The 72,089-nt window shown below is 42.8% G+C and overlaps 1 protein-coding gene and 10 pseudogenes across 1 annotated transcript in view; 9 read left to right on the top strand and 2 right to left on the bottom strand.

The window, feature by feature from the left end:
• The window catches only part of LOC147003598 (aurora kinase C-like), a 6,855-nt pseudogene extending 2,020 nt beyond the window's left edge, over positions 1 to 4,835 (bottom strand).
• Positions 4,836 to 17,202: 12,367 nt separating this feature from the next.
• On the top strand, positions 17,203 to 20,656 carry LOC147003597 (zinc finger and SCAN domain containing protein 4C-like; annotated as a pseudogene).
• Positions 20,657 to 24,551: 3,895 nt separating this feature from the next.
• On the top strand, positions 24,552 to 25,051 carry LOC147003596 (RNA-binding protein EWS pseudogene; annotated as a pseudogene).
• A 10,605-nt stretch (positions 25,052 to 35,656) lies between these two features.
• LOC147003595 (RNA-binding protein EWS pseudogene) lies at positions 35,657 to 36,895 on the top strand (annotated as a pseudogene).
• Positions 36,896 to 40,576: 3,681 nt separating this feature from the next.
• Positions 40,577 to 41,331, top strand: LOC147003594 (uncharacterized; annotated as a pseudogene).
• Positions 41,332 to 43,048: 1,717 nt separating this feature from the next.
• Positions 43,049 to 43,551, top strand: LOC147003593 (RNA-binding protein EWS pseudogene; annotated as a pseudogene).
• Positions 43,552 to 45,903: 2,352 nt separating this feature from the next.
• LOC147003592 (RNA-binding protein EWS pseudogene) lies at positions 45,904 to 47,142 on the top strand (annotated as a pseudogene).
• Positions 47,143 to 50,805: 3,663 nt separating this feature from the next.
• Positions 50,806 to 51,560, top strand: LOC147003591 (uncharacterized; annotated as a pseudogene).
• A 1,714-nt stretch (positions 51,561 to 53,274) lies between these two features.
• LOC147003590 (RNA-binding protein EWS pseudogene) lies at positions 53,275 to 53,777 on the top strand (annotated as a pseudogene).
• Positions 53,778 to 56,133: 2,356 nt separating this feature from the next.
• Positions 56,134 to 57,372, top strand: LOC147003589 (RNA-binding protein EWS pseudogene; annotated as a pseudogene).
• Positions 57,373 to 70,944: 13,572 nt separating this feature from the next.
• LOC147003588 (aurora kinase C-like) overlaps positions 70,945 to 72,089 on the bottom strand; it is a 7,583-nt gene continuing 6,438 nt past the window's right edge. Inside the window, exons 6-7 of the mRNA XM_085841044.1 lie at positions 71,312 to 71,486; positions 70,945 to 71,115 (exon numbers count right to left, since the gene is read on the bottom strand). Of these exons, the coding sequence (XP_085697170.1) occupies positions 70,945 to 71,115; positions 71,312 to 71,486 (346 nt within the window). The remainder of the gene's footprint in view (positions 71,116 to 71,311; positions 71,487 to 72,089) is intronic.

Genomic DNA, 72,089 nt, shown 5'->3' with positions numbered 1-72,089 from the left:
TCTATAGCCACAGCTATATTTGTACAGGTTCTTTCCATCTAAACTCAGGTTTCCTGATCAGAAAGGAACTATTCTTATCTACTGAGTTCATTACCCTACCCACCCAATTCTTTCAATTTGCAAGTTGATTTTAAAAGTGTGTATTTGGAAAGGTGCTTGATAACCACAAGGCCCAGTTTGTATCTGGGCCTTCCATGTGAGATGAATTCACTTGGGAAATGCCTCACTAGTATGAGGTTCCTACCCCTATCCCATCCAACCTACCTGAGGGAGGGGGTATACACAGACCATTCAAAGTCTGAGATCTTCACCTGACCATTGAGGCAAAGCACGAGATTCTCTGGCTTGATGTCCCTATGAATCACCTTCTTTTCATGGCAGTAGGTCAGGGCATCTGACAACTTCTGTATTATCTGTGTGAACAAAAGCAGTCTGGTGGGGGGAAGACTTTCACAGATTCCCTGTAAGGTAGAACAGACATTACAAATTTTATCATTACTATGGAATCTCATGTTTTCGACAATAATTCTATTGTCTCTTTGTGTGTATACACACAGCAATGGGGAGCATAGAGGACAATCTTTAGAGTGGTGCCTTACTATCGACCTTGTTTTTCAGCAGGGTTTCTCTCTGTAGCTCTTACTATCCTGGAACTCTCTCTGTAGCTCAGGGAGTAAAGGCCTCAGTCACCACCACTTGCCTCTTTGTTCTTTTTAAAAGAGGGCCTTCACTGTCTGGCCCAGGTCAGCCTTAAACTCATGAGATCTGCCTGTCTTTAAATAGCACGATGGTTATAAACTAGCCAGCCCCCACCCCTCCACTATAGACTTAGCAGAACAGGAGCCAGACACAGAAGCTGTGCTGAGTGTAGCCTCCCCCAGCCTTGAGTAGGCTGGCTCAGACCTTGCTGCTATTGTGAATGAGACCACAAGAAATGGTCCCTTCAGACCCTGTAGCCCCCTGGGGCCACACTGATTGAGCTCTCAAGTGGGAGGCTGAAGCTGTATGGTAGAGAATGTCAGAGAAGTAGAGACCAGACAGATTTCTGATCAAGGCCCAATGTTTACTAAGGATCTGTGCTTATAAAGGGGGGAGGCCCATCCCCCACCATGCCAGGCTTCTTGATGCTTTGTTGCTAAGTTGTTAACACTAGTCTGTCAGAGCTATTAACATTGGGTCACCAAGTCCACAGGTTGTGGGCTATCTCAGGAATTTCTCAGGAAGTCAGGTTCAGCCTCTCACCTGTAGCTACTTCTTTGAAGAAGAACAGCCACAGGTGACAGAACAATAGAGCCATCTAGGTGGGAAGGCTCCACCCCAGGTGGTCTCATTCACAGAGGCTGGAAGGTCTGAGCCAGCCTACTCAAAGCTGGGGGAGGCTACAGCTGAGACAATCAGAACATTCCCCTAAAGGATCAGAGGGAAGGCTACAGGAGTCAGAGATTTTATTGTCCAGAAAAGTCAACTGATGGTGCAGGGATAGAGTTCTAGGGCTTTTCTTAGAGCACCCTACAATTTCTAGGTACCTTTTTCTTTTTTCCTTTTATGACATAAGGTTGCACTATGTAACCTTATGGCCTGAAACTTGATATGTAGATCAAGCTGACCTTGAACTCCTGAGCCTTCTGCCCCAGCCTTCAAAGTTCTGGAATTATAGGCCAGCAACACTATGCCCAGCTAGCTTTCCAATATATGTTTATGGTTTCATTTTCTATCTAAGAGAGTTGGACTTTTCATATACTATTTTCATTGCATTTATTTCTTATTCTGTGCCTATATATGTGAATAAGTGCATGGAGAGGTACAAGGACAACCTTCTGGGTTTTATCTCTACTTTAACCATGTGGGACCCAGGATGCTGGTGTTCAGCCTAGGCAGCAAGCATCCTTACCCAATGAGTTGTTTCTCCAGCCCCAGTTGCAATCTAATGCTTGATAAGAACGACACCAGGTGTGGTAGCCAGCACTAGGGAAGCAGAGGCAAGAGGATTTCTGTGAATTTGAGGCCAGCCTGTCTATATTGTTCTAGGTCAGACAAGAAGTGAGAGACCCTATCTCAAAAAAAATCTAATCTATCAATAATAATATTCTGTGGCTACACTGGGGATTAACCTAAGACCATAAACACACTAGACTAGAACTAGACCAACAAGTTACATGTAAGCACACCTAAAAATCAAAACCACACAAACAAATAAACAAACAAACAACCCTCATGGAAACAAAGAGTCCAAAGCTGGGTGGCCTATCATCCTAGGAGTTACAAGGTTGCAAACTCAAGGTTAACCTGGGCTATACAGGATTTCCAAGTCATTCTGAGCTGCTTAGAAAAGACTCTGCCCCAGGAAGGGAAATACAGCACCCTGAGCCAGGCATCATCCTGGAGATTTCAGGGAAGCCTGGGCTATCTACCAAGATTTCTTGCAAATCAGAACAACAAGAGATGAAGGCCAGCAAGATATCTCAGTAGGTAAGAGAGCTTGCTGTACATGCCTGGTGACCTGAGTTTCAACCCTGGAAGCCATATAAAAGTGAAAGGAGAAAACAGACTCCTCCCCAAGTTGTCTCATGACTTCTATATGTGCCCACTACGGCCTGTATGCTCCCCCACCCCACATCCCACACTACTACACAAAAGAGTAAGTTAAGAAGAGTTGGGAAGGGATATTGGCAGCTACAATCAGTAACTGTCATCACTGCGTGCATCCTTGGTCCCAGAACTCCCCTCACCGTGGCTGTACGCTGCTGGTCCAACTCCTGATTACTCTGAAGCTCCTTATAGAGCTCACCTCCTGGAGCATACTCCAGAATTAAGTATATCCGAGTGTCATCGTAGAAGTAGTTGTACAGGTGAAGGATGTTCGGGAGTCTGAAGGAGGAAGGAAGGAAGAGTCAAGGCAGGCAAGATGCATAGCAAACAGAGACATTTGTTGCCAAGTGTGCTAACCCGAGTACCACTCCCAGAATCTGTATGTGGAAGAGAGGAACTAATTCCTGCAAGTTGTCCTCCACATGTGTCCTGTGACTCACATGTAGCCCATGTGCCACCACTCCCCGTAAAACAAAACAAAAGAAAATAAAATTGCTGAGTAGTGCAAGACTTTAATCTCAGCACTCCAAAGGCAGGTGCAGGCAAATCTCGAGTTCAAGAGCAGCCTACTAGATCTACAGAGCAAATTCCAAGACAGCCATGGCTACACAGAGAAACCCTGTCTCCAAATTATCAAAACCAAAACTAAGTAAGTGGGTATAAGACAAAACCGATTACTTTGGGGCAGAGTTTCACTGTGTAACTCTGGATGACCTGGAACTCACTGAGAACCATCAGGCTGGCCTCACACCCAGTGGTCCACATGCCTCTGCTTCTCAGGGGCTCTGGACAAAGGAACACCTTTTTTAAAAAGATGTGCATCACCTGAGGAGCAACACTGGGGGTTGACCTCTGACCTGCACATGTGTGTACACTTGAAACTGGTGTGTCTGATACCAGGAGAGAATTGTCCTAACTGGATGAGTTAGAAAAAATCTTCAGGTGGAAAACAAAATGTTTATTTGGGAGTCATGAAGACTGAGTTCAGAGGTCAAGAGCAGCAAGAGGGAAGCAGGCGCTGGAGAACTCCACCTCTGAGTTCTACAAAGATCAGGCTTACTGTGGTGTGCCTGGATCTCTACTTCCCTTCGTAGTTGGTGCTCCAATCCCTCCTCCTCTATCTCAGACTTGAAGAGGAACTTCAGGGCCAGGATGAAATGATTTTCCTTGACCCGAGCCAAGTACACACACCCAAATTTCCCCCTGCCCAGAGGACTCCCAATTTCAAAGTCACTGATGGTGAAATGATTCCTGAATAGATGGAAGAGATGACCTCATATCAGAGACTAGGAAGAGTCAGGGGTCCCCAACCGCTCCCCTTCCTCATTCACTGAGCTCACAACCTCAGCACTGGTCTTCCATAGGGAAAATAGAATTTTAGATCCATGAGCCAATGCTCCTCTTGCCCTGCTTACTAGTCACCTGAGTCCCATTTTCTTTCTTCTAGAAACTTTGGCACCTGGTTGAGGTGCTGGGCTCCATCTGGCCAGTAGCTAAGGAAAGAGAGAGAGGAAAAATGGGCCTGGTGATGCTAAATAGCAACCATAGTCTGTGGGAGGTAGACAAGGAGGCAGGAATTCAAAGTCACATTGCAATCCATAGCTACTTTGAGGCCCACTTAGTACACAAGAAAATCACCCTGTCAGAGACTGGGGGAGGGTGGGAGGGGAAAGGGTATTGGAGAGGGAAAGGGGCATCAAGAACATTGTAGGGAGGGCATGGAAGGGAAAGGAAAAAGGGAGAAGGTGAAAAAGAAGGACTGCAGGAGAAGTAGAGATGGAGGGTGAGCCCAGGAAAAGATGGAGGAGAGAAAAGAGAGGGAGGAGAGTGGAAAGGGAGAGGGAGAGAGCAAGAGGGACTTAGGGATAGGAAGAATGAGGCAGAGAGAGAAGGCTGAAGCCTTCACTGCCAATGCACACACACACATTCCACAACCCTGGCTTGGGGACCTCAGTGACCTCTAACTGTCCCCATCCTGCTGCCTCATCCTCCTGCTTGCAGGGATCTATCATATACATGCCACCACCTTAGAGTCGGTCCAGGTTCTCCTATCTCTTACTTGTGTGTGAAGCCCAGCCTGAAGGAGGTAACTCTTCCCTGAACTCTAAAGAGGTGAGGGTAAGTTGAAGTCCTGATAGTTTCTTAGATCCTGGAAAAGGGTAGGCAGGTAGCACTCTGACTCCAGCCTCCCCAACCACCGTAACGTCTCACCCACTCTGGGACACAAGGGACACACACACTGGTAATCCTGCGCTTTGGCAGAGTCTAGTAGATCCCAGCTGATATCCATTGGTTATCTTTCTGAAGTCATAAGCATGCCCAATAGGCCCATCTGAGAAGCCAGGCTGCTTGCCCTATAGGATGGTGGGTGTGGGTCCAGAAGTTGCCTAAAATCACTAGCAAGGAAAGTACCATTTGAGGAGGTCAGCAGGAGGGGCATTAGGTGTTTGTGTAGGTACAGAGGACCAGCAATCAACCTCGAGGACCCCATAGTAAGAAACAGTAAATATGTGTCACCTCTGTCATATACGATGAAATTTATGTTTATTAGAATAGTGAATTAAAATCTTTACAAATCCTGCACATGCCTTTAATCCCAGCACTCAGGATGCACAGGGCATCTCTGAGTTTGAGGCCATCCTGATCTAAAAGAGCAAGTTCCAGGACAGCCAAAGCTACACAGAGAAATACTGTCTTGAAAAACAAAGTATTGGGGGTTAAAAATCCGAAATAACCCAAGCAAAGCAAGATACAAAGCAAGATACTGAATTAGGCAGCAAAAACTGACCAGTAGGAGATAGCAACACAGACTTGGGAGCTGACTGCTTATTGGGACGTCCATCCACAAATAGATGACAAAAGTCTATTGTCCTCAGGCTGCTGCTGATCAGGGCCACAGAACTTGGGAGCTGAAAATCAACTCCAAGCCAGAATATCACAGAAAAATTTTAAGTCTGAAACCATCAACATCTGCTCCAAGTTACAGTTACATATTCCCACCCATCAGGATTTGCCAGATCCAGGATGACATGCATTGTTCCTGCCTCTGGGACAGGACTAGCAGGCATGGGCCTCCACAAGTGTCAGTAATGCTTGTTTGTATAACACTGTACGTATTTTATGTTCCTATTTCTAGGAATGTCCTCCACTTAATGTTAATGACTTCATGACAATCAGAGACAGCATGAGACCAGGAGGGGAGGAGAAGGTGTAGCTATTGTCTCTGCAAAATGGCAAACTCATCTGAAGGTGGGCAACTGTCTGTCCTGCAGAATGTTTCCCCACCTGCAGGTCTGTTCCCAACCTGTGGTCTGAGAAAAATTAGCCTCTCCCTTCCAAGATGAGCAAGTGTTCCAAGACCTTCCCAAAGCTCCTGACCTTTTCAGTACCCAGAGTGGTCTTTAGGAATTATACTTAATTTGACACATATTAAAAATGGAAGTTCTTTTCAAAAGGCTTCAGTTTGTTTCTGCTTACAAAACAAATTTTAAAAACCCCACTTACTTTGTGAGACTTTCTTGCAAGTGATCTTGTTAGTTTGTCATCCCTTGCCCTCTGCCACCTCCCTGCCCCAAGGGTCCTTTTTGAATGCTGGGTATTTTGATAATCCTTATGTAGACCAGGCTGGTCTGGAATTCAAAGGGATCTGTCTGCCTCTGGCTCCAGACAGCTGGGATCAAAGGCCTGTGTTTCCACAATACAAGTCCAATCCAAGTATTATAACCCTCCCTATGCAGTAAAGTTTTTGTTTCCACAAAGGCTCACTACTTTCTTTTTTTGTTGTTGTTTATTTTTTTGTTTGTTTGTTTGTTTTTGGGTGTTTTGTTTTGTTTTTGTTTTTCAAGACAGGGTTTCTCTGTGTATCCCTGTGTAGTTCTGGAACTCACTCTGTTCAAGCCCAGTCTGGTCTTGAACTCAGAAATCTGCCTGCCTCTGCCTCTCAAGTGCTTGGATTAAAGGTGTGTGCCACCAGTGCCCAGCTGGCTCACTGCTTTTAAAAGAAATTGACAGCCTGGAGCAATGATGCTTTCCTGTTCTTTTCAGACTAGGCAATGTGAGTAAAATTGTAAAGACCAACTCCAGCTAAGGGGAAAAACAAAGCACCACCTGAAAAACAAGCAAACACACTTGTTTCCCATTGTATTCCCTTTGCATAGGCTTGAACTCACAGAGACACACTCCTCCCCTCCCCCCTGCACTCCCAATATGAACACACCTCTGCCTCCCAGGTGCTGGGATTAAAGGCGTGCCCTACAGCCAGCCAGCTAAGAGATATATTTTAAGAGTAGTCACTATGCTAAAATCCAAAATCTATAGCCTTCCAGTTTTAGTTTTTATTGCTTGAGGTTTGATTTTTCTTTAGTTTTTGTTGTTGTTTGTTTGTTTTTTGAGACCACGTCTCACTGTAGCCCAGGTTGGTCTGGAATTCACTATGAAGCCCATGTCTTGTCATGTACCCAATGGACACCCTGGGCTGTGCAAAGTAGACTGGCTTCAAGCAGTACATCTTTGTGGGATAGTTTTACATAATGTGCATTCAAATGCTGATTTCTGTGCAAGGACACCTCATTGCTATTGGATATTGGAAGTGTCATAATTGTTGAAGCATCTCCTGTCTCAATGTTGTGTAAAAATTGTTCTCCATCACCTCTGATTGGCTAACTGTGGAGAGCTTTTGAAGTTGCTTCTAGGAAGGTCAACCTGATAAATCCCTAGACACAGTGACAATGGGACTTTGTTTATTGCCTGTTTGATTACTTTGATTATTGTCTGGTTTGTTCATTATTTAAGCTTTGTTTTTTTAATTAACTATTTTGTTTATGCCTTAGGACTGGCCATATACTTTGTGTGTACCTAGAATGGTATAAAAGCAGACTGGAAAAAAATAAACAGGCCTCCAGTTTCAGAACTGGCTGGGGTTACTTTACAGTGTTGTCTAATTGTGTTTTTCTTATCAATCCTTTCTCCCTTCCTGAAAAACTCATTGACTGACTGAGCTGGCTTGGTCAGTTAATAAAGATCTAAATAGCCAATAGCTGGGCAGGAGAGATAAAATAGGATTTTCCTTCCCAGTGAGGGGGTCCAAGGTGGAGATAGAGATCAAGAAGGGTGTCATGGAGGGAGTCTCCATGAGGAGATGATGAAGCAGGAGGAGCCAGGGAAAGACTAAGATGGCAGGTAACAAGACATGGGACTGGAAAATAGGCCAGGCCATCATAGTCAGGTCAGAATAGATGAATTTCTCTCCAGTTGTAATTCTTTTTTTTAATTTATTTTTTATTTATTTTTTTATTACGTATTTTCCTCAATTACATTTCCAATGCTATCCCAAAAGTCCCCCATACCCACCCCCCACTTCCCTACCCACCCATTCCCATTCTTTTGGCCCTGGCATTCCCCTGTATTGGGGCATATAAAGTTTGCAAGTCCAATGGGCCTCTCTTTCCAGTGATGGCCGATTAGGCCATCTTTTGATACATATGCAGCTAGAGACAAGAGCTCCGGGGTACTGGTTAGTTCATCATGTTGTTCGAACTATAGGGTTGCAGATCCCTTTAGCTCTTTGGGTACTTTCTCTAGCCTCTTCATTGGGAGCCCTGTGATCCATCGAATAGCTGAGGGTGAGCATCCACTTCTGTGTTTGTTTGGCCCAGGCATATTTTCACAAGAGAGAGCTATATCTGGGTTCTTTCAGCAAAATCTTGCTAGTGTATGCGATGGTGTCAGCGTTTGGAAGCTGATTATGGGATGGATCCCTGGATATGTCAGTCTCTAGGTGGTCCATCCTTTCATCACCCAGCTGTAATTCTTTAAGCTTCTGAATAAATATAATCTCTGTGTCATTATGTGGGAGGACACACAAGAAAGACCATAGTTAAACTTTTACATGACATAGTCCTCCTGCCTCAGCCACTTGTAGGCACACCCCACTACACTTGGTTTCTTTTTCTTCTTTTTCTCTGGAGAAAGGATCTCACTATGTAGGCCTAGCTGAAATCATAGATGCACCTGTTTCTGTTCCCTGAGTCTTAGTAAAGGCTTGTACCACCATGCCCAGTCTTACACTTGGTTTCTTTTAGTAAATATTGTGTGTACGTGCATGTGTGTGAATGTTTTGCCTGCATGTTTGTATGTACACTCCCTGCACACCAAGGTCCCAAAGAAGTCAGTTGCAAATGGAGTTATGGATGGCTGTAGGCCACCATGTAGATGCTGGCAACCAGACCCAGTGCTCTGCAAGAGAAACCACTGCTCTTATTACTGTGCTACCTCAGCTAAATGGTTATATAGACAACTCCAGCATTGTATCAGAAAGGTGAAAAAAAGAAAGAGAGAAAGAAAATGATTTGTAGTAGAACCATATAGCTACACCTGGCAGAGCCATTACTCTCTACTTTAATAGGCTTGGAAAATATATATATTTTTAAATTGTATCTCTGTGTATCTGTGCATACAGAAAAATGCCTGTGGCAATTTGTGGTTTGAAGAGGGTATAGGATCTCATGAAGCTAGAATTACAGGCAATTGTTAACTGCTCGGCATGGGTGCAGGTAACTGAATTCAGGTCTTCTAGAAGGAGTAATGCTCTGGACCACTGAGTTATCCCATCAGAGTTTATCACCCCCACTGACTCTGAATTCTAATCTGAGGTGCCTCATAAAGAAGAAATCCACCACCCAGCTCCACTATATTTGTTTTTTAAACTGAAAATATTTTGAAACAGCTGAAAACACAAGCTTTATTATTTTCACCCTACAAAGACAGGCAAAAATTTCAGCTGTATATTGTGAATAAAGGTGTATATTTATATGATTAAAAAGGTGGAAAAATGGCTCAGCACTGAAGAGAGTTTACACATGCACACACACACACACACAGAGAGAGAGAGAGAGAGAGAGAGAGAGAGAGAGAGAGAGAGAGAGAGAGACTAGAGACAGAGAGAGACAGAGAGAAAGGTATATCTTGGTAAAGGAAAAAAAAGTCTGTTGGAATTTGCAAGAATACAGATAGTTAGGAAAAATGTGGATCCTTATTGCCTTACATATGAAGTATTTCATAGCTCAAGTGTCCCTCGTTCATCACAAAGGTTACTGGTCTCAAGAATAGTAGTATCTTAGGACACAAAGATATGCAATACATGTTTACAGGCTTGGTCTCAGCTAACTCCCCAACACCATGTGAATACACAAGGCACAAGAAAAGGCCAAAGGCTTTGACTACTAAAATACCGACCTCATTTCAAATAAGCTGAGGAGTTGATATCACAGTGCCATAGGTTTTTCTGGGAGGTCTGAAGAGATCTGTGATTTTATTTTTGTCCGCATCTGCTTTGTAAAACAATCCCTGAGATAATACTACTTTGTAAATTTGTAGGGAGATGTGGCTGAAGTTTTCCTGGGTGAACTTAAAACAAGATCCCACCCCTACCACAACCCACCCCAAACCCTGGAGTTCTTTGTGGGTGAATTTTCAGAGGGAAAATAAGGCTGGGTCTTTGGCTGCTGTTGCTCTTCAGATGACAGGGTATGCTGTAATAGGAAGGGGTTTGCTTGCTTGCTTGCTTGTTTGTTTCTTTGTTTTATAGTCAAGACACTTGTGCAGCTTCCCTTTGGTGTAGATCCTGAAGAAGATGTTTCTTGGGACAAAAGTTTTCCCACACTGGAGACACTCAAAGCGCTTCTCCCCAGTGTGAATGCTCTGGTACCTCTTGAGGTACGACCAGTGGTTGAAGGCACTCAAAGGGCTTCTCCCCAGTGTGGATCACATTCTGGTGAATCAGGGCAGCACTCTCAAAGAAGACCTTCCCAGACTCACTGCACTCATAGGGCTTCTTTCCTGTGTGTGTCTGCTGGTGCCACAGGAGGTATGACCTGTGTTTGAAGATCTGTACACACTCAAAGCACTTGTATGTGTTCTGCCTGCTGTGGAGGATGTAGTGTCAGATGAAACCTGGCCTATCTCAAAAGCTTTCCCACATTCTTTAGGAACAAAAAGTTTTTCAAGTGTGTGACTCCTGTTATGTAAGATGAACATAGAGCAGTGGCTGAAAGCTCTGCAGTATTCCTCATATTCATAAGACTTCTCTCCACTGTGGATCCCCTGGTTCTGGGTAAGATGGTGTTTGCGGTTGAAGGCCTGCTCACACTCCAAGTTCTTGTATGGCTTCTCCCCAGTATTGACCATATGGTGTTGAAGAAGGTATGTGATCTTGCTGGAGACCTTCCCTCACTCGGTACACTCATATGGCTTCAGTCCAGAGTGATTCCTCCTGTGTCAAGCAAAAAGGAACTTCTTGCTGACCACATTTCCACAACAATCATGGCCAAGGCTGACTTTCCCAGGAAGCACTATTTGAAAGCATCCTTGCTCTGTTTCTGAGGAAGCAATGGGACCAGGAGTTGGCACTGACTGGGAGTCCTCAGAGGCTTCTTTCGTTGACTCAGCCTGGTGTGATATGTTTAGATATGTACTATATTTTAAATTAGATTAATTGGTTTGTTAGTTATCTAGTTTCCTGAGTTCTTTATATATTTTAGATATCAGCTCTCTTTCAAATGTGTGGTTAGTGAAGATCATTTTCCACTCTGATGGCTGACATTTTGTCCTTTTTTACTTATCACTTTTCATCCAGCTCACTGCTCCCTCTCAGTCACCCTCTTCCAAAATTCTTCTCCTATCCCCTGTCACCTTCTCCTCTGAGTAAGACTCCCTGAAAGTATGATCCACCCTAGTTATTCACATCTTTGTAAGGCTAGGTGCTTCATTTCCCACTGAGGCCAGACAAAGCAGGCAAGAAAGAACATTTCCTAAATGTTGGCAACTATTTTGGGGGATAGCCTCTGTTACAGTTGTTTGAGACCCAAATGAAGAACAAGATGCCAATTTGCTACATACATCGAAGGCAGCCTGGGTCCAGCCTGTGTATGTTCTTTGATAGGTGTTCAGATTCTGAGAACCCAGACATAGTCTTGAAGAACATTCTGTCTCATACAAGGAAGTAAATCACAATGTTCATACATATTTAAATGCAAGAAGAAGTGAATATGATATATGAAACCAGAGAAGAGGTCAAAAAAGGTAGAATAAAGAGTTGTTGAGGAATCAGTGAGAGCTGACTAGGACAAATGTGCCATTAAAGAGAAAGGATAATGAAGCACCTATACACTTGTGAGAGTGTGTCAGGGGAATGGAGACAAAATGTAAGACAAGAGGAAAAAAATAAATTTGTTTGAAAACATCATACTGAACCCTAATACTGAGGGACCATGAAAGGCAGCCTGGTTTCTGGTTGAGCTAGGTTTGAAAACGTGGTGACCCCAACGGTGACCCCAGCAAGGAATGGAGACTTTTTACCATGCTCCTGGACACCAGGCCCCTGTCCTGAGGCCTAGGCTTTCCATAGGTCTATGGCCATCAGTCAAGTAATGGCAGTGCCTCAAGACCCTCCACAAGTAGAAAATGTGACCACAGATCAAGTACTCTCAAGACAGATCTCCATTTTAATGAGGTACCTAAAGGTCTCAATGGCTTAGCCAATAAATTTCCCTTCCCAGATGTTGCTCCTTGCAAAAGGTGTTTAACTTCAGGCACGCCCTGAGAAAGGGGAGTACAGTTTCACTCATCAACACTCTCCTCCATGAAAATAAATGCTTTAAAATCATGGACTGACTCTTTTCATCTGGATCCAATGTGGGAGGCAAAGAACTTTGTAGGGCTTCATCTAAAGAGTCGAGTCTAGTCTCCAGCAGAAGGCTTCTCAGCGTTCTCAGCCATGGCCTCCACCAAGTCAAGCTGCCCATCGGACAAGTCAAGGTTGCTCATCCTAGTGGGACCTAGCCTGAGCTCCTGGCCCTTTCCCCTCATCCCAGGGCTAAATCCAGCCCACTGTGGAGGGACGTTGCTGGGCACTCAGTTCTCAGCTCTTCTGCATCATTAAGTGGTGTCTCAGGGGCCCAATAGTCTGAGAATCTGGTATCTCTGGTCTCCATGCAGTTCCAGGGAAGCATGAGCCAACTTGTGAAATTCCAGGGGAACTCAGACAGCACTTTTCCACACCCGGGGCAGGTTCCAAGTGAATTCACCTAGCCTGATGCCCACCCAAAGCAGGAGCCCTTGAGGGGAAAGCACAGTCAAGACTACCCAGAGCTCCCAGGGACTAAACCACCAATCAGAGTACACATGCAGGGACCCATGGCTCCAGCTTCATAAGTAGCAGAGGGTGGCCTTGTTGGGCATCAATGTGAGGGGAGGCCCTTGGTCCTGTAAAGGATTAATGAGCCACTGTACGGGAATGCCAGGACCAGAAAGAAGGAGTGAGTGGGATGGTGAACAGGGAGAGTGGGGAGGGGATAAGGGGCTTCTGAGGGGAAACCACGAAATGTGATAATATTTGAAATAGAAATAAATAATCAAGAAAACCAGAACAACAACAACAACAAAACTCCAGCATCCTACCTCACTGAGTAGCCCCAGCCCTGAGAGGACTCGGGATCCCACCATTTAACCCACATAATAATATGTATACTAATTTAAAATTTAAAATACAAACCAAAAAATTTTTAAAGACTATGGTTTTATAGTGAATTTTACTGTATATTCACTGTAGTTCTAATAGTCAGTGAAGCTCACTCTTAATACTTGACATTGTCATCGTTATTCTTGTCTTATCAGTCCTGGAGTTTGAAATCAGAATGTCATACATGAAAAATGAGTACTCTGCCTCTGAACTATATTATTTCATTTTTTTATGAATTACATATCATTTTGACAAATTGTAGGAGAATGATATGTGTAGCCCCTATTACCTTGTAACATACATACTGTCCTGCTATTCTGTGCATTGAAACACGTCATGTCTGTGTCCCTGATATTTTACTTGAAGAATATGGCATATAAGTTCCTTCTTCTTTGCTTTATAGAATATATTTGTAATTGTAATAATTTTCTCTCTAAAAGTAATGTATTTGTTAAGACTTATTATTTTGTTATTAATTTTGTTGTGATTACAAATACTTTTCTGAGAGAAGTTCTCATGTTGTACAAACTCTATTCATATAAAATACCTTTTCATACAAAAGAAGAATTGCTGTTTTATCCCCAATTCTAACTCTTGTTGTTTTCTTTGTTTGTTTTGTTTTAGAGTTGTTTATTTGTTTGTTTTTGAGACAGGGTTTCTCTGAATATCCCTGGCTGTCCTGGAACTCACTCTGTAGCCCCGGCTGGCCTCGAACTCAGAAATCTGCCTGCCTCTGCCTTCCAAGTGCTAGGATTAAAGGCGTGTGCCACCACACCGGGCCCCAATTCTAACTCTTAGTATAAGTAAAATAATGCAGTGGGTTGCTCTGATTCTGCTTATATTATCATGCTAAATATTGGCTTCTTAATCTGTAGTCGTCCACAAAGTACAGAGCCACACAGCCACCAAATGTTGCTATTTGAATATTGTCCAGAAATACAATTTGTCAAAAAAAAAAAAAAAAAAAAAAAGCAACTTGCTATGATTGGCCATTGGAGGGAGAAAGGTGGGATTTGAGGATTGAGTGAAGAGATTGCTGGTAGAGGGGGAGAAAGAAGAAAGAAGACTTAAGTGGAGGACGTTGCCATGGGAAGAGATGAAATATAATCTCTTGGAACAGAGAAACAGCAAGTATAAGGGACTTGATTATTGGGGAATAAGTTAGAATAGCTGTAAATCTACCCTATTTAGGCTTGAGTTTGTAAATAAAATAGCTAGATTGTGTTTCCTTTATATGGACAAGCTTGCATTATGGATCCCTTCCAACAGCAACAACAAAAAATGACTTAAAAGCATGGCTTATACCTTCCTAGTAGTCGTGGTTCCAGGGCAACCTTACTACTTCTATCTTCTTCTCCTTCTCCTTCTCCTTCTCCTTCTCCTTCTCCTTCTCCTTCTCCTTCTCCTTCTTCTTCTTCTTTTTCTTCTTCATGCTTTTGTACTTTTTTTTTTTATACCTTCTGTTCATGCAAGCCTGGCTATGTTTGAGCTCTATTTGAAATCCAGACTTGCCTCAAACTGATAGAGATACACCTGCATCTGTTTTCTGATCTAGGATTAAGTGTGTAGCAGGGATTAAAGCCACTAACCCTCCTTCAAGTAGTCTAATTGCTAAATTTAATTGTGCCTTTTGAAATTCACATGCAGGAAGAACAGGAAAATGTTTACTGTTTTCAGGAAAAAACACTTTCATGTGAATGTTTCTTCTGGTTAGTATTGCATTAATTCCTTAATATACTGAACATCATCAAGAGCAATTAAAACTAATTATACATTTTTACATGGTGAGTAAATCATTGTTGTAACAAATGGCTAATTTATTTGAAGAATTTGTAGTGCTTTCTTTGTCATGTGGCATTTTTTTTTCCATAAAGGGAAGGGCAGCTTCAGGTTTAAGCTTTCAAAATTTTTGGTTTTGTGAATGTAAAAGACTTCAGATTTTAGAAGTTGTAAATCACTGATTTTCCAGCCTATTTGGGGGTAAGGGAAAGTAAGGTTCTATGTTTTGGACTGAAGTTCAGCACAATCTCAGTGTTTGAAGATAAAACATCAACACGTGAATTTAGGGGTCACAATTGAATCTATCAATTAGCATGATTGGACAAAGCAATTCACAAAGGCAACCACCTTTAAATCCACCACTCTGGAATTAATAGCAAGGATGTGTAAATTTCAGGTCAACCTGATCCACACAGTAGGGCTATTATATCTAGGCATACATAGGAATAAATTGTCTCAAGATGAAATAAAAGAAAACAGAGACAGAAAAACAAAAAGGATTTGTGAAGATGTGAGGTCACTGTGAGATGTCAGCACCAAGGAGTAAAAAGTTACATGATTGTAGTGCAAAATCATTCTGAAAAACTTAGTGAGATTGTGAGCAGACTAGGATACCATATAGACATTTGTAAAAAACAAACAAAACAACAAACAAACAAACAAACAAACAAACATGAGAGAGAGATGGAAAGATAGAGAAAACAAGACAGAACAACAAAGACCACCACATTTTGCCACACATTTTAATCTCTCCCTAGTATATAGTCCTCATATGATGTCCATGTTTTCACAATAGGCAATGCACGTTCCTCTCTATCAAAAGACATAAGTTCCCTTCAGCCTCCATCTTTACTATATTGTGCTACAGACACCTTCTGGATTCTTCCTGCCCTATCTGATTCCACTATCAAGGATTCTACAAAGTTCAATGAAGCACTTAGGATCCAATCTCTCTGGAAACCAGGAAATTTTAACAAGTGTCCATTGACTACTCTGTGAGAACCCAGGCTCAGAGGTCATAGAAGGTAAATGCTAATCTTGGAATTCCTCTTCAGTGTGGTACTATTTCCATTCACTACAGTGACTTACAACACTTGATTAGGAGATGATCTTCTTCCAAAGAAGAGTCAATCATTGCATTGGAGATGCAAAACTAGGGCTGAGTTAGGATTCCTTACGTGATTCAATCAACAGGAAAAGATGTCTTTCCCTATTTTGTTTGCTTGCTTGTATTTGATGCCCTCTTTTGGCATTATCTGTTCCCCTAGGTCAGACTGACCTTGGATCACTGGGCTTAATAGGCAGTGCTGGGACTAGAGACTCTCCCGACTCAACTTCTATTACTTTGACTACTATGGATAAAATGGTAATCTGCCCCGCCCAGGGACAGGAGGTATGATAGAATCACCGTGTGAATTTAATCGTCATCAGTAACTGACTAACGGAAGCCAGGCGCTATAAAAGGGACACAATCCTAATAGAACCTCAGATGAAGCAGAGCCAAGGCAGGGACACACAGTGCCTCTCTGGGCTTCTTGGCATCACCCTTGAAGTCACTGGAGAAAGAGGTGAGGTGGAGGAATAGGCAAATTTTCCTACCTAGTGGTCTTGAATGTGTGAGTATATGTGTATTTATGTGTGTGTGTGTTTATTTGTGGACTTGGGAGAATCTTCACCACAATTATGGGTAGATCTCAGTAGTTCAATATTGCCTTTTGGAAGCTTTACTGATCAAGAGGTTGGTTTTTCTAAACTCTAAAGAAAACTCTGAGTTGGTAACCATCCAGGTATGTGTGTGGATATTTGTTTGCTTCTCTGTGAATTTAATATTCCTGGTTATTCATTTTAAATATTTTCTTATGAAAGTATCATTCTCTGGTACTTTCGAATGAGACAGAAGGGTGAAACTTAAAATTTGAGGAACAGCAAAATATCTCCCATCTTTTCCAAGGGGGGAACAGATGACATTGCTGTGTTCTTAAGATCTTATGACAGATCTATTCACCCTAGATACAGGACTCACTGGTTATTGAGTCAATATTTTTTCTACTTCTTTTCAGGTGTTTTGCCCATTTCCAATTCTATGCAAGCACATTTAAAGAATTATAGTGAAACATTTACTGTCAGGAACCCATAAAACCATCTATGACACAAATCTCATTTTGTTTTGTGTTTGTTTTGTTAACATTATTATTTGTTTCTTCCTTTTTAAAATTGACAGCTTTTAGAGTATATCCATCAACTGTTAGCATTTTCCTAAAGTCACAAAACAGATACTAAACTGCTATACTTGAGTCTTTCGGACCATTGTCACCACAATGGCTTCACAGCAGGCACCAGCAAAAGACCTTCAGACCAACAATTTAGAGTTTACTCCAACTGATAGTTCTGGTGTGCAGTGGGCAGAAGACATCTCTAACTCACCAAGTGCTCAGCTAAACTTTTCCCCAAGTAACAATGGCTGCTGGGCAAATCAGGAGCTGCAAAGTCTCTGGAAGATGTTCAACTCGTGGTTGCAGCCAGAAAAGCAGACTAAAAAGCAGATGATTTCTCAACTGGTCTTCTCGCAGTTTCTCCTCACTGGGCACTGCAAGGACAAGTTTGCTTTGACAGAGAAGTGGAAATCCAGTGGCAGAAACATGGAGAGATTCATGGAGAGTCTGACTGATGAGTGCTTGAAGCCTCCTGTCATGGTGAGTTCCTCGGGGACTTAGTTGGAAGGAAAGGCAGAATTATTTGGGTTTGGGGAAAAGTAGGGGGTTTTGTATTGTTTTGTATTGTTTTGTTTTTTTTTCTTTGATTGCTTTCTATGTTGTATTTTACAAATGAGATTATATTCTGTAACAAAAATACTTATACTGAAGAAAAATTATTGCCTCAAATTGCCATGAATGTAGCAGAAAGGAGCCTATCAATTAGGTTTGATATGCACAACTAAGTCTAGTGTATTTACATATTAGTAGAGAGAAATTAGTAGTAGAGAAAGTCCTGGGGTGGATTTTAAGGATGTAGAGGAGATAACTTGTGTGTGAGACCCAGTTCGTTCATGGAGATGTTTACTGAGTATTCATGAGGACTATGTTAGATCCTGCCATGAACATTTCTAAACAAGGTTCACAGTGCTAGCCTGTGATCCGTGGAAGCATGTGGCAAAAATTTGGGATTAAATTGACTAGATGGATTCTCAAACTGGCTATTACATATCATTGATTCTCTGTCTAGAAAACTGAGGTGTCAGAATGATAAAGTTCTGATATTGAAATACGGTTGGTGCTGTATACAAAACAGCACCATACCCATAAAAATTTCTGTGATGCATAATGGTGCTTCAGTATAAACATTCAAATTGGGATAGACCTAATATAGATTTAATTAAGTTGGATGTTTCTCAAAGCCGTGATTTGCAAAATTCTCTGTTATTTACAGAAATTGTGAAGCAGTTGAAAATATTCAACCACACCATACATACATCCCTATATACCAATTGAAAATGTTTCCTATTTCACATATTTTGTTTAGATTTTTATTGGTTTAGTTGTATGGTTCATTTCCTGGTTGCTTGCTTGTATTTGTGATTTGCAACATGGTTTCTTTGTATTTGTTTATTTGTTTGTTTGTATTTTGAGACAGTGTTTCTCTGTATAGCCATGGCTGTCCTGAAACTCACTTTGTAGACCAGGCTGTCCTAAAACTCAGAAATCAGCCTGCCTCTGCCTCCTAAATGCTAGGATTAATGGCGTGTGCCACCACCACCCTGCTGCAGCATGGTTTCTTTATGTAGTCCTCCTTGGCCTTGGAATCAGAGGAATTGCCCTCCCTCTGCTGCTCACGTGTTAGGTTAAATGGTTTTTGGGTTTTGGGTTTGTTTTTTTTAGGTATTGTTTTTGTTTTGTTTTGTTTTTTTGAGACAGGATTTCTCTCTGTAGCCCTGGCTGTCCTGAAATTCACTCTGTATATAAATCTGGCCTCAAACTCCGAAATCCTGTTTCTTCATTCTCCCAAATTCTGGGATTAAAGGCACGAGCCACCACTGCCCAGCTAAATTAAATCTTTTGATCACACCTTGTAAGTTAAGAATTATACTGCATATACTCTTTGAGTTTTATTTTAAGTTTAAAATTTCATACTAAGTACACTGCTCACTTAATATCCAGTCATGTTCTTGAGAGCAGGCCTTGTGCTTCTTTGAGACACTACATTAAAAAAAAAATCAGGTAAAGTTAAGACAATCTGAAAACATGGGCTAGCCAGTTTAAGGAAGGCTTATTCTCCTTCAATGTGTTGACCAGTTAAAGAAACTATGGTTGGCAGAGCACACAGAAACACAACTTTGTGTGTCTCTAGGGACAATGACTCGACATTTGAAAACACATTATCTATAGTAACTTTAGAAGTGAGAATTTGTGAGTGCCAGGAAAGATCAGTAGACTTAAGGCCTAGACAAATGAGCTAATCAATATTCCAGTCTCCCTGTGCTAGCAGGTTGAGGTTAGGTGTCTGCAATCCACATGCTCATGCATAAGAAGAACATGTCTTTCTTTACAGGTCCACGTGTCAATGCAAGGACAAGAAGCCCTCTTTTCTGAAAACATGCCATTAAAAGAAGTCATGAAGCTTTTGAAACAACAGCAATCTGCAACAAGGCCAACACCAGATAATGCTCAGATGCCAGTAGACACCACACAAGATAGATTCTTGGCCACAGGTTAGTTGGTAACCTGGATAAAAGACTCATGTTTTGAGGGGGTCCATTTTGGGTACATTTTCATAGATTGTCTTCTTTCCAAAGGACAAGAAAACAGTGAAAATGAAGGCAACACCTCTTGTAATGCTGCTGAATTAAATGTTGATGAAAGCTGTAGTGGAAATGAAATGGATTCCCTTCTTATTATCCAGAAAGAACAGTACCCTGAGCATGAAGAGGGGAATGTTGTTTGTCAATTCCCTCATGGTGCCAGAAGAGCAAGTCAAGGCAACTCCAGTCATCATGTAGACTTCCTGAGTGCTCTGACTACTACAGATGTCCCCATGGAGGAACAACCAATGGATTTATCTAGAAAAAACATCTCTGAGGACAAGAACAATTGCTATAACACTTCCAGGAATGCTGCTACTCAAGTATATAGCAGTGATAATATTCCCAAGAACAAGACAGACTCCCTTTTCATTAACAAGAGAATATATCATCCTGAGCCTGAGATGAGAGATATTCCTTATGGAGTTCCTCAGGATTCTACAAGAGCAAGTCAAGGAATATCTACATGCCTGCAAGAGTCACTTGGGGAATATTTTTCCGAAAAAGATCCTAGGGAGGTACCAGGGTTGTAGTCTAGGCAAGAGCAGCCTATCTCTGAACCTGTCCTTCTTGGTAAGAATCATGAGGCAAACTTACCATGTGAAAGTCATCCAAAGAGAGTCCTTAGAGATGCCAAACTATACAAGTGTGAAGAATGTTCTAGGATGTTCAAACATGCCAGGAGCCTTTCATCCCACCAGAGAACTCACCTGAATAAGAGTGAATTGCTTTGTGTCACCTGTCAGAAAATGTTCAAACGAGTCTCTGACCGCCGAACCCATGAGATCATACACATGCCAGAAAAGCCTTTCAAGTGCAGCACATGTGAAAAGTCCTTCAGCCACAAGACCAACCTGAAGTCTCATGAGATGATTCACACAGGAGAAATGCCTTATGCCTGTTCCCTATGTAGCCGTCGCTTTCGCCAATCATCCACTTACCACCGTCACCTGAGGAATTGCCACAGATCTGACTGAACTATCTAACATCCTCAGCAGAGACTGGTAGGGCTTCAGCCTCAGTATGTCATCTTCAAACCGAGAAGAATGTTGCTACTAAATTGCACTTACCCAATGATGATATAACATGCTTGTGGATTGCTACTTTTATGTTTTGTTTGTTTTGTTTTTTATTTTTTGTGTGTGTATGTATGTGTGTATAATTTTTTAATCTGTATTTCCATAGTTCTACAGCATAAGTTATTAGAATACTTTGCTGTTAATTCTTGAGTTGCTTCTTGCTTTTAGACAGTGTCCTTCTGTTTGGCAGCTTTATACACCTGTCTTTCTGGCACTAGAGTTTCCAAACATTTTCTGATCTCCACTTTTATTCTCTTTAACACTTGCAAGACAATGAGTTACAGATAAAATATTAGAAATAAAAAGTGGTGCTGTGGAGGATGTAATTTTTAACACTAGGACAAGAAGTGGAAAATATTAAAGTTAGCTTTTTACCAAGTGCCATGCCAGCTTTCAGTAATGTGTGTGGCCCCATTACCTTACAATGAAAGTCATAATTGGAATTTTACTAAAACTCATTTGTTGAGAATTTGGAAAGACGATGATATTACTCATGACATGTCTCAATTACAAGCCCAGATCTCTGCTGTAAGCAAAGCACATGTTGAATCTATTAGCATAGAGGATTTGACTCTGTCTATTAGCTCTGGTTTATGGTCATTAATCCCGGTTAGTTGTTTACATTGAGTTATTCTTGTCATAGGAATAAGTATTATTATTATTATTATTATTTTTCCAGTCATCTTCTGTCTACAGCTCTACAGTCAAAAGAGATAGTTATGAGTTCCACAGATTGAGAATAAAACTTCAACAGAAGGATGCCTTCTACAACCTGTTGTGGAACTCTTGCCCAGAATAACATACTGAGCCATGGTTCTCATGGCGATGTATCTGTTTTGTTTCCTTTTATTCTTTCTCTTATTTATGACATGCTCCTGGTAGCCTAGTCCAAGATTTTAAGGGAGAATGATAGGTAAGAAACCATCTCTTGAGATGGGGTCACTAAAATGACCTTATCCCCAGGAAATCCAACGCTTTTCTTTATAAATCATTTACAAAACATATAATTGTACTATGATAGATAAATCTTTCCCAACAATAAAATTTCATATGGCTACACATTTATCATCAGAAGTGGGTTTTGGTATATGCTTAAGAAAGACTAAAATAAAAAGAATTAAAATAATTTAAATTTATACGTTGAAGATTTATAAAAAAAAAAAAAAAAGGGTCAGGCACTAGATGTTAAAAAAATAATTGACCAAAGACATACTAATCTGCTCTTGGAAATATGCCACTAGCCTTGGATGACTGAATCCATGCTTTCAGAGTTGTAACACTTGGATGATTTCTATAAATAGTAATAATGTCTGTTCTATTTGTGATTCACAGAATACATCTTTTCAGAGTTGTAATGTTTGCTTGATTTTTGTGCTTTATTGTGCCAAATGATAATGATGGTATTTCATATTGCTTCACTGAACATGTCTTCTAAGAGTTGTAATATATATATATATATTTTTTAATGTATAAAAACCCTAGCTTGAGAGCTGCAAAATAGACTCAGATTCAAACTGCCGCTATGTTTGTTTCTGTTTGTCACTGGTGAATCCTTACCCACCCAGCCTTCAAGGACCCACATTCCAGGGACCCCATACTTGATCGGGGTGATCCATGTCAGAGAGGGCCAAAAATTAACACAGAGACTGAAGGAAAGGCCATTCGGAGACGACCCCACTTTGGGACCTTTTCCCACCTGCATACACCAAACAGCCATACTATTCCTGATGCCAAGAAGTGCTTAATGAAAGGAGCCTGATATAGCTGTCTCCTGAGAGGTTCTACCAGCACCTGACCAATACAGATGCAGACACAGCCAACCATCAGAATGAGCCTGAAAATACTAATGGAAGAGTTAGGGGAAGTACTGAAGGAGCTTGCAGCCCCATAAGAAGAACAATATCAACTACCTAGACCACCCAGAGCTCCCAGGGATTAAACCACCAAAGGAGAAGTACACAAGGAAGAAGCCAGGACTCCATATACATATGAAGCAGAGGATGGCCTTATTTGACATCATTGGGAAGGGAAGGCCACTTGATGCACCAGAGTAGGGAGATGTGGAGGGATGAGGTGGGAGTGGTTGAATGGGTGAAGATGTAACCTCATAGAGGCAAGGTGAGGTGACTGAGGGGGGATGGAATGGTTCTCATGGCGATGTATCTGTTTTGTTTCCTTTTATTCTTTCTCTTATTTATGACATGCTCCTGGTAGCCTAGTCCAAGATTTTAAGGGAGAATGATAGGTAAGAAACCATCTCTTGAGATGGGGTCACTAAAATGACCTTATCCCCAGGAAATCCAACGCTTTTCTTTATAAATCATTTACAAAACATATAATTGTACTATGATAGATAAATCTTTCCCAACAATAAAATTTCATATGGCTACACATTTATCATCAGAAGTGGGTTTTGGTATATGCTTAAGAAAGACTAAAATAAAAAGAATTAAAATAATTTAAATTTATACGTTGAAGATTTATAAAAAAAAAAAAAAGGGTCAGGCACTAGATGTTAAAAAAATAATTGACCAAAGACATACTAATCTGCTCTTGGAAATATGCCACTAGCCTTGGATGACTGAATCCATGCTTTCAGAGTTGTAACACTTGGATGATTTCTATAAATAGTAATAATGTCTGTTCTATTTGTGATTCACAGAATACATCTTTTCAGAGTTGTAATGTTTGCTTGATTTCTGTGCTTTATTGTGCCAAATGATAATGATGGTATTTCATATTGCTTCACTGAACATGTCTTCTAAGAGTTGTAATATATATATATATATTTTTTAATGTATAAAAACCCTAGCTTGAGAGCTGCAAAATAGACTCAGATTCAAACTGCCGCTATGTTTGTTTCTGTTTGTCACTGGTGAATCCTTACCCACCCAGCCTTCAAGGACCCACATTCCAGGGACCCCATACTTGATCGGGGTGATCCATGTCAGAGAGGGCCAAAAATTAACACAGAGACTGAAGGAAAGGCCATTCGGAGACGACCCCACTTTGGGACCTTTTCCCACCTGCATACACCAAACAGCCATACTATTCCTGATGCCAAGAAGTGCTTAATGAAAGGAGCCTGATATAGCTGTCTCCTGAGAGGTTCTACCAGCACCTGACCAATACAGATGCAGACACAGCCAACCATCAGAATGAGCCTGAAAATACTAATGGAAGAGTTAGGGGAAGTACTGAAGGAGCTTGCAGCCCCATAAGAAGAACAATATCAACTACCTAGACCACCCAGAGCTCCCAGGGATTAAACCACCAAAGGAGAAGTACACAAGGAAGAAGCCAGGACTCCATATACATATGAAGCAGAGGATGGCCTTATTTGACATCATTGGGAAGGGAAGGCCACTTGATGCACCAGAGTAGGGAGATGTGGAGGGATGAGGTGGGAGTGGTTGAATGGGTGAAGATGTAACCTCATAGAGGCAAGGTGAGGTGACTGAGGGGGGATGGAATGGGCATTTCTGGAGGGGTAAACTGGAAAGGGGATAACATTTGAAATGTAAATGAATAAAATGGTTTTTTAATAAAAGTCCATTCCAGCTATGACCATTTAGAAAAATATTAAGGCCTTCATTATTGATGGGGACTTTGAGAATCACTGCCATTGATTCCTGGCCTGAACTGTAGGGAAAGGCTTTCTGTAAAGTATGCTTCTCAAACAGTGTGTCATAACAACTATAGAACACATATTTCCTCTGGTCTTATAATTTGCAACCATTGGGGAACATGAGAGGGCGACCAACTTTGAGAGAACAGGGAAGAAGGAGAGAAAATGGCTTCCATAGATTACAGTGCCTAAAGCTAACCTGCAAACCAACAGGGCTACAGGGCCTACCCAGCTCAGCCAACTCAAAGATATGCACAGACCACCAAGGCATATGGGCACAAAGCCAGGGAACCTAAAGACCACCTACTGATGTCTGCTATACCCACTGCCACCTAAGGGCAGATTGCATAGGGAACTTATGGACAGCTGCCTACTGGTTATACCACTCCAACTTCCCCCAGGCATTTGGTCGGCCTGCACAAGGATATGGCACTGATGCTTATGACACCAACAATTCTACACTCATCAAAACACAGGCCTTTTACACAGCTCAGTCTGCATATGTCACCCAGGCTGCCTGCGGAGCTTATGATGAGCAGCTAGTAGCCAGCACCCAGAATCCATGCCACCTAAAAGACCACAGAATGGTACCAAGCCCTCTTAGACTAGTCAAACTCAATCTAACACAGGGGGATTATAACCAGCCTAGCCTCGGATACAGATGACTATCCCCAGCTTTTGTCCCCGCCGGCAAGAACACACTCAGGACAACTGGAATCTTCTGCGGCAAAGCTTTATTGCTTACTTCTCAGGAAGATCCCGACCCCAGAAAATGGAGTCCCTTATATAGCACTCAGCCATGACGTTTCAGCACCTGATGTGGCGTGACAGCTCTTGATTCGTTGCTCGCTCATCACACCACTATTACACCCCGAGAATGGGCAGTGACTAGGAGTGAGTTCACTCTCGCACTTGCGCACAAGGCTTGTTTACTAGTTTGTCACAGCTGAGGCCAGCGCCATCTTATAATGGTGATTGCTCGCGGCACGCACACGGCTCTCCACAGCGATTGCTCGCTGCATGGCTTTCCACATCTCCCCCTTTTTATTTTATTAAATTGAGGCTGGACTAGGTCTGTGTAATTATGCCCATCCGCTGTGGCTCCTGTCTTAGGTCGTTCCTCCAATGTCTCAGCCTTTCCTGTCATAGGGTAACCCTATCGCCACTGGGCCCCGTGTCTTAGGATGATCTGTGCATGAGGAAAGTTGCCCTTCCCTGGATACCACAGTGCTATGTGACAGTAACTACTAAATGACCTAGGGCGAACTCTACAAAAGAGGCCAGCCACCAATGTCAACTAATTTTTGAGCATAGATAGCCAGATTTCGGGGGAGGCGCCTTGCTCAATGGCAGCAAGTGCTTGAGCTATCACAACCTTGTCACGTGTTTGTTGGGTTCTGAGCTTGCAAACCAACCAGAGCATGAACACAAGTCCACAGCAGGTGGCAACACCAAATAAACCCACCCCCACCCATTCCTTAAAATAAGAAAATGCAGATGAAATCCAGGAGGAGAGGCCCTCTGTCAATGACAGGTCCACTCGCATTGAGTTGATCTTTAAAATTGCCACCCTCAGGGCCTCAAGAGTCTCATCGAATCCCTCAGACCAATTTCCTGCAAGATACAAGGAAAGCTGTCTAGACAGATTAGCTGCATAAGTAAAATTTTCATATTGGACACTGGTAATACACAGAGCTTCCAGTTTTCTTTCACAACCCAACTGGGCCATCTGGTATAGAACTCCTATCTGTTCTTCTGCCAGGTCAAGGTGCTGATTCAATATCATCAGCCCTCCCTTTAACTTGGTACTAGCAGAAGTTTGGACAGTGATGGCATCAGCCAGATCTGCTGAAAGCTGATTTAATTTTGTGCCTGATTGAACCGTACTAGTCATAGCATACCCTGCAGCTGTAGCAGCAGCTGCACTGGCTGAAATTGCTATGATCACGGCAGCAGTAATTCCAAAATCTCTTTTTTGTCGAAACAGAGATAAGGTGGAGGGTGTTTCCACCGGAACAGGGATCCAACGTGGGATCCATGCTACCATGGCACGGGTGTTCTTTGTTACGTCCCAACATTGAGAAATCCAACAAGAATCATTGGAACAGACTTCAAATGAATCATTTGAAAGAATAAACAAGAAAGGGGGGTAAACACAGACTGGGGTAGATGGATAATTAATCTGGTTTACCAAAGTTTTATTGAACCCAGTGATCTCTACACTGGTATTAGTATATCCATAAGAATCCTGGGAGGCAGCATGTATTCCCCAATACTGAGCAAATCTTGAGATGCCAGTAAAAGAAGCCTTTCCAACTGCTCCTCCCTGGATAAAGATCAAAGGATTGAGCTCTGTACAACTGCCATTGACTCCACAAAGCACCCACTTGTGAAAGGGATGCATTCTAAAGTCCTGTATGAAAAGTCCCTCTTTCATAACAAATTCCTTCTCTGGATCATCTATCATGTTGGGAGAAAAGGAAAAGGTTTTACTCTGATCTGCCCAACGAGTGATGGAGGATTGACAATCAGACCAAGGCAGTATCAGCCCTTCATCTTCCAAGCTACAATGAGGGGCTATTTTTGGTTGGTGGGGACGTTCTTTGTCTGAAAAGTTAGGTGGTAGAAATGTACCATTAACCCAAATTGCCTCCTGCCAAAAGGTCCGATTTGTAAAGGTTATATCTGCATTGGAAGTATCTTGGGTTGTGCTTACCCAACCTCCTCGGTGCTCATTAAACTTCCCCAAAGCTCGAGCTGTGAGGTTGATACATTTTCCTGGTCCATTAATTTGAAAACATAAAGAACCCTGTTCTAATAAAGAGCGATTTTCCCCTAATGGTGCTCTGGTGGGATCATAGGGTAGATATGGCAAATCTAATGTTTTATTAGTAGTAAAGAATTTTGGAAAAACTATAGCATTATGGCGAACTGGCATTGGTTTAGGGAAAGTCGAGAGAATGGCCCATCTCTGTTCGCCCCTCATACTAGGAACCTGAGACAAGTTCAGCATTGTCAGGATCAGGAGCAGTCCTCGGGAGGTCTGCATCTTCTGCACCATCCTTGATGAATATCTTGCGGGTGAGTCGTTCCGGCAGCCAAAATGGGTTGTCTTCACTCTGTGGAAAAACACAAACAGCTCCCCTGGATCTTATCAAAATAGGATCTGGGCCTTTCCACAGACCAGTTAAGACATCCTTCCATTTGACCATTTCTTTTGGTCTATCAGGGTCTGAGCTATGTCAATCAGCTGCAGAGTGACCTTGTTCATCAAGATTCAAAAAATTAAGTGTAAAGAGTGCCATAGATACAGCTACTCTTGGCACTGAGGGCAGAGTCTCATCAACTCCCCCTTTTTGTTTTATAAGATAAGACTTAAGTGTACGGTGTGCACGTTCCACAATGCCTTGTCCTTTAGGATTATAAGGGAGGCCAGTCAAGTGAGTGACATCCATTTGACGACAAAATTGCTGAAATTTAGTAGAGGTATATGCTGGCCCATTATCAGTTTTAAGAATTGTGGGCTTGCCCCAAGCACTCCATGCTTCTAAACAGTGCTGTATAACATGAGAGGCTTTCTCACCTGTTAAAGGTGTAGCAAACATAACACCAGAGCAGGTGTCAATGGAAACATGTAAATATTGATTTCTTCCAAAGGAGGAAATATGAGTGACATCCATTTGCCAGACCTGTAATGGTCTGATGCCTCGGGGGTTTACCCCTACATGAGGAGTAGGCAGAAATTGACAACAGTTTTGACATTGGGTGACAATGTCACGAGCTTCTTTCCTAGTTAAAGTGAAACGGCGGTGTAATGTTTCAGCCGTCACGTGGAAGCGTTTATGAAACTCCCTTGCAGCCTCTGACTGCGAGGACAGAGCAGCAGCCACGATTCTAGTAGCTTTGTCTGCCAAGTCATTTCCATGAGACATGGGGCCAGGAAGGCCAGAATGAGCCCTAACATGAGTAATATACACAAGATGTCTTCTATGTAACAAGGCTGACTGAATTTGCTGAAAAATGTGAGCAAGCTTGCTAGAGGGTCTAATTAAGCCAGCAACTTCAAGCATATTAACTGCATTGACCACATATGAAGAGTCAGATACAATATTGAGCGGTCCCGGAAAAGTTTCAAGGACTTCTAGAGCTACCAAACACTCTACAACCTGGGGTGATGTCTCATTATATTGTTTAGATGTTACTTGGCCATTTACTACATATGCACCTATGCCAGATTTGGATCCATCTGTATACATTACTACCCCATCCGGAAGTGGGTGTTTGGCTGTTATTACTGGAAACACTATGGCTTGACTTAAGGCAAATTGTAAAATTGGATGTTTTGGATAATGATTATCAATTTGTCCTGAATAAGAGGCAACCAAGACTGCCCAATCGTTAGTTGTTGCTGCCAGGGTTTGAACTTGAGTAGAAGTGTAAGGTACGATTAGCATATGAGGTTCTTTCCCAAAATAAGTAATAGCTGCTTTTATCCCCCTAAGTGCAAGTTGAGCAACTGCATTAGGATACCACTCAATGATTTTTGCAGGGGAAGCATTAGGATGGACCCACAATAAGGGTCCTTTTTGCCATAAGACTGCTGTTGGTAACTGTGCAGTTTTTAATATGCACAATTCAAATGATTTTGACTCCTCAATGCGTTGTAATTGAGCATCTTGTAAGGCCTTTTCTACCGTTTGTAAAGCTTGACATGCAGCTGGGGTAAGTGCTCTGTGGGAGGAGATGTGGGTATCTCCCTCTAATATGTCAAATAAGGGCTTTAATTCTGCTGATGGAATTTTCAAAAATGGTCTTAGCCAATTAATATCTCCTACCAATTTTTGGAAATCATTCAAGGTATGTAGGTGATCTTTGCGAATCTCTAATTTTTGAGGAACAATTTTGTCAGGATAAATGAGTGACCCTAGGAAGGCTCCCATTTGAGCAACTTGCACCTTTTCAGTGGCCACCTGCAATCCCCATTGCCCTAACGTTTTTATTAATATAGGGTATGCATCTTGCAATAATTGTGAATTTTTATGGCAAATCAAAATGTCATCCATATAAATTATCACCTGTAATGATGGAAAATGCTCTCTAACTGACTTAAGTGCCAATTGCACATACAGTTGACACATGGTGGGACTATTCGCCATCCCCTGAGGTAGGACCTTCCATTGGTATCTTTGATCCGGTTCTAAATGATTAATGGCTGGGATGGTAAATGCAAATCTTTGCCTATCTTGAGGGCATAAAGGTATAGAGAAAAAGCAATCTTTAATATCTATAATTATAATTTCCCAATTTTTGGGTAAGGCAGAAAGCAATGGTAGCCCTCGCTGAACTGGTCCAAATAGACGCATTTGTGCATTAATAGCTCTAAGATCATGTAATAAGCGCCATTTGCCTATTTTTTCTTAATTACGAAAATAGGTGTATTCCAGGGTGAGGTAGAGGGCTCTAAATGACCTAAGCGTAGCTGTTCAGAAATTAGTTTTGTAGCTGCTTCTAACTTTTCAGAGGAGAGAGGCCATTGAGGAACCCATACAACTTCCTCTGTAAGCCATGGTATGGGCATGGAGCCCTCAATGGCCCCTAGAAAAAACCCAAACCTTGTCTCCCATTATTACCTTTTTGAGGGATAGGTTCAAGTTTACCCTGCTCTCCTTTCCCTAATCCCCTTCCTTCTTTATAGCCCATTTTCTTCATTATTTGAACAGCTTGTGGCGAGTATTCATTAGTCAAGGTCAGTCCTAGTGCCTGTAAGATGTCTCTCCCCCAGAGATTTACTGGGAGTGGTAAAACATAGGGAGTGAATCGTCCTGTTTGACCTTCAGGAGCTGTCCAGCTCAAAGAACGGGAACTAATAGTGGGACAGGACTGATAACCTAAACCTTGCAAAGAACGTGATGACTGAGTAACGGGCCAAGTTTTTGGCCACCATTGGGAAGAAAGGATACTTTTATCTGCTCCTGTGTCTAAAATCCCTTTAAATTGTTTTCCTTCTATAACTAATTCTAAGAATGGCCTGGAGTCAAGAGGCATCACTAAGTAAGCAGAATCATTTCCAGTAGAACCAATCCCTCTGGTAGCTCGAGGGACACCAGAGGAAGGAAAACAGCCATGTAGGCTTGGCAAAATTATTAACTGAGCTATTCTATCCCCTTGTGAAATAGAAAAGACACCCTGAGGACAGGAACAGAGAACTTGAAGTTCCCCTTCATAGTCTTGATCTACGACTCCAGGGTGAACAATAAGACCTTGTAAGGTAAGGGAGGCCCGGCCCAATATTAGGCCAACACTCCCGGATGGCAGAGGTCCTTTATAGTCAGTAGGAATAGGCTGTACCCCCATTTGGGGCATTAGCATGAATCGGGTGGTGGTACGGAGGTCCAACCCAGCTGATCCTTCTGTTGCCCTGCGGACTGTGGGGTCCACCTTTTGCCTGTCGAGGTCCCATATGTTTTCGGGCCCTGAGACCTGAGGGCCCTGTACTGGTTTTTTGGAATGGTCTCATTATCTACTGCTTGAGGGAATCCTGGCTGCAGGGGCCTGCCTCGAATGTCCCTGACTGAACGACAATCTCTAGCCCAATGATATCCTTTTCCACACTTAGTACACAGTCCTGGTGCTCTCCTTTTGACAAGGGCTCTACAGTCCTTTTTTAAGTGTCCCGGTTTGCCACAATTATAGCAGAGTTTGAGCTCAGCCATGTCAGGGCGTTTTTGCCCTTGTAGAATGGCAGCTGCTAAACCTGCATTAGTGAGTGGCCCTCCAAGCTCACGGCAAACCTTCAACCAGTCCTGCAGTCCCTTGCTCTTTCTAGGTGTAATAGCCGCCCTGCATTCCTGGGTAGCCTGTTTATAGATCAACTGTTCAATTAAAGGCATAGCTGTCTCTGGATCCCCAAAAATTCTCCCTGCCGCTTCTGTCATTCTAGCCACAAAATCTGAGAATGACTCCTGTGCACCCTGGGTAATCTTGGTCAAATGCCCACTTGCCTCTCCCTTCTTAGAGAGTGCCTTCCATGCCTTAACTGCAGCAGCTGAGATCTGAGCATAAGCTCCCCAATGGTAATTTGTCTGGTTATTAGCGTGTTGTCCCTGACCTGTAAGCAACTCAAAAGTCCATGTTCCTTGGTCCCCTTCAACATTGGCATTGGCCCTTGCCTGTGCTTGGCAGGAGTCTTGCCACAAAGCTTTCCATTCTAAATACATTCCCATGTTAGGAGATGCGGCTTTTACTATGGTCATCCAATCGCCAGGGGTCATTGCCAGAGTCGCAAGCCTTTCGACTTGGGCTACAGTAAAGTTGGCATTGACTCCATAGTTACGAACTGACTCTGCTAATTCTTTAATCTGTATATACTCCACTGGGGCATGAACGCGTCCGCCCTCTGCACCTTCAAAGACTGGGAACGCTTGCTGCACTTTTCTCTGTTCCTCTTTTGAAATGAATGAGTCTGATTGATACCTCTGCACGTAGGGCGGAGGTGTACTAGGACCCAGAGGTTGCGGATCTGAAGATCGCATAGTGATTTGACATTTGTCTCTAGCTACTTTTGCTTTCTTTATGTTATTCTGTGACTGATTAGCTCGTCTTTCATCTGGCTGGTATCTTTTGTCCTCTAAGTCTGTCTCCTCAGAGGAGCTAAGTTCCTTATCCAATTCTGAGCTACTGACAGCTAGTGCCTTAAACTCATCTAATGGCGGGTAGAGGCTCCTTTCCTTATGTGCCTCTCCAGTTCTTTCTCTCTTCTTCTCTCCCTTTCCATCCCTTTTTCTAATCTCTCCCAAGGCATTCTTTCCTTTATATCTCTTTTCCTTGGGCTCAAGGCCCGTGGAAAGGCCTAAATTCTTCGGTGCACCTTGTTTCGTCCCAACTTTCAATCTCTCTCCCCACTCTGCCTCTGATAGACTGTCTTGAATTTCGTCCAAAATCTTCTGCCCTGCTTCTACCATTTGCTGACAATCCTCATCTGTTAAGCACGATCTCACCAATTTCCATAAAGGCATGATCCCTGCTTTAAGTTTGCCGTTCTGCTGTTCCCTAACTAGATCTCCTTTCAGTTTGTCCCAAGAGGTGACAGTTAACGAACCTGAGCAAGCATACCATGGTGCCACACGGTCTACCTCCCTGACAAATGCCTCTATATTCTTAGTGGTGATTTTTAGGCCACACTGCTTCAGGACCGACCTTAACGCCACTACTACAGAGTGAGAAATTCCCATACTGCCGCTATCCAGTCCTGACTGTGACTGAAACTAGTCGCTGTCCAGGCACTGTCCAGGTGCTGTCCGAGCCTGACTGCGACTGGGCACCAGTCAGCAGTTCCAGCGGTGGAAACAAAACGAAACTGAAAGGGAAAGTGCAATCGCCGTGCAAACAATCAAAAGTGCATCTAACTCTGGAGAAATTTCAAGACTATACTTACCTTGCAGAGCTGTAATGTCCCGCAGTTCTGGTTCTGTCCCGCGAACGAGGGATCTTCCTTGCGCCGGTGTGATGGTATAAAGTCCCCGGGTCTTCGGCGCCACTTATCCCGAGCTTTTGTCCCCGCCGGCAAGAACACACTCAGGACAACTGGAATCTTCTGCGGCAAAGCTTTATTGCTTACTTCTCAGGAAGATCCCGACCCCAGAAAATGGAGTCCCTTATATAGCACTCAGCCATGACATTTCAGCACCTGATGTGGCGTGACAGCACTTGATTCGTCGTTGCTCGCTCATCACACCACTATTACACCCCGAGAATGGGCAGTGACTAGGAGTGAGTTCACTCTCGCACTTGGGCACAAGGCTTGTTTACTAGTTTGTCACAGCGGAGGCCAGCACCATCTTATAATGTTGATTGCTCGCAGCACACGCACGGCTCTCCACAGCGATTGCTCTGCTCGCTGCACGGCTTTCCACAGATGACCATTATCGCCAAGCACTCATGAGATATACTAGGCAGCCAGTTATAACACCTCCATCATATCTTACCTTGTATATGGTCACCTTTATAAGACTTGCCTTGGTCAGTCATAGTGTCTGTTCACAGCAGTACAAGTTTAACTAAGACAGAAGCTGGCACCAGGAGTGGGATATTGCTAATGTAGGCCTGACCTTATTTATTTATTTATCTATTTATTTATTGGAAGAATGTGGATCTGGGTACTTTGGATTTGGAATGCAGTGGAATGCTTTAAATAGGGCAAAAGGAACGAAAATATTAAGAATATGGAATGATTTGTTACTGAGAAATAGTGTGAAATATGCAGACTTGGTCTAAGAGTTTTCAGGGGAGATTTTCAATATGTGTCCTAAAGAGTGCTTTTGTGATATTTTGGGGACGAATGTGGTCCAATTTTGCTCTTGTTTTAAGAGCCTGTGTGAGGCTAAGGTGAAGAAAGTCAGATCAATTAAATTGATAAAGAAATCTCAGAAATGCCCATCATAGATTTTTTCCCTCTGGTTAAGTTTAAAAAAAAAAGCATTTTAAAGAAACATGGTAAGCTGAGAAAGGAAAAATCGAAAATATATAATCTGAGTATTAAAGGGGTACCCGGAAGTGAAATGGAGCTAAATTCAGTGTTCATGATATTAAATTGGACTAAGGGAGTAGTGCCCTTGTGGCAAGAACCTACCCAAATACATTTAGATCCAAGCATGGTGGTACACATACTTAATCCCAGCAGACAAAGCCGAACAGATCCCTGAAGAAGGACACCCTGAGACATAGTATGTTCTAGGTGGAGAAAAAAAAAAAAAAACTTAAATCCAGGTGTGGTGGCACACACTTTTAATCCCAGGAGTCAGGCATTCTGATATTTAAATTCAAGGTCAAATACAGAGCATGATACAGGACAGCCAAGCTTAGGCAGTGAAGAAGTTAGAAAAGAGGAAGCTAGTGATAATGTAATAGAACAAGAGAACCATGTTCAAGATGTTGCAATCAACAGAACATAGCGGCTTGGGACATGTTTTTCAAACTGTATAGTCAAGAGGAGAGGAGACTGCTACTGGTTAGCCCAAGCTAAGGAATTAGTGGTGACCAGCATCACTGGGGTGAAAACTTCTGGGATGTGTATACAGAGAGCACAAAATCATGGTCCAGAGATAGCCGAGGTTGTTTGTCATGCTGCAGCTATACTTGGTGTGTAAGAGTCACACAGGTTGTACTGGTTTTGAATGCATGAAGGGGTCATGAATATCAGCTGAGGCTTAGCACTGTGAGAAGCCATTGAAGGCCACTGGTGAAGTTTTAGCTGCAGTTGAAGCTGATATCCTGGGACTGATGGGGTCTTGCAAAGGATTTGAAGCTTGACATCATGAAGAAAGCCTATAAGAGGTTATTGGTGAAGCCTAGTTGCAGTTAAATACCCCAGCATACTGGAGAATCCAGTCCCATGGGATGCTCACCAAGAACAAAAGCAGCAGTGGAGTGGATGTACCTGAGCTTGGAGTGATACAGATAACAGAGCTGGCGACCTGACATCTGCCCTTAGGAGTAGCCCAGAAGATCATGTATGGATCCTGGTTTCAAAGAAGCTGTAACATCCAAGTTGCCTCAGAGACCCAAGATTTTCAAGGTACCAGAGCCAATGGATATCTCCTCAGTAATGCTGGTAACACAGAATGGAACCAGCTCAGGAAAAGAAGTTTGTTGCCATCAACAAAGATGAAAAAGGTGTTTCAGAACTGGCAACTGCTTTGACATCAGACATGAAAATACAAAGTTTAATTTGCATAGCTGGTTCCTGTCTTGATTTGGAGACTAAAGATAAGTGATTGGCTGGGTCTCAGTAGAGACTTTGAACCTTGGAATTTTAAAATTGATACTGCTGTACACTATGTGGACTTTAAAAGTTGGACTAAATGTACTTTTTTATTTTATATGACTAGCTATGGCCTCCATAGACTCATAGTTGAATGAGCCTATTGGAGTCACATTGTGGAATGTCATAGTTTGAGTATGCTTCTTCCATGGAATAGCACTTTTTGGAGGCCTATCCATGTTGGAATAGGTGTGTTGCTGTTGAAATGGGATTCAAGAAGCTCATTCTAATTGCCTGAAAGTCAGTCTTTCACTACCAGTCTTCAGATGAAGATGAAGAACTCTCTGTTCTGCCTGTACCATGCCTGCCTAGAAGCTTTCATGCTGCTACATTGATGATAATAGACTCATCCTCTAAACCTGTAAGCCAACCCCAATTAAATGTTTTTTGTAAGACGTGCCATTGTCAGGGTGTTGGTTCACAGCAGTAAAACACAAAATAAGACAGTTACTCGCCTCAGACAAGAACCTATAACCAGGCTAAAAATCAATATAGCCAACAGAGTAGCAGCTATGGGCACCAGAGTTCTTTTCAAAAGAACCACTCCAGTGGCATGGGTATTTATGGGTAGAAATATGGAGAATTTTCCTGACAAGGGGATAACCAGAGCTTAAGTGACCCTGATAACTGTGGCAGGAGAGGAGGGAGGTTTGATTTTAGAAGCATTAGCAAAAGTGGGCAGGGAGGAGTGCAATGGGTACTGTGGAAATCAAGGTGTCTTCAATAAGACTGCTGGACCCATGATTGAAGGACCAGATCTTGATCAAGGCTTTGCTATAGACCTCGATGAAGACTCTGACAACAGTGAAATTTATGTGCAAGGATTAAGTGACAATGTGACTTTGGATGATCTGAAAGGCTTCTTTAAGCAGTGTGGGACTGTCAAGATTAACAAAAGAACTGGACAAGCCATGATCAATATCTGCATGGACAAGGAAACAGGAAAGCCTAAATGTGATGCCACAATGTCCTACAAAGCCACACCATCTACCAACAGTGCCATGGAATGGAGATGGAAAAGATGTTCAATGAAGCAAACATAAAGATTTTCTAGCCCGAAAGAAGCATCTAATGAACAGGGTGCAGGGTGGCATGCAATCATGTGAGGGCAGAGGGATACCACCACCGCTTCGTGGAAGTTCTGGCTCCCAGGTGGTCCTGGAGGAACCTTGGTTTATATGCCAGGACATGGAGGAAGTAGCAGTACCTCCTCCACAAAAGGGTCTCTGAGGCTCAAGAGGGAATCCCTTTGGAAGGCAAAATGTCCAGCAGAAAGCAGTGTCTGGCAGTGTCTCAATCTGGGCTGTGGAAACCAAATTTCACCTGGAGAACAGAATGCAACCAGTATAAGGCCCCTAATGCTGAGGGTTCCTCCCTCCACCATTTCAGCCTCAGGGTGGTAATCATAGCTGAGGCAGCCCTGGTGGCATGTAAGGAGGAATAGTTGGACTGTGGGACTGACTGCGATTATCATAGCTGAATATTCAGAGGTGGTAGAGGTAGAGACACATAAGACTTCTGAGGAGGCCTCAGCATGGACTAGGTTGGTTTTGGTACAGGAAGACAAGGTAGTCCTAGTGGCCCTCCTGGACCTTTATTGGATCAGACTGAAGGAACAGGCAGACTTGGAGGTCCTGGGAATTTGGATAAACATGAGCACCATCAGCAACACAGAGACTGGCCCTACTAGAGACATGCAGAGCTGCATTGATGACCAGATTTAGTTTTTAAAATAGAAAATGTTTTAAATGTATAATTCCATGTTTATAATGTTAGTGAGAATATTATGTTTATTCTTTGCTTGTACTTTTTATTTTTATCATTTGTGAAGAAACATTAAAACAAGCTAAATAGTGAAAAGATCCACAGCCATATGCATTTTTAATTGTTACAGTGGTAGTTTTGCTACTGAGTAGAGTCTAAGTGTTTGATACCACCAGAAATCTATGTATTCCATACTCATAAACCATGGATTAAAAATCATCACTATAGAGCAAGTCACAAATCCAACCAGGAAAATAATGTGTACCCCAATAAGAGTTATGCTAACAATGTGGCAAGGGTAGTATTACTAAAATGGACATTGGTGAAGTTCACAGTGTAAAAAGCTCGATAACTTTATTTCTCCAACATCTTGAATGCACTCAGGAGCTACAAAATGTAACCCAACAGTTCTGAATTCTCTGAGTCAATATGAGCTTGATTTCTCATGTCCCATCTCCAAAGTTTGTGATACATTCAGCAAGAAGGACTTGCTATTACATTCTGGTTGGTAGTCAGGTTCAATGACAATTGTGTGAATTATTGTGGGTGTCCCCACATACTCAGAACAAATACATAAAAGAAGGTATTCTACCTACACGTTCTTTGTCAGCGACTTATGGTTTCTGAGATGAATGTAACACTGTTAAGGATAAGCCCAAAGAAAGACTCACACAGACAAGCATACAAATACTGTCCATTTTCACTTTTGATCATCCTAAGTGTTGTTCCCTTCTTTCCACCCTCATCTCTTTTCCCAGTTTGTATAATGGGAAGTAGTCTTCAGAGATGATTAAAATATACCATGAGCATAAATATTTGAGAGATTGCATATACATATATGTATATATCCATATATGTAGGTATGCATCCGTGTGTGTCTGGATGTACTTATGAGTAATATATATATATATATATATATATATATATATATATATATATATACACATATATATATAATGTATAATGTGTTGGGAATTTTACATTAACATTGGTATATATGAATTTATCTCCTCATATTAACATTCATTTTGCATTAGAAACCTGAGCCATTTTGAACTTAAAATATATACTTTCATTGAAATATGTATTTTTAAATCTTTTTGTATTACTTTTATATTTTTATAGTTCAGTCAGTGCCCTCTCATTCCCTTAACCCATTCCTCCTCCATTGTCTACAAGAGGATATCTCCATCACCTCCTGCAATGCCTTCTAACTCCCTGGGGCCTCAAATCTCTCAAGGGATAGGCTCCTCTTCTCCCACTGAGACCAGACCTGTCAGTCCTCTGATGTATATGTGTCCAGAGCCTCAGAACAGTTCATGTATAAGCTGCCTGTTTGGTGGCTCAGTGTCTGAGAGATTACAGGGGTTAGTTGAGACTACTGGTCTTTCTATGGGGTTGCCCTTGTCCTCAGCTTCTTCCAATCTTTCCCTAATTCAACAACAAGAATCCCTGACTTAAGCCCAGTGATTGAATGTAAGTACCTGCATCTGTGTCAGTTAGCTGCTTGTTGGTCCCCTTAGAGGACAACAAAGCTAGGCTCCTGTCTGTAAGCACACCATAGCATCAGTAATATTGTCAGGCTGTGGAGCCACCCCTTGAAATGGACCACACTTTGGGCAGGCCACTGGACCATCTTCCCTCAGGCTTTTCTCCATTTTTGTTCCTGTGGCACATTTAGACTGGAACAATCCTAGGTCAGAGTTTTTGACTGTGGATGGCAACCTCATCCCTCCACTCAATGCCCTGTCTTTCTAATGGAGGTAGACTCTACAAGTTCCCTCTCCCCACTGTTGGGCATTTGATCTAAAGTTCCTCCCTTTGAGTCCTGAGAGAATCTCACTTCCCAGCTATCTGGTACCTTCTAGAGGGTCCACCCACATTTATCACCCCTAAGTTTGCATACGTCTATTTGTTTTTTCAGGGCTTCTATCCTGTATCCCCCTGCCCCATACCTGATCATGTGCCCTTTTCCCCTCTCCCTTCCTCTGTGTCCAGTGATTTCATTCTTCTCCCTCCCAAGTACAACTAAAACATCCTCCCTTGCACCCTTCTGCTTGTTAACCTTCATGACTTCTGTGGATTATATTCTATGTATTCTGTAATTCTTTGGGTAGTATCTACTTCTTAAGAAGGACATACCATGCATTTCCTTTCGATTTGAGTTAACTCCCTCAGGAGTATATTTTCTAGTTCCATCCATTTGCCTTCAAAACTCATGATGTCAAAAGGATCCAAAAGGATCCGACCCACAGGTTGAGAACACCTTTGAGCTAGAACTTTTGTACTGAAGGGAATCTTAACTGAGAAAATGCCTCCATAAGACTGGGCTGAAGGCAGACAAGCTTATAGTGCATTTTCCTAATTAGTGACGGATGGATGATTAGTGATTATGGGTGGTGTCAATCCTGGTCCTAATTCTATAAGAAATAGGTCGAGCAAGCCAAGAGAGCAAACCAGCAAGCAGCAGCCCTCATGGCCTCGGCTCCTGCCTCTAGGTTCCTGCCCTGTTTGAGTTCCTGTCCTGACAGCTTTCGATGATGAACATGATCTGGAAATGTAAGTCAAATAAACCCTTTCTTCCCTATGTTGCTTTGGTCATGGTGTTCCATCATAGCAATAGAAGCCATAACTAAGACACCTGGTATCAGCGAGGCTGAGGCAAATAAGCTGCTCTGCCACAAGTCTGAGGCCAAGGTGGGTTACACCATAAGTTCAAGGCCAGCCTGGGCTATAATGTTAGACCTTGTGTTTACAAACAAACAAACAAACAAACAGCACAATAACAAAGCATACTTGGTGTAGTGGAATACTCCTTTAATTCCAGAAGTCAGGAAGAGAGGAAAGTGGACCTTTGAGTTCAAGGACATCCTAGTCAATACTGTGGCCCTATTTCAAAACAAACAATAACATATGCCCTCTCCCAAAAAAAGAAAAGCAGGGCAGGCTGACAGACACTTGCCTCCAAGCCAGACTTTGATCCCCAGTATAAGTGGTAGGGAGAAGTGACTCCTGCAAGCTGTCATCTGAGCTCTATGAATCCCAGCACAAGTGTGCACACTCACACACAAGCATGTTATAGGGCTGGCGAGATGGCTCAATGGGTAAGACCACTGACTAAGTTCAAATCCCAGCAACCACATGGTAGCTCACAACCACCCATAATGAGATCTGATGCCCTCTTCTGGTCTATCTGAAGTCAGCTACGGTGTACTTATGTATAATAATAATGAAATCTTTGGGCCAGAGCAGTCAGGGACTGAGCAAGCGCAGCCATCTAGAGCAAGCAGTATTGACCAGAGGGAGCAGGAAGTCCTAAAAATTCAATTCCCAACATCCACATGAAGGCTCACAAACATCTGTTCAGCTACAGTGTACTCACATACATAAAATAAATAAATATATCTTTAAAAAAAAACATACATTACAATCCTAGCACTTGGGAGATGGGTGCAAGATAATAAAGAACTCAAGGTCACTCTCAACTGTTCAAGGACGACCATTAGATAGAAAATCAAGTCTTGAGTCGGTAGTAGGGTGAAAAGCTACTACAATGCTGAGCAGAGGAGGTAGGAACCTGATTTCCAGAAGCAGCTTGGTAGGCACCATGTCCGGGAGCACCACCATCGAGGCAGTTAAGCTCAAGATCCAGGTTCTGCAGCAGCAGGCTGATGATGCTGAGGAGAGGGTCGAGTGCCTCTAGCAGGAAGTGGAGGGAGAAAGGTGGGCCTGGGAGCAGGCTGATGCTGAGGTGGCCTCATTGAACTGCAGGATCCACCTGGTTGAAGAGGAGCGGGACCATGTCCAGGAGCGCCTTGCCACTGTTTTGCAGAAGCTGGAGGGAGTGGAGAAGGCTGCAGATGAGAGTGAGAAAGGTATGAATGTGATTGAAAATAAGGGGTCTAAAAGATGAAAAAAAGATGGAACTCCAGGAAATCCAGCTAAAGGAAGCAGTGCACATTGTAGAAGAGGCAGATAGGAAGTATGAAGAGGTGGCTCATAAGTTGGTGATTATTGAAGGAGACTGGAAACACAAGGAGGAACGTGCTGAGCTGGCAGAGGTCCGCTGGCAAGGCCTGTTGCGAGAGATGGAAGAGCAGATCAGACTGATGGACCAGAACCTGAAGTGTCTGAGTGCTGCTGAAGAAAAGTACTCTCAAAAAGAAGACAAGTATGAAGAAGAAATAAAGATTCGTACTGATAAACTCCAGGAGGCAGAGACCTGTGCTGAGTTTGCTGAAAGATCGGGAATCAAACTGGAGAAGACCATTGATGACTTGGAAGATAAATTGAAGTGCCCCAAAGAGGAGCATCTCTGTACACAAAGGATGCTGGACCCTGCTGGACCTAAAGGAGATGTAGACCTTCCCCATCCCTGCCCCGCGGCCACTCCTCCCTCTGACCTTGACTCTGCCAGAGGACAGCCTCCCTGAAGCTGACTTTGAAACTGAGGGCTGATCTTTTTAACTGAAGACTGCTTTCCCTCCTGCCACCTCCTCTACTCCTCCTGTCTTTTGCACAAAACTGTGTCAGCCTCTTCCCAGAGTTCCAGCGGGAGGGGCTGAACACCTTTTAGAAATTATTCAGTTATTTTTTTTACTACAAATACCTACTTATATTATGCTTCTTGTAGAGTTAAAAGATGATGTTTGGTTTGATAAAGTAGCCTTAGAAATGCTTAAAAGAGTTAATGCACTAATTAGAGCAAAGCATTTTGCTGTGGCTCTGATTTTATCTATTAGTGCTTTAATAGCCATGGTTACTTCACTTACAGTCTCAACAGTCACCTTAGTCTCAGATATGAAGTCTGCACATTTTGTTATGATGTAAATAAAAATGTCTCTTTAACACTTGCAAGGCAATGAGTTAGAGATAAAATATTAGAAGTAAAAAGTGGTGCTGTAGAGGATGTAATTTTAACACTAGGACAAGAAGTGGAAAATATTAAAGTTAGCTTTTTACCAAGTGCCATGCCAGCTTTAAGTAATGTGCCAAATGATAATGATGGTATTTGAGATTGCTTCACTGATCATGTCTTTAAAGAGTTGAAATATATATATATATATATATATATTTTTAATGTATAAAAACCCTAGCTTGAGACCTCCAAAATAGACTCAGATTCAAACTGCCTCCCTGTTTGTTTCTGTTTGTCACTGGTGAATCCTTACCCACCTAGCCTTCAAGGACCCACATTCCAGGGACCCCATACTTGATCAGCGTGATCCATGGTAGAGAGGGCCAAAAATTAGCACAGAGACAGAAGGAAAGGCCATTCGGAGACGACCCCACTTTGGGACCTTTTCCCACCTGCAGACACCAAACAGCCATACTATTCCTGATGCCAAGAAGTGCTTAATGAAAGGAGCCTGATATAGCTGTCTCCTGAGAGGTTCTACTAGCACCTGACCAATACAGATGCAGACACAGCCAACCATCAGAATGAGCCTGAAAATACTAATGGAAGAGTTAGGGGAAGGACTGAAGGAGCTTGCAGCCCCATAAGAAAAACAATATCAACTACCTAGACCACCCAGAGCTCCCAGGGATTAAACCACCAAAGGAGGAGTACACAAGGAAGGAGCCAGGACTCCATATACATATGAAGCAGAGGATGGCCTTATTTGACATCATTGGGAAGGGAGAGACACTTGATGAACCAGAGCAGGGAGATGCTAGAGTGATGAGGTGGGAGTGGTTGAATGGGTGAAGATGTAACCTCATAGAGGCAAGGTGAGGTGACTGGGGGGGATGGGATGGGCATTTCTGGAGGGGTAAACTGGAAGGGGGATATCATTTGAAATGTAAATGAATAAAATGGTTTTTTTAATAAAAGTACATTCCAGCTATGATCATTTAGAAAAAAATTAAGGCCTTCATTATTGATGGGGACTTTGAGAAACACTACCATTGATTCCTGGCCTGAATTGTAGGGAAAGGCTTCCTGTAAAGCAATGCTTCTCAAAAAATATGTCATAACAACTGTAGAACATATATTTCCTCTGGTCTGAAAACTTGCAACCATTGGGGAACAAGAGAGGGAGACAAACTTTGAGAGAACAGGGAAGAAGGAGAGAAAATGGCTTCCATAGATTACAGTGCCTAAAGCTAACCTGCAAACCAACAGGGCTACAGTGCCTACCCAGCTCAGCCAACTCAAAGATATGCACAGACCACCAAGGCATATAGGCACAAAGCCAGGGAACCTATAGACAGCCTACTGATGTCTGCTATACCCACTGCCACCTATGGGCAGATTGCACAGGGAACTTATTATGGACAGCTGCTTACTGGTTATATCACTCCAACTTCCGCCAGGCATTTGGTCAGCCTGCACAAGGATATGGGACTGATACTTATGACACCAACAATTCTACACTCATCAAAACACAGGCCTTTTACACAGCTCAGTCTGCATATGTCACCCAGGCTGCCTGCTGAGCTTATGATGAGCAGCTAGTAGCCAGCACCCAGAATCCATGCCACCTAAAAGACCACAGAATGGTACCAAGCACTCTTAGACTAGTCAAACTCAATCTAGCACAGGGGGATTATAACCAGCCTAGCCTCGGATACAGATGACCATTATCACCAAGCACTCAGGAGATATACTAGGCAGCCAGTTATAACACCTCCATCATATCTTATCTTGTATATGGTCACCTTTATAAGACTTGCCTTGGTCAGTCATAGTGTCTGTTCACAGCAGTACAAGTTTAACTAAGACAGAAGTTGGCACCAGGAGTGGGATATTGCTAATGTAGGCCTGACTTATTTATTTATTTATCTATTTTTTTATGGGAAGAATGTGGATATGGGGACTTTGGATTTGGAATGCAGTAGAATGCTTTAAATAGGGCAAAGGAACTACAATATTAGGAATATGGAATAATTTGTGACTGAGAAATAGTTTGAAATATGCAGACCTGGTCCAAGAGGTTTCAGGGGAGATTTTCAATATGTGTCCTAAAGAGTGCTTTTGTGATATTTTGGGGACGACTGTGGTCCAATTTTGCTTTTGTTTTAAGAGCCTGTGTGAGGCTAAGGTGAAGAAAGTCAGATTAATTAAATTGAGAAAGAAATCTCAGAAATGCCCATCATAGATATTTTTCCTCTGGTTAAGTTTCAAAAAAAGCATTTTAAAGATACTTGGTAAGCTGAGAAAGGAAAAATCGCAAATATATAATCTGAGTATTAAAGGGGAAACAGGAAGTGAAATGGAGCTGAATTCTATGTTCATGATATTAAATTAGACTAAGGAAGTAGTGCCCTTGTGGCAAGAACCTACCCAACTAAATTTAGATCCAAGCATGGTGGTACACACACTTAATCCCAGCAGACAAAGCCGAACAGATCCCTGAAGAAGGACACCCTGAGACAGAGCATGTTCTAGGTGGAGAAAAAAAAAAAAAAACTTAAATCCAGGTGTGATGGCATACACTTTTAATCCCAGGAGTCAGGCATTCTGATATTTAAATTCAAGGTCAATATACAGAGCATGATACAGGACAGAAAAGCTTAGGCAGTGAAGAAGTTAGAAAAGAGGAAGCTAGTGATAATGTAATAGAACAAGAGGACCATGTTCCAGCTTTTGCAATCAGCAGACAATAGTGGTTCGGGACATCTTTCTCAAACTTTATAGTCAAGAGGAGAGGAGACTGCTGCTGGTTAGCTGAATCTAAGGAATTAGTGGTGCCCACCATCACTGGGGTGAAAACTTCTGACACGTGTTTACACAGAGCACAAAATCATGGTACAGAGATAGCCGAGGTTGTTTGTCATGCTGCAGCTATACTTGGTGTGTAAGAGTCACACAGTTTGTACTGGATTTGAATGCATGAAGGGGTCATGAATATCCGCTGAGGCTTAGCACTGTGAGAAGGCATAGAAGGCCACCAGTGAAGTTTAAGCTGCAGTTGCAGCTGATATCTTGGGACTGATGGGGTCATGCAAAGGATTTGAAGCTTGGCATCATAAAGAGAGCCTATAAGAGGTTATTGGTGAAGCCTAGTTGCAGCTAAATACCCCAGCATACTGGAGAATCCAGTCCCATGGGATGCTCACCAAGAACAAAAGCAGCAATCGAGTGGATGTACCTGAGCTTGGAGTGATACAGATAATAGAGCTGGAGACCTGACATCTGCCCTTAGGAGGAGCCCAGAAGATCATGTATGGATCCTGGTTTCAAAGAAGCTGTAACATCCAAGTTGCCTCAGAGACCCAAAAATTTCAAGGTACCAGAGCCAATGGATATCTCCTCAGTAATGCTGGTAACACAGAATGGAACCAGCTCAGGAAAAGAAGTTTGTTGCCATCAACAAAGATGCAAAAAGTGTTGCAGAACTGACAATTGCTTTGACATCAGACATGAAAATACAAAGTTTAGTTTGCATAGCTGGTTCCTGTCTTGATTTGGAGACTAAAGATAAGTGATTGGCTGGGTCTCAGTAGAGACATTGAACTTTGGAATTTTAAAATTGATACTGCTGTACACTATGTGGACTTTAAAAGTTGGACTAAATGCACTTTTTTATTTTATATGACTAGCTATGGCCTCCATAGACTCGTACTTGAATGAGCCTATTGGAGTCACATTGTGGAATGTCATAGTTTGAGTATGCTTCGTCCATGGAATAGCACTTTTTGGAGGCCTATCCATGGTGGAATAGGTGTGTTGCTGTTGCCATGGGCTTCAAGAACCTCATTCTAATTGCCTGGAAGTCAGTCTTTCACGAGCAGCCTTCAGGTGAAGATGAAGAACTCTCTGTTCTGCCTGTACCATGCCTGCCTAGAAGCTATCATGCTGCTACCTTGATGATAATGGACTCATCCTCTAAACCTGTAAGCCAACCCCAATTAAATGTTGTTTTTTGTAAGACGTGCCATTGTCAGGGTGTTGGTTCACAGCAGTAAAACACAAAATAAGACAGTTACTCCCCTCAGAAAAGAACCTATAACCAGGCTAAAAATCAATATAGCCAACAGAGTAGCAGCTATGGGCACCAGAGTTCTTTTCAAAAGAACCACTCCAGTGGCATGGGTATTTATGGGTAGAAATATGGAGAATTTTCCTGACAAGGGGATAATCAGAGCTTAAGTGACCCTGATAACTGTGGCAGGAGAGGAGGGAGGTTTGATTCTAGAAGCATTAGCAAAAGTGGGCAGGGAGGAGTGCAATGGGTACTGTGGAAATCAAGGTGTCTTCAATAAGACTGCTGGACCCATGATTGAAGGACCAGATCTTGATCAAGGCTTTGCTATAGACCTCGATGAAGACTCTGACAACAGTGAAATTTATGTGCAAGGATTAAGTGACAATGTGACTTTGGATGATCTGAAAGGCTTCTTTAAGCAGTGTGGGACTGTCAAGATTAACAAAAGAACTGGACAAGCCATGATCAATATCTGCATGGACAAGGAAACAGGAAAGCCTAAATGTGATGCCACAATGTCCTACAAAGCCACACCATCTACCAACAGTGCCATGGAATGGAGATGGAAAAGATGTTCAATGAAGCAAACATAAAGATTCTCTAGCCCGAAAGAAGCATCTAATGAACAGGGTGCAGGGTGGCATGCAATCATGTGAGGGCAGAGGGATACCACCACCGCTTCGTGGAAGTTCTGGCTCCCAGGTGGTCCTGGAGGAACCTTGGTTTATATGCCAGGACATGGAGGAAGTAGCAGTACCTCCTCCACAAAAGGGTCTCTGAGGCTCAAGAGGGAATCCCTTTGGAAGGCAAAATGTCCAGCAGAAAGCAGTGTCTGGCAGTGTCTCAATCTGGGCTGTGGAAACCAAATTTCACCTGGAGAACAGAATGCAACCAGTATAAGGCCCCTAATGCTGAGGGTTCCTCCCTCCACCATTTCCGCCTCAGGGTGGTAATCATAGCTGAGGCAGCCCTGGTGGCATGTAAGGAGGAATAGTTGGACTGTGTGACTGACTGCGATTATCATAGCTGAATATTCAGAGGTGGTAGAGGTGGAGACAGATAAGACTTCTGACGAGGCCTCAGCATGGACTAGGTTGGTTTTGGTACAGGAAGACAAGGTAGTCCTAGGGGCTCTCCTGGACCTTTATTGGATCAGAATGAAGGAACAGGCAGACTTGGAGGTCCTGGGAAATTGGATAAACGTGAGCACCATCAGCAACACAGAGACTGGCCCTACTAGAGACATGCAGAGCTGCATTGATGACCAGATTTAGTTTTTAAAATAGAATATGTTTTAAATGTATAATTCCATGTTTATAATGTTAGTGAGAATATTATGTTTATTCTTTGCTTGTACTTTTTATTTTTATCATTTGTGAAGAAACATTAAAACAAGCTAAATAGTGAAAAAATCCACAGCCATATGCATTTTTAATTGTTACAGTGGTAGTTTTGCTACTGAGTAGAGTCTAAGTGTTTGATACCACCAGAAATCTATGTATTCCATTACTCATAAACCATGGATTAAGAATCATCACTATAGAGCAAGTCACAAATCCAACCAGGAAAATAATGTGTACCCCAATAAGAGTTATGCTAACAATGTGGCAAGGGTAGTGTTACTAAAATGGACATTGGTGAAGTTCACAGTGTAAAAAGCTTGATAAATTTATTCCTCCAACATCTTGAATGCACTCAGGAGCTATAAAAAGTAACCCAACAGTTCTGAATTGTCTGAGTCAATATGAGCTTGATTTCTCATGTCCCATCTCCAAAGTTTGTGATACATTCAGCAAGAAGGACTTGCTATTACATTCTGGTTGGTAGTCAGGTTCAATGACAATTGTGTGAATTATTTTGGGTGTCCCCACATACTCAGAACAAATACATAAAAGAAGGTATTCTACTTACAACTTCTTTGTCAGCGACTTATGGTTTCTGAGATGAATGTAACACTGTTAAGGATAAGCCCAAAGAAAGACTCACACAGACAAGCATACAAATACTGTCCATTTTCACTTTTGATCATCCTAAGTGTTGTTCCCTTCTTTCCACCCTCATCTCTTTTCCCAGTTTGTATAACGGGAAGTAGTCTTCAGAGATGATTAAAATATACCATGAGCATAAATATTTGAGAGACTGCATATACATATATTTACATATCCATATATGTAGGTATGCATCGGTGTGTGTCTGGATGTACTTATGAGTATTATATATATATGTATATATATATATATATTATATAATGTATTATGTGTTGAGAATTTTGCATTAATATTGGTATATATGAATTTATCTCCTCATAATAATATTCATTTTGCATTAGAATCCTGAGCCATTTTGAACTTAAAATATATACTTTCATTGAAAAATTTATTTTTATATCTTTTTTTATTACTTTTATATTTTTATAGTCCAGTCAGTGCCCTCTCATTCCCTTACCCCATTCCTCCTCCATTGTCTACAAGAGGATTTCTCCATCACCTCCTGCAATGCCTTCTAACTCCCTGGGGCCTCAAATCTCTCAAGGGGTAGGCTCCTCTTCTCCCACTGAGACCGACCAGTCAGTCCTCTGATGTATATGTGTCCAGAGCCTCAGAACAGCTCGTGTATAAGCTGCCTGTTTGGTGTCTCAGTGTCTGAGAGATTACAGGAGTTAGTTGAGACTGCTGGTCTTTCAATGGGTTGCCCTTGTCCTCAGCTTCTTCCAATCCTTCCCTAATTTAACAACAAGAATCCCTGACTTAAGCCCAGTGATTGAATGTAATTACCTGCATCTGTGTTAGTTAGCTGCTTGTTGGGCCGCTCAGAGGACAACAATGCTAGGATCCTGTCTGTAAGCACACCATAGCATCAGTAATATTGTCAGGCTGTGGAGCCACCCCTTGAGATGGATCCCATATTGGGCAGGCCACTGGACCATCTTCCCTCAGGCTTTTCTCCATTTTTGTTCCTGTGGCACTTTTAGACTGGAACAATCCTAGGTCAGAGTTTTTGACTGTGGATCGCAACCTCATCCCTCCACTCAATGCCCTGTCTTTCTAATGGAGGTAGACTCTACAAGTTCCCTCTCCTCACTGTTGGGCATTTGATCTAAAGTTCCTCCCTTTGAGTCCTGAGAAAATCTCACTTCCCAGCTATCTGGTACCTTCTAGAGGGTCCACCCACATTTATCACCCCTAAGTTTGCATACGTCTATTTGTTTTTTCAGGGCTTCTATTCGGTATCCCCCTGCCCCATACCTGATCATGTGCCCTTTTCCCCTCTCCCTTCCTCTGTGTCCAGTGATTTCATTCTTCTCCCTCCCAAGTACAACTAAAACATCCTCCCTTGCACCCTTCTGCTTGTTAACCTTCATGACTTCTGTGGATTATATCCTATGTATTCTGTAATTCTTTGGCTAGTATCTACTTCTTAAGAAGGACATACCATGCATTTCCTTTCAATTTGAGTTAACTCCCTCAGGAGTATATTTTCTAGTTCCATCCATTTGCCTTCAAAACTCATGATGTCAAAAGGATCCAAAAGGATCCGACCCACAGGTTGAGAACACCTTTGAGCTAGAACTTTTGTACTGAAGGGAATCTTAACTGAGAAAATGCCTCCGTAAGACTGGGCTGAAGGCAGACAAGCTTAGAGTGCATTTTCCTAATTAGTGACTGATGGATGATTAGTGATTGTGGGTGGTGTCAATCCTGGTCCTAATTCTATAAGAAATAGGCCGAGCAAGCCAAGAGAGCAAACCAGCAAGCAGCAGCCCTCATGGCCTCAGCTCCTGCCTCTAGGTTCCTGCCCTGTTTCAGTTCCTGTCCTGACAGCTTTCGATGATGAACTATGATGTTGAAATGCAAGTCAAATAAACCCTTTCTTCCCTATGTTGCTTAGGTCATGGTGTTCCATCATAGCAATAGAAGCCATAACTAAGACACCTGGTATCAGGGAGGCTGAGGCAAATAAGCTGCACTGCCACAAGTCTGAGGCCAAGGTAGGTTACACCATAAGTTCAAAGCCAGCCTGGGCTATAATGTTAGACCTTGTGTTTACAAACAAACAAACAAACAAACAGCACAATAACAAAGCATACTTGGTGTAGTGGAATACTCCTTTAATTCCAGAACTCAGGAAGAGAGGAAAGTGGACCTTTGAGTTCAAGGACATCCTAGTCAATACTGTGGCCCTATTTCAAAACAAACAATAACATATGCCCCCTCCCAAAAAAAAAAAAAAAAAGCAGGGCAGGCTGACAGACACTTGCCTCCAAGCCAGACTTTGATCCCCAGTATAAGTGGTAGGGAGAAGTGACTCCTGCAAGCTGTCGTCTGAGCTCTATGAATCCCAGCACAAGTGTGCACACTCACACACAAGCATGTTATAGGGCTGGCGAGATGGCTCAATGGGTAAGACCACTGACTAAGTTCAAATCCCAGCAACCACATGGTAGCTCACAACCACCCATAATGAGATCTGATGCCCTCTTCTGGTCTATCTGAAGTCAGCTACGGTGTACTTATGTATAATAATAATGAAATCTTTGGGCCAGAGCAGTCAGGGACTGAGCAAGCGCAGCCATCTAGAGCAAGCAGTATTGACCAGAGGGAGCAGGAAGTCCTAAAAATTCAATTCCCAACATCCACATGAAGGCTCACAAACATCTGTTCAGCTACAGTGTACTCACATACATAAAATAAATAAATATATCTTTAAAAAAAAACATACATTACAATCCTAGCACTTGGGAGATGGGTGCAAGATAATAAAGAACTCAAGGTCACTCTCAACTGTTCAAGGACGACCATTAGATAGAAAATCAAGTCTTGAGTCGGTAGTAGGGTGAAAAGCTACTACAATGCTGAGCAGAGGAGGTAGGAACCTGATTTCCAGAAGCAGCTTGGTAGGCACCATGTCCGGGAGCACCACCATCGAGGCAGTTAAGCTCAAGATCCAGGTTCTGCAGCAGCAGGCTGATGATGCTGAGGAGAGGGTCGAGTGCCTCTAGCAGGAAGTGGAGGGAGAAAGGTGGGCCTGGGAGCAGGCTGATGCTGAGGTGGCCTCATTGAACTGCAGGATCCACCTGGTTGAAGAGGAGCGGGACCATGTCCAGGAGCGCCTTGCCACTGTTTTGCAGAAGCTGGAGGGAGTGGAGAAGGCTGCAGATGAGAGTGAGAAAGGTATGAATGTGATTGAAAATAAGGGGTCTAAAAGATGAAAAAAAGATGGAACTCCAGGAAATCCAGCTAAAGGAAGCAGTGCACATTGTAGAAGAGGCAGATAGGAAGTATGAAGAGGTGGCTCATAAGTTGGTGATTATTGAAGGAGACTGGAAACACAAGGAGGAACGTGCTGAGCTGGCAGAGGTCCGCTGGCAAGGCCTGTTGCGAGAGATGGAAGAGCAGATCAGACTGATGGACCAGAACCTGAAGTGTCTGAGTGCTGCTGAAGAAAAGTACTCTCAAAAAGAAGACAAGTATGAAGAAGAAATAAAGATTCGTACTGATAAACTCCAGGAGGCAGAGACCTGTGCTGAGTTTGCTGAAAGATCGGGAATCAAACTGGAGAAGACCATTGATGACTTGGAAGATAAATTGAAGTGCCCCAAAGAGGAGCATCTCTGTACACAAAGGATGCTGGACCCTGCTGGACCTAAAGGAGATGTAGACCTTCCCCATCCCTGCCCCGCGGCCACTCCTCCCTCTGACCTTGACTCTGCCAGAGGACAGCCTCCCTGAAGCTGACTTTGAAACTGAGGGCTGATCTTTTTAACTGAAGACTGCTTTCCCTCCTGCCACCTCCTCTACTCCTCCTGTCTTTTGCACAAAACTGTGTCAGCCTCTTCCCAGAGTTCCAGCGGGAGGGGCTGAACACCTTTTAGAAATTATTCAGTTATTTTTTTTTACTACAAACACCTACTTATATTATGCTTCTTGTAGAGTTAAAAGATGATGTTTGGTTTGATAAAGTAGCCTTAGAAATGCTTAAAAGAGTTAATGCACTAATTAGAGCAAAGCATTTTGCTGTGGCTCTGATTTTATCCATTAGTGCTTTAATAGCCATGGTTACTTCACTTACAGTCTCAACAGTCACCTTAGTCTCAGATATGAAGTCTGCACATTTTGTTATGATGTAAATAAAAATGTCTCTTTAACACTTGCAAGGCAATGAGTTAGAGATAAAATATTAGAAGTAAAAAGTGGTGCTGTAGAGGATGTAATTTTAACACTAGGACAAGAAGTGGAAAATATTAAAGTTAGCTTTTTACCAAGTGCCATGCCAGCTTTAAGTAATGTGCCAAATGATAATGATGGTATTTGAGATTGCTTCACTGATCATGTCTTTAAAGAGTTGAAATATATATATATATATATATTTTTAATGTATAAAAACCCTAGCTTGAGACCTCCAAAATAGACTCAGATTCAAACTGCCTCCCTGTTTGTTTCTGTTTGTCACTGGTGAATCCTTACCCACCTAGCCTTCAAGGACCCACATTCCAGGGACCCCATACTTGATCAGCGTGATCCATGGTAGAGAGGGCCAAAAATTAGCACAGAGACAGAAGGAAAGGCCATTCTGAGACGACCCCACTTTGGGACCTTTTCCCACCTGCAGACACCAAACAGCCATACTATTCCTGATGCCAAGAAGTGCTTAATGAAAGGAGCCTGATATAGCTGTCTCCTGAGAGGTTCTACTAGCACCTGACCAATACAGATGCAGACACAGCCAACCATCAGAATGAGCGTGAAAATACTAATGGAAGAGTTAGGGGAAGGACTGAAGGAGCTTGCAGCCCCATAAGAAGAACAATATAAACTACCTAGTCCACCCAGAGATCCCAGGAATTAAACCACCAAAGGAGGAGTACACAAGGAAGGAGCCAGGACTCCATATACATATGAAGCAGAGGATGGCCTTATTTGACATCATTGGGAAGGGAGATACACTTGATGAACCAGAGCAGGGAGATGCTAGAGTGATGAGGTGGGAGTGGTTGAATGGGTGAAGTTGTAACCTCATAGAGGCAAGGTGAGGTGACTGGGGGGGATGGGATGGGCATTTCTGGAGGGGTAAACTGGAAGGGGGATATCATTTGAAATGTAAATGAATAAAATGGTTTTTTTAATAAAAGTACATTCCAGCTATGATCATTTAGAAAAAAATTAAGGCCTTAATTATTGATGGGGACTTTGAGAAACACTACCATTGATTCCTGGCCTGAATTGTAGGGAAAGGCTTCCTGTAAAGCAATGCTCCTCAAAAAATATGTCATAACAACTGTAGAACATATATTTCCTCTGGTCTGAAAACTTGCAACCATTGGGGAACAAGAGAGGGAGACAAACTTTGAGAGAACAGGGAAGAAGGAGAGAAAATGGCTTCCATAGATTACAGTGCCTAAAGCTAACCTGCAAACCAACAGGGCTACAGTGCCTACCCAGCTCAGCCAACTCAAAGATATGCACAGACCACCAAGGCATATGGGCACAAAGCCAGGGAATCTATAGACAGCCTACTGATGTCTGCTATACAGACTGCCACCTATGGGCAGATTGCACAGGGAACTTATTATGGACAGCTGCTTACTGGTTATATCACTCCAACTTCCGCCAGGCATTTGGTCAGCTTGCACAAGGATATGGGACTGATGCTTATGACACCAACAATTCTACACTCATCAAAACACAGGCCTTTTACACAGCTCAGTCTGCATATGTCACCCAGGCTGCCTGCTGAGCTTATGATGAGCAGCTAGTAGCCAGCACCCAGAATCCATGCCACCTAAAAGACCACAGAATGGTACCAAGCACTCTTAGACTAGTCAAACTCAATCTAGCACAGGGGGATTATAACCAGCCTAGCCTCGGATACAGATGACCATTATCACCAAGCACTCAGGAGATATACTAGGCAGCCAGTTATAACACCTCCATCATATCTTATCTTGTATATGGTCACCTTTATAAGACTTGCCTTGGTCAGTCATAGTGTCTGTTCACAGCAGTACAAGTTTAACTAAGACAGAAGTTGGCACCAGGAGTGGGATATTGCTAATATAGGCCTGACCTTATTTATTTATTTATCTATTTTTTTATGGGAAGAATGTGGATATGGGGACTTTGGATTTGGAATGCAGTAGAATGCTTTAAATAGGGCAAAGGAACTACAATATTAGGAATATGGAATAATTTGTGACTGAGAAATAGTTTGAAATATGCAGACCTGGTCCAAGAGGTTTCAGGGGAGATTTTCAATATGTGTCCTAAAGAGTGCTTTTGTGATATTTTGGGGACGACTGTGGTCCAATTTTGCTCTTGTTTTAAGAGCCTGTGTGAGGCTAAGGTGAAGAAAGTCAGATTAATTAAATTGAGAAAGAAATCTCAGAAATGCCCATCATAGATTTTTTTTCCTCTGGTTAAGTTTCAAAAAAAGCATTTTAAAGAAACTTGGTAAGCTGAGAAAGGAAAAATCGCAAATATATAATCTGAGTATTAAAGGGGAAACAGGAAGTGAAATGGAGCTGAATTCTGTGTTCATGATATAAAATTGGACTAAGGAAGTAGTGCCCTTGTGGCAAGAACCTACCCAACTAAATTTAGATCCAAGCATGGTGGTACACACACTTAATCCCAGCAGACAAAGCCGAACAGATCCCTGAAGAAGGACACCCTGAGACAGAGCATGTTCTAGGTGGAGAAAAAAAAAAAAAAACTTAAATCCAGGTGTGATGGCATACACTTTTAATCCCAGGAGTCAGGCATTCTGATATTTAAATTCAAGGTCAATATACAGAGCATGATACAGGACAGAAAAGCTTAGGCAGTGAAGAAGTTAGAAAAGAGGAAGCTAGTGATAATGTAATAGAACAAGAGGACCATGTTCCAGCTTTTGCAATCAGCAGACAATAGTGGTTTGGGACATCTTTCTCAAACTTTATAGTCAAGAGGAGAGGAGACTGCTGCCGGTTAGCTGAATCTAAGGAATTAGTGGTGCCCAGCATCACTGGGGTGAAAACTTCTGGCACGTGTTTACAGAGAGCACAAAATCATGGTACAGAGATAGCCGAGGTTGTTTGTCATGCTGCAGCTATACTTGGTGTGTAAGAGTCACACAGTTTGTACTGGATTTGAATGCATGAAGGGGTCATGAATATCAGCTGAGGCTTAGCACTGTGAGAAGGCATAGAAGGCCACCAGTGAAGTTTTAGCTGAAGTTGCAGCTGATATCTTGGGACTGATGGGGTCATGCAAAGGATTTGAAGCTTGGCATCATAAAGAGAGCCTATAAGAGGTTATTGGTGAAGCCTAGTTGCAGCTAAATACCCCAGCATACTGGAGAATCCAGTCCCATGGGATGCTCACCAAGAACAAAAGCAGCAGTGGAGTGGATGTACCTGAGCTTGGAGTGATACAGATAATAGAGCTGGAGACCTGACATCTGCCCTTAGGAGGAGCCCAGAAGATCATGTATGGATCCTGGTTTCAAAGAAGCTGTAACATCCAAGTTGCCTCAGAGACCCAAAAATTTCAAGGTACCAGAGCCAATGGATATCTCCTCAGTAATGCTGGTAACACAGAATGGAACCAGCTCAGGAAAAGAAGTTTGTTGCCATCAACAAAGATGCAAAAAGTGTTGCAGAACTGACAATTGCTTTGACATCAGACATGAAAATACAAAGTTTAGTTTGCATAGCTGGTTCCTGTCTTGATTTGGAGACTAAAGATAAGTGATTGGCTGGGTCTCAGTAGAGACCTTGAACTTTGGAATTTTAAAATTGATACTGCTGTACACTATGTGGACTTTAAAAGTTGGACTAAATGTTCTTTTTTTTATTTTATATGACTAGCTATGGCCTCCATAGACTCGTAGTTGAATGAGCCTATTGGAGTCACATTGTGGAATGTCATGGTTTGAGTATGCTTGGTCCATGGAATAGCACTTTTTGGAGGCCTATCCATGTTGGAATAGGTGTGTTGCTGTTGCCATGGGCTTCAAGAACCTTATTCTAATTGCCTGGAAGTCAGTCTTTCACGAGCAGCCTTCAGGTGAAGATGAAGAACTCTCTGTTCTGCCTGTACCATGCCTGCCTAGAAGCTATCATGCTGCTACCTTGATGATAATGGACTCATCCTCTAAACCTGTAAGCCAACCCCAATTAAATGTTGTTTTTTGTAAGACGTGCCATTGTCAGGGTGTTGGTTCACAGCAGTAAAACACAAAATAAGACAGTTACTCCCCTCAGACAAGAACCTATAACCAGGCTAAAAATCAATATAGCCAACATAGTAGCAGCTATGGGCACCAGAGTTCTTTTCAAAAGAACCACTCCAGTGGCATGGGTATTTATGGGTAGAAATATGGAGAATTTTCCTGACAAGGGGATAACCAGAGCTTAAGTGACCCTGATAACTGTGGCAGGAGAGGAGGGAGGTTTGATTCTAGAAGCATTAGCAAAAGTGGGCAGGGAGGAGTGCAGTGGGTACTGTGGAAATCAAGGTGTCTTCAATAAGACTGCTGGACCCATGATTGAAGGACCAGATCTTGATCAAGGCTTTGCTATAGACCTCGATGAAGACTCTGACAACAGTGAAATTTATGTGCAAGGATTAAGTGACAATGTGACTTTGGATGATCTGAAAGGCTTCTTTAAGCAGTGTGGGACTGTCAAGATTAACAAAAGAACTGGACAAGCCATGATCAATATCTGCATGGATAAGGAAACAGGAAAGCCTAAATGTGATGCCACAATGTCCTACAAAGCTCCACCATCTACCAACAGTGCCATGGAATGGAGATGGAAAAGATGTTCAATGAAGCAAACATAAAGATTCTCTAGCCCGAAAGAAGCATCTAATGAACAGGGTGCAGGGTGGCATGCAATCATGTGAGGGCAGAGGGATACCACCACCACTTTGTGGAAGTTCTGGCTCCCAGGTGGTCCTGGAGGAACCTTGGTTTATATGCCAGGACATGGAGGAAGTAGCAGAAGCTCCTCCACAAAAGGGTCTCTGAGGCTCAAGAGGGAATCCCTTTGGAAGGCAAAATGTCCAGCAGAAAGCAGTGTCTGGCAGTGTCTCAATCTGGGCTGTGGAAACCAAATTTCACCTGGAGAACAGAATGCAACCAGTATAAGGCCCCTAATGCTGAGGGTTTCTCCCTCCACCATTTCCACCTCGGGGTGGTAATCATAGCTGAGGCAGCCCTGGTGGCATGCAAGCAGGAATAGTTGAACTGTGGGACTGACTTTGATTATCATAGCTGAATATTCAGAGGTGGTAGAGGTGGAGACACATAAGACTTCTGAGGAGGCCTCAGCATGGACTAGGTTGGTTTTGGTACAGGAAGACAAGGTAGTCATAGTGGCCCTCCTGGACCTTTATTGGATCAGACTGAAGGAACAGGCAGACTTGGAGGTCCTGGGAAATTGGATAAACATGAGCACCATCAGCAACACAGAGACTGGCCCTACTAGAGACATGCAGAGCTGCATTGATGACCAGATTTAGTTTTTAAAATAGAAAATGTTTTAAAAGTATAATTCCATGTTTATTATGTTAGTGAGAATATTATGTTTATTCTTTGCTTGTACTTTTTATTTTTATCATTGTGAAGAAACATTAAAACAAGCTAAATAGTGAAAAAATCCACAGCCATATGTATTTTTAATTGTTACAGTGGTAGTTTTGCTACTGAGTAGAGTCTAAGTGTTTGATACCACCAGAAATCTATGTATTCCATTACTCATAAACCATGGATTAAGAATCATCACTATAGAGCAAGTCACAAATCCAACCAGGAAAATAATGTGTACCCCAATAAGAGTTATGCTAACAATGTGGCAATGGTAGTCTTACTAAAATGGACATTGGTGAAGTTCACAGTGTAAAAAGCTTGATAAATTTATTCCTCCAACATCTTGAATGTACTCAGGAGTTATAAAAAGTAACCCAACAGTTCTGAATTGTCTGAGTCAATATGAGCTTGATTTCTCATGTCCCATCTCCAAAGTTTGTGATACATTCAGCAAGAAGGACTTGCTATTACATTCTGGTTGGTAGTCAGGTTCAATGACAATTGTGTGAATTATTTTGGGTGTTCCCACATACTCAGAACAAATACATAAAAGAAGGTATTCTACTTACAAGTTCTTTGTCAGTGACTTATGGTTTCTGAGATGAATGTAACACTGTTAAGGATAAGCCCAAAGAAAGACTCACACAGACAAGCATACAAATACTGTCCCTTTTCACTTTTGATCATCCTAAGTGTTGTTCCCTTCTTTCCACCCTCATCTCTTTCCCCAGTTTGTATAATGGGAAGTAGTCTTCAGAGATGTTTAAAATATACCATGAGCATAAATATTTGAGAGATTGCATATACATATATGTATATATCCATATACATCCTCCCTGAAGCTGACTTTGAAACTGAGGGCTGATCTTTTTAACTGAAGACTGCTTTCCCTCCTGCCACCTCCTCTACTCCTCTTGTCTTTTGCACAAAACTGTGTCAGCCTCTTTCCAGAGTTCCAGCGGGAGGGGCTGAACACCTTTTAGAACAATATTTAAAAGACTGTGAGCACAACACAGTGTCTTCAATGCAGTTGTGATATGCACATTGTGATTACTTTCTGTCTTAGCAACCATTTTTAACATTCCAAGAACTTCTGCCACTTGGAGCAGCACATATTAGCCTAATGGATACTGTTGCAGCATGGAGGAGAAACCCAGGATTGGGCGTGCCTTGCTGAGAGCCAGCAGAGCCCAGGCAGGCTCCACTGTGGGAGAGCTCAGTGCTCTGCACCAAGTCTTAGCCAAACAACAGGGAGATTCTAGGAAGTTAGCCAAAAACAGAAAAACTATTCCAGGCTGTGAAGGTTTTCAGCTTTTGTTTCTTAGAACAACTTTACACTTATTTTTATTTTGTACTTTTTCCATCAGATGTGACCAAATAAGACAGTGAGATGTCTGAGACAGCCCCACCTCCCATGGCCTCATGAATGTTAGGCAAATGTGCTACCATTCAGCCCCAGCCCTCAGCCCAAATTTGTTGCATCTCTACCCCTTTCCTTACTGCTCAAAGATCGATCTTGCTGCCCCTTAGTGTTGTGGTGACCTCTTAGAGGTCACCTGCCCCCAAGGGAGACAGAGAAAGGAAAATTATGTTTGTGCCACTGATTGAGCCACATGAACATCATCTCATAGCTCTTTCCTGAAGCTGAGGTCTCTAAAGTGCCATCTCACTGTGCTTTGTATCGGTCAGTGCTAGAGAAATCTTGAATAGCTTATGTGAAAAAAAAAAAAAAACTTTTTAAATTTTACATTATTTTGAATGTTTTTGTTTTGGGGGGTTGGGTTAGTTTGGCCAAGTCATTGGCAGTGAGAATTCTTTGCAGTCTGTGGGCTAGTGGTGTGCTCATCCTTAAAGTGTCCCCACCTGTACTGGGTATTCCTGGTTGTCAACTTGACTCTATTTGCAATGAACTACAATCCAGATTTGGAAGGCTCACCAGTGACCCTTATCTACAGGCTTGGAGATAGAAGTTTCTGATCTGGATCTTAGTATGGAGATCTTGAGCATAGTGGCTATGGACTCCAGAAGATTAAATCTCTGAGTTCAAGGTCATCCAGGATTAAAGGTGTGGTGGAACACACCTTTAACCTGGGCTACACCTTTCATCTGCGATTAAAGGTGTGGTGGAACACGCCTTTAATCTGGGCTACACCTTCTGATGGAGACAATATAAGGACATTGGATGAAGGGAGCCTTGCTCTTGCTCCTTCACCTGCTTGCTGTGTAACTGCTAGATCCTTTGACTTCCATTCACAGCTACTACTGAATCAATTGTCATTGTATTCCACACAGTATTGCTTCTGACCAAGGAACTCATTTCACAGCCAGAGAAGTGCGACAGTGGGCCCACAATCATGGAACTCATGGGTCTTACCATGTTCCCCATCATCCTGAAGCAGCTGGTCTGATAGAAAGATGGAATGGCCTTTTGAAGATGCAGTTACAGTGCCAATTAGGTGGTAACAGCATGGAAAGGCTGGGGCAGAGTTTTTCAGAAGGCAGTATATGCTTTGAATCTGAATTTGCTATATGGTACTGTTTCCCCCATAGCCAGGATCCATGGGTCTAGGAATCATGGGTGGAAAAGGGAATAGTTCCACTTATTATCACTCCTAGTGTCACTCTAGGAAAATTTTTGCTTCCTGTCCCCATAACTCTAGGTTCTGCTGGCCTAGAAGTTTTGGCTCCAGAGGGGGGAGTGCTCCTACCAGGAGCTACAACAAACATTCCATTGAACTGGAAGCTCAGACTTCCCCTGGTCATTTTGGGCTTCTAATGCCCTTAAACCAACAGGCTAAGAAAGGAATAACAGTGTTAGGAGGGGTGATAGATCCAGATTACCAGGGGGAAATTGGATTGCTTCTTCACAATGGAGGTAAGCAAGATTATGTCTGGAATGTAGGAGATCCCTTAGTACTACCATGTCCTGTGATTAAAGTCAATGGGAAACTACAACAGCCTAATCCAAGCAGGATGACATAGGACACAGACCCAGGAATGAAGCTATGGTCAATCCTCCAGGAAAAGAGCCAAGACTTGCTGAGGTGCTTGCTGACGGTGAAGGAAATACAAAATGGGTAGTACAGGAACATCCCTCCATGGCCTCTGCATCAACTCCTGCTTCCTGACCTGCTTGAGTTCCAGTCCTGACTTCCTTTGGTCATACTCAGTATGAGTTCCAGTCCTGACTTCCTTTGGTCATACAGCAGTATGGAAGTGTAAGCTGAATAAAGCCTTTCCTCCCCAACTTGCTTCTTGGTTATGATGTTTGTGCAGGAATAGAAACCCTGACTAAGACACCAGCCAATTGTCATGTTCAGCTGGTTTCTTCTCGGCCTGTTAGGTGGGCACCCTGCAGATTCCTGGCTAGTTTGTACTCTCCTCTGACCAGAGAAAGAGAACTGTGTTGTGCTACTGTTTTAATACTGAATATTGACAAGTGACAATTTGAAATAAAGAACCAGTCCCTTCAAAGAAAAAAAAAAAAAGAAAATCAAGTCTTTGCAAAAAATAGAAATCAAGTCTGTTAATCTCACTTCTGAAACAAGGCTTTCCTGAACTCACTCCCTTATACTAACCACATACCACATACACACACACACACACACACACACACACACACACACACACACACACTTTCCTTTTCTCTGTTCCCACTCTCTTCCTTAATTTACTAGGATGGCCTCAAGGTTATAGACAGGTGTGAATCAGCACACTCATTCAGTACTTATTTTCTGTAACCCACTGTAACTAAGGCCATGCTAGAACTATGCTGTTGAGTACTTTAACCCCTGGAAAGGACAGCACTTTGAATAACTTTTTGTTCTCTCCTTCTCCATACACATGGGTCCTACCTAGAGTTAGCACTCAGGTTACTATTAATTTGTAAAGCTCTATAATTTTTAAAAAGATTTATTATTTTATTTTATGTATATGGCTGTTTTGCCTGCATGTATGTCTGTGCCCCTTTTGTGTGCCTGTTGCCCTCAGAGGCTACAAGAGGGCATCAGATCCCAGGGAACTAGAGCCACAGACAGTTGTTGGCTTCCATGTTGGTATTTGGATTTGGACCTGGGTCCTCTGGAAGAACAGCCAATGCTTTTAACAACTAAGCCATCTCCCCAGCCTCCTAGTAAAACGGTAAGCAAGTCTGCCAGCCCTAAGCCTTCAATACCACCCTGCTGAGGAATAAGTTTCCAACACACAACCACTATCCAAATCAGAGGACCATGCATTTTCATTGGCCCAAGTGTTTGTTTAGATCCTAAGCAAAGCTTATCAGTGTCCTTGCAAGTCACAGTCTAAATGTGGATTCTATTCAGAATGTTCTCACAGCATCCCCAGGTCACCTCCCCACAAGCATAGAGCATAGAGTGCGAAAACATAGAGTTCGAAAGAAGAAGGCCTTAGCACATAGACCCAAGCTACCTAACCCTGACTGTGGATTTCTCAGCATCTAGACCTGTGAGAAGTAACTACCTGTTAAAATTATTAGAAAAACTAGAAAACAAACTTCAGAGAAGCCAGGCTCATAGATGGCATTTGCTGCTCAAAGTTCCCCAGAGGGCCAGCAAGATGGCTCAGCAAGTAGATAGACTGGCTCCACACAGTAGGCAGAGAAAACAGACGCACATACACATGCCATAGCACAAATGCCACCCTCCTTGGCATAAAATATAAATATAATCATGTTTTTTCAAAAACAGTTTAAAAAGGAGAGAAAACCCCCACATAAGACTCTTTAGAAAAACAAAAACTTGCAAAAAAGCAGAGACCACTGACAGTAAGGACTGAACTAATTTTTACTACTATAAATATGATAAATACAGAAAACAAACAAAATAAGATCTCTCTTAACTGAAACTGGCCTTCCACTCACAATCCTCCTCCCTTAGCCTCTCAAGGACTAACACAAAAGTATCATTACATCTGGACAAAAATAAATGTGGGGGGTGGAGAAGAGTGGGGGCTTAGTAGGTAAAAGTGCTACTCACTACAGGGGAGGTGGCTCTGTGGTGAAGAGTATGGACTGCTCTTCCAAAGGACCTGAGTTTGATCCCTAGCACCATGTCAGGAGGCTCACAACTTCCAGCAATTTCAACTGCAGGGGATGTGGCACATCTGGCCTTCTCCATCACCTGTACTCACACACATACTGATGCACAGACACACACACAGATGTAGGAGATGGGAGATCCTCATGATCACAGGTAAGCCTTCAAGGAAACCAGGATTGTTAACCATGCAGGGTTAACTCTTCCGAGGAAGGGTTCCAGAACCTATTTTCTACCCAGAAGGCAGGGAGTGCAGCTGGTTAACAGGCAGGTGCCATTTGTATGGTCACACCTGTCTCCCCAGACTCTGAGCATTTATCTCCCTCTATAGTACCACCCTTGCCCAGACCCAATTAATCTATAGAACTTATCTTTATAGAAGAGGTCACATGTACTTTACAGAGAGTTTCGATGGAGTCATGCCTTAGGCTTTATTGTGCATACAGAATTAAGTATCACCAAAAAAAATTTGTCTGAACTCTTCGAGCCATCGAATTTGCACATAGCCCTGCACACATAGACATGACTAAAAGAATAAAAATATATTGGGGGCAGGGTTGGGCAGAGGGGAAGACTAGCTAAAGAATCTGGAAATCTTAACTCTGGGTTCTACAAAACACCCTTCTTCCATGGTCCTCTTCTCTACATTATCCTGGGAGCCAAAAGATGAATAACACAGGAAGAGATTAGTCTAGAAAGTGCTTGAGGCAGTGGGAAGAAAAGAAGATTAGCTCAGAGGACCTCTTAAGCATCAAGGCCTGGAGTCAGAGGGTGAAATGAGAGCAGCCAATGACCCTGAACTGGGGAGCTATCAAGACTACCCAGAGAGACCAGAAGCCCAAGGGTTTCCAGTATCACCTCCCGGTACAGGGTCCCCTGAGCTAGAGCAGGCTGCCTGGACTCCTCTTGGGTAAAAGCCACATCCTCAAAGGTGAAAGACACCTGAAAAGTCATTAAACATATTAGCACTGGCTTCAGGTTTTCCCTAAAAATACAGAGATTAATGCCCAAACTGCACAGCACATCCTGAAGGCTATGCTGTTTCATGGGCCACAAGGGATGAGACAGGCTGTCTGGAGCATTAATGGCTAGTTTTAATTGACAACTTGACACAATCTAGAATCACCTAGGAAGATAGTCCCGGTGAGGGACTTCCTAGAACAGGTTGACCTGTGGGCACATCAGTGAGATTATGTTGATAATCTTGATTCTGTTAAGTAGGAAGACCCAACCTAAAAGTAGTTGACACCATTCCTAGGTTTGAGTATCAGAATGTATAAAAAGGGAAAAGTGGAGTCACTGAGTTGGCTCAGAGGGCAAAGGCACTTGAGATCAAGCTTTACAACTTGATCTCTACTCAGGAACTTTACCAAGGAAAAGGCAAGAACTCAACTCCCAAAGTTGTCTTCGGGCCTCCAAATGCAAACCCATACTTGCACTCACTAATAAGAATGCATGTAGGGGCTAGTGAGATGACTCAGTGGGTAAGAGCACCCGAATGCTCTTCCGAAGGTCCATTGTTCAAATCCCAGCAACCACATAGTGGCTCACAACCATCCGTAACGAGATCTGGCGCCCTCTTCTGGAGTGTCTGAAGACAGCTACAGTGTACTTACATATAATAAATAAATAAATCTTAAAAAAAAAAAAAAAAAAAAAAGAAGGCTGGAGAGATGGCTCAGAGGTTAAGAGCACTGACTGCTCTTCCAGAGGAGAGGTTCTGAGTTCAAATCCCAGCAACCACATGGTGGCTTACAACCGTCCATAATGAGAACTGATGCCCTCTTCTGGGGTGTCTGAAGACAGAAAAAAAAAAAAAAAAAAAAAGAATGCATGTAACCTTAGAATGAATGAAAGTCCTGGGTGTGGCAGCTTGCACCTTTAACCCCAGCATTTCCAAAAGCAGAGCTAGATGGGTCTCTTGGTTTCAGGCCTGAGAGGGCTACTTGGTGAGACCCTGCCTGAAACCAAACAAGCAAACAGAAAACTAGGGGAGCATAAGCATGCACGCATGCAATTATTGTTCTTGGTGGTTCTGACCCCAAACATGCTGTAACCAGCTCTCATAGGCTCCTGCCACAATGACTTCCCTGCTGTGATGGATCTGGATTTGTGAGCCAAGCAAACCCCTTTTTTCCTCAATGCTTCTGTCAGGGAATCTTATCACATAGGAAACAAATCTAAGGCAGGCATAATATATAAGTGTGAAGGGCAGATGCCTCCTAAACAGGAGCTCTTAGAAAGTAACTAACAGCAAAGTTAAACCGTGGGCTGTGAGAGAGGGTCTGTTGTGGATGTCACAGGCATGACAAAATAATGATGATGGGACCAAAACCAACAACCTTACAAACATCATTTCTTGAGCTTCACTGATCCAGCTAGTTTCCTGCCCTTGCTGAATGCTGCCAAACGCCTCAATTCTGAAGTCGATAAACCTAGAGTTTCAATCTAAGCTCCTGGAACTACTATTCAACAGCTGTGTAACATTAGGTACCTCACTTCATCTCAGAGCCTCTATTTCCAGAGAAACACAGTAATTCTCATGTCATGGGCAACAGCTATGAGGAAGGAAAATAAAACAAAACAAAACAAACAGAAAAAGGTACCATGGGTATAAAAATACCCATGGAATAGAGATGAGCTTTCTGAAAGATAAATCATATCACATTTAACTTGTCTAGCTTCTGTTAATTAATACAGTCTATGGTAAATATGGCTGGTACCTATGTACAGGTCAGTGACTTGATGCTAAAAGATATCCACAAGTTGCTTATTTTTGTTAAGGTCATAAGTAGTCCAAGCTGGTCTCAAACTTGCTAAGTAGCCAGGGCTGACCTTGAACTCCTGATTTTCCTGCCTCTGCCTCTCCAGTACTGGGATTACAGAAATAAATAAAAGGAGTGCTACTTGGGCAAGTGAGATGGTTCAGAGAATAAAAGAACTTCCCTCAAGCCAGACCACCTGAGTTTGATCCCCAAAACCCATATGAAAGTAGGAGAGGGGCTGGTGAGATGGCTGAGTGGGTAAGACGCTCTTCCAAAGGTCCTGAGTTCAAATCCCAGCAATCACATGGTGGCTCACAACCATCCGTAATGAGACCTGATGCCCTCTTCAGGTGTATCTAAAGACAGCTACAGTCTACTTACATATAATAATAAATCTTTAACAAACAAACAAAAAAAAGTAGGACAGGACCAATTCCTGAAAGCTGTCCCACAACTTCCACACTTGAGCCATTGCTTGCATGTGAGTAGACCCACAAACACTTGACATACATAAATTGTTAAGTTTTTAATATTTTAAATGCTTTCATTTTATGTGCATTGGTGTGTTGTCTGCATATGTGTCTTTGTGAGGGTGTCAGATCTCTTGAAACTGGAGTTCCAGTTATCAGCTGCCCTATGGGTGTTGGGAATTAAAACTTGGGTCCTCTGAAAGAACACCCAGTGCTTCTGACCACTGAGCCATCTCTCCAGCCCAAACTTTAAAAAAGCTTTCTAAAAGTGGCATCTGAGTAGAAATGTGACATAGAATGGTCTTCCAGAGATCTGAAGACTGAGGCGGAGTAAACCTCAAAGATAAAAGCTGGAAAAGCAAAGGAAATGTTGGGTCAGATTGGTACACCTGAGTAGCAGTGAGTCAGACCGGGAATCAAGATCCTAAGAAGTCAGTCAGAATGGCTAAGATCAAAAATTCAGGTGACAGCAGATGCTGTCGAGGATGTGGAGAAAGAGGAACACTCCTCCATTGTTGGTGGGATTGCAAGCTTGTACAACCACTCTGGAAATCAGTCTGGCGGTTCCTCAGAAAATTGGACATAGTACTACCGGAGGATCCAGCAATACCTCTCCTGGGCATATATCCAGAAGATGTCCCAACCGGTAAAAAGGACACATGCTCCACTATGTTCATAGCAGCCCTATTTATAATAGCCAGAAGCTGGAAAGAACCCAGATGTCCCTCAACAGAGGAATGGATACAGAAATTATGGTACATTTACACAATGGAGTACTACTCAGCTATTAAAAAGAATGAATTTATGAAATTCCTAGCCAAATGGATGGACCTGGAGGGCATCATCTTGAGTGAAGTAACACAATCACAAAAGAACTCACACAATATGTATTCATTGATAAGTGGATATTAGCCCAAAACTTAGGATACCCAAGATATAAGATACAATTTGATAAACGCATGAAACTCAAGAAGAATGAAGACCAAAGTGTGGACACTGTGCACCTTCTTAGAATTGGGAACAAAACACCCAGGGAAGGAGTTACAGAGACAAAGTTCGTAGCTGTGATGAAAGGATGGACCATTTAGAGACTGCTGTATCCAGGGATCCGTCCCATAATCAGCTTCTAAACGCTGACATCATTGCATACACTAGCAAGATTTTGCTGAAAGGACCCAAATATAGCTGTCTCTTGTGAGACGATGCCGGGGCCTAGCAAACACAGGAGTGGATGTTCACAGTCAGCTATTGAATGTATCACAGGGCTCCCAATGGAGAAACTAGAGAAAGTACCCAAGGAGCTAAAGGGATCTGCAACCCTATTGTTGGAACAACATGATGTACTAACCAGAACCCTGGAGCTCTTGTCTCTAGCTGCATATGTATCGAAAGATGGCCTAGTCGGCCATCAATGGAAAGAGAGGCCCATTGGACTTGCAAAATTTATATGCCCCAATATAGGGGAATGCCAGGGCCAAAAGAATGGGAATAGGTGGGTAGGGAAGTGGGGGGCGCTATGGGGGACTTTTGGGATAGCATTGGAAATGTAATTGAGGAAAATATGTAATAAAAATATTAAAAATCAAAAAAAAAGAAAGAAAAAAAAAAAAAAGATCCTAAGAAGTCAGCCAGGAAGAATTCGATGCTTAACAGATTGTGTCTGATATGAAGTGATGAAAGTCCTTAGCCTGGAGCTTCATTTCAGTCTTCAATCTCTTAAATACCTACCAGAGGCCGACTTTCTGGCATGAGGAAGCTGTAGGAGAGCTAACTAGCAGAGCTGCAATGCTGGAAAGTGAGGGCTATGTGAGTCCTTTATTAGAAGCAGAAATGGCAACAAACAGGACCCAGTTATTAAACCAAACCCTAGACGACTGTTGCCCATTGTCACAGAAGTTATCTTTGGGCTTCTAGATTAGTACTAGGAAAGAGTCATCTGGGTTCCTTTAGATCGACTTAGGGCAGGCACAATTCCAAAATGTTAGTTATAGAAAAGGAGGCAGGTTGGCACATATTAGGGAGTGAGCTCCAACTTTCTTAGGTATGGCCTCCAGTGCATAAACGACCTTCTCAGGTACAACGTGAAGGGGGAAAGTAAGAAATAAAGGGAAAGGCCAAGACTGCTTGTAGGTATGGTGGAAGAGAAAGTTTACCATAGATAAGTGGGAGAGCACAGCTAGAGACAGAAACACCTGGGAGAGTCCAGATTGGACATGACCCTGAGCCATATGAGAAGAGAAGCAGCAGGAGAGAGAGAGAGAGGAGGGGGAGGGGAAAGGTGCAGCAGCCAAGAGGCCCAAAAGAGCAGGGATAACCAAACTGGTTAGATTGTAAAGGGAAGGGCAGCTGGGGACAGAGCAACCCAGCTCCAGAGCTTGAGGAGTTTAAGGGAGGGGGGGAGGGGGCTAACTATGCCAGCCAAGAACTCTTGGTGACCTGTAAGGTTAAAGTTGCTTAAACACCCCAGTGGCGGGTGTGCTTTGTTCTGTTTAGTAGACATTAAGCTTTTTGTCCCAGCTTTGAAACCTAAGCCTAAAACTAGGGATGAGCAGGGCGTGGTGGTGCACACCTTTAATCCCTGCACTCGGGAGGCAGAGGCAGTTGGATTTCTGAGTTCGAGGCCAGCCTGGTCTACAAAGTGAGTTCCGGGACAGCCAGGGCTACACAGAGAAACCCTATCTCGAAAAACAAAACAAACAAACAAACAAACAAACAAACAAAAAAGACTAGGGATGAACTGGGTGGCCATGTGGATCCACTTTTCCTAAGCGAACACAATTATAAAGACTATCCTAGAGGCTCTCTTGATTGACAGGCTCTCCAAAACTTAAGGAAGCATCAAACGTCTCCGAAAACCCACAAGCCCGGTGCCCACTAGCGCGGACGCCATCCTGCTACCATGCAGGCAGCAAAGCAGGGAATCCCGTGAGCTCCATAGAAACCTGTATCTCCTTACCTGGGGCAGGTGACTTTGGCTGCTGGCTGTCAGGCCCAGGTCACAGAGCACAGCTGGGTTCACTGCAGTGTTTAGGTTTTCCTCCTTACTACAGGCTAAACAGGAATGCAGCTAAGATTCCCACACAGGATGTGAACTGAAGAGTAGCGCAAGGATGACGTCATGGCATGGAGCCAGTAGAGCCGCAGGCATTAGCATTTTATTTGCAGAGCAAGCCACAAGACTCTTGTGCTCTATACCTTCTGGGAAACATAGTTCTTTCCCTGCTTACAAACAGATCACTCCCTCCCCAAAGAGAAGAGGTTTTCTTACTCTTTATCTAAAATAAGGTCCCAGACCTAGCATCATGGCTTAGACATACCTATTACTATTTATTATTATTGTAGTTGTTATTTCTTTTTTCTTTTGTTTTATTGGATATTTTATTTACATTTCAAATGTTATCCCCTTTCTTTGTTTCCCCTCTGAAAACCTTCTATCCTCTTCCCCCTCCCCCTGCTCACCAACCCACCCACTCCCACTTCCTGGCCCTGGCATTCCCCTACACTGGGGCATAGAGCCTTCCTAGGATCAAGAACCTCTCCTCCCACTGATGACCTACAAAGCCAGCCTCTGCTACATATGCAGCTGGAGCCATGAGTCCCACCAAATGTACTCTTTGATTGGTGGTTTACACCCTGGGAGCTCTGGGGGTACTGGTTAGTTCATATTGTTGTTGTCCAATGGGGCTGCAGACCCCTTCAGCTACTTGGGTCCTTTCTCTAGCTCCTCCATTGGGGACCCTGTGCACAGTCCAATGGTTGGCTGTGAGCCTCCACCTCTGTAGTTGTCAAGCACTGGTAGAGTCTCTCAGGAGACAGCTATAACAGGCTTCTGTCAGCAAGCACTTGTTGGCATCCACAATAGTGGCGGGGTTTATGGATCCCCAGGTGGGGCAGTCTCTAGTTGGCCATTCCTTCAGTCTCTGCTCCACACTTTGTAACTCCTCCCATGGGTATTTTGTTCCCCCTTCTAAGAAGGATGGAAGTATCCACACTTTGGTCTTCTTTTTTGAGTTTCATGTGGTTTGTGAATTGTACCTTAGGTATTCTGAGCTTCTGGGCTAATATCCACATATCAGTGAGTACATACCATGGGTGTTCTTTTCTGATTGGGTTACCTCACACAGGATCCTTTCTAGTTTTATCCATTTGCCTAAAATTCTCACAAAGTCATCATTTTTAATAGCTGAGTAGTACTGTAGTATATACATGTACCACATTTTCTATATCCATGCTTCCATTGAGGGACATCTAGGTTCTTTCCAGCTTCAGGCTATTATAAATAAGGCTGCTATGAACATAGTGTAGCATGTGTCATTATATGTTGGAGCATCTTCTGGGTATATGCCCAGGAGTGGTGTTATTATTACTTGAAATTGTTTTAATTTGAGACAATCTCGCTAAATTGTCCGGGTTGTCCTTGAACTGAACTTCTCCTGCTTGAGCCTCCTGAATACTTAAGATTGTAGGCATGGGTCACCAAGCCTGGCTTCAGATCCATCAAGTAACAATGCACACAGTGCAGGAGGATTCTGGGCCTGGGTGAGACTGACATTCTTTCTGTATAGAATGTAGATTGGAGTGTTGTATGTCTGGAACATTTGCCCAAAATCAGGGCAAATGTAAAGCTGATAAACTGAGTGCTCTAGAGAGGACCCCAAGTTCTACACATACATCATCTCTCCTTATACACCAACTTCCTTTCACTTAGTTGTTATTTTATGTGTGTGTAAGCATGGGTGTGCCTCTGTCCATGTGCAGAAGCACAGGGACTGAGTTTGATCCCCAGCACCCTGGTACAAGCTGGGCATACTTTAGTGCTTCTGTGATCTTGGCACTAGGGAGCTGGACATAGAAGGATCACTGTGTTTTATTTACCAGCCAGTCAAGCCCACTTGGTGATTTCATGTTCAGTTCAGAGATCTATCCTCTCAGAATATGAGATGGAGAGCAATAGAGGGAGCCACCTGGTGTGGGCTTCTGGCCTCCACCTCTATCACTCATGTAAGACAAACTTTTCAATTCAATCTACACACTAACTCACTCAAGCAAGAAGATTGATGCGAAAATAATCAGTTTTAATTAACATCATTTCATAAAAGAGAAAACAAGCAAACCACACACACTAACAAAAGAGCCTGGAGAGCTTCCTGAAGAAATACATAGGGATAGAGATGGGCAGGACTCAGGAAGACATCTGAACAAAGGGAGGCAGCACCCTTCGAGAGTGTTCTCTGACCCAGGGGTGCTTCAGGACCTGGGCCAGGCTCAGCCGCTCTGAAGGATGGTACCTAAGAAGCTTGGAGATCAAGTCCTGGGCTCCTGCAGGCACTGATGAAGGAAACTTAAAATCCACCTAATGAGCCAGGGGAAGAAGAATAGAATCTAGTTATTTTCATTTCGTAATCTCCCTGTGCTATAAGTCTCCTCATGGCACCCTTTTGGCTATTAGCAGATAATCTTTTGTATACACTCAGTCCCCAAAGGCCCACCCAGGACCCATCACTGTCTGGCTTCCTGGTGAATGTCATGTGTGCGTGCGCTGGCCATACCTTGCGGATGCGTCTATATGTCTCACTGGAGGTGCTGCTCTCAAAGGGTGGCTTCCCCACCAGCAGCTCATAGCAGAGCACGCCAATGCACCACAGATCAACCATCTCATTGTACGGTTTCTGCTCTATCATTTCCGGGGGCAAGTAGTCCAGAGTCCTACACATTGTCCTTCTCCTAGAACAAGACACAGAAGATTGGGCTGTGCGTAGGCTCAGAAGAAGGGAAAACACCAAAAAACAAAAACAAAAACAAAACCGGGCAGTGGTGGCGCACAACTTTAATCCCCGCACTTGGGAGGCAGAGGCAGGCAGATTTCTGAGTTTGAGGCCAGCCTGGTCTACAAAGTGAGTTCCAGGACAGCCAGAGCTACTCAGAGAAACCCTGTCTCGATAAAGCAAAAACAAAAAACAGAAGAAGGGAAATCTTCCCTGTTCAGCTTCCAAGGAAATGGGAGACACAGGGACATCCTAAAGGGTCCACTCCTGTGCATGCCTGAGGCAAGGAGAACTGTTCATAAACACCAACTGTTAATATGGATCAAGATTCAGAGGGGCTATAGGAGGTGAGTCAGGGGGCAAAGCACTTGCAGGGGGAATTCCTGAGGACCTGAGTTCTATCCCCCAGAACCCACATAAAGCCGGGTCCATGACTATTGTCCTAGAACTTCTATAGTGAGATGGGAGGCAGAGGAGAATCATAGAAAGTCTGTAGACCAGCTAGGCAACTATGAAAGAGCAAACAAAAGACCTTGTCTCAAATAAGGTGGAAGGTGAGGGA

This window comes from Mus caroli, unplaced genomic scaffold (assembly GCF_978045245.1).
Source record: "Mus caroli unplaced genomic scaffold, Mus_caroli_1 scaffold_8, whole genome shotgun sequence".
In the NCBI taxonomy this organism is placed as follows: domain Eukaryota; kingdom Metazoa; phylum Chordata; class Mammalia; order Rodentia; family Muridae; genus Mus; species Mus caroli.
This window is presented reverse-complemented; position numbering and strand designations above follow the sequence as displayed.